General features: G+C 44.7%; 1 protein-coding gene across 1 annotated transcript; it reads right to left on the minus strand.

Annotated features, from left to right (window-relative positions):
• Positions 1–23118: 23118 nt before the first annotated feature.
• On the minus strand, positions 23119–36298 carry LOC123443220 (probable sodium/metabolite cotransporter BASS4, chloroplastic). Its single transcript, XM_045119530.1, has 14 exons — positions 36070–36298; positions 35914–36001; positions 35307–35414; positions 35172–35239; positions 34019–34097; positions 33816–33874; positions 33647–33715; positions 33052–33165; positions 32463–32484; positions 32310–32377; positions 25287–25372; positions 24168–24297; positions 23619–23720; positions 23119–23537 (listed from the first exon to the last, which is right to left on the minus strand). Exons 1-14 carry the CDS (start codon positions 36232–36234, stop codon positions 23469–23471), a joined length of 1227 nt encoding a protein of 408 aa, XP_044975465.1. The 5' UTR covers positions 36235–36298; the 3' UTR covers positions 23119–23468.
• Between the last annotated feature and the right edge of the window lie 35791 nt (positions 36299–72089).

Here is a 72089-nt window from a genome sequence, read left to right on the forward strand (position 1 = left end):
AAGACTCTTTTTAAACACCGCAAGGGCTGTTATTGATTGCAACAAAGGCAATGCCACTTTCCATGTCAACGGTAATGAGCATACGGTGCACTTTCCAAAGAAACAATATCAAGTACATTGCATCAATGCTATCGAAAAAACGTCATCGATTCTTATTGGGAGCTTTGAATGCCCTATACCTACTGTTAAGATGAAGTATGATTTGATTGTCGGGGATATGCACATCCCCATTGAGGTGACCTAGTGACTATTCAAAAATTCTCCGTTTTCTTTTGCGATTCGAAAAAAGTTTGTCAAGGAGACTTGACCGACCTCATTGATGGATTTCTTTCGATGACCATGGGATGGATGAATCGAGGAGTCACAAACCTCTGTTCCAAGCTTTCGCCTTCGGTTGCTTAGAAGAAAAATGATAGATTTAGTTTAGTTTTCCCTGTTTTCTATTTTTGCATCCCGTAGAAAAGTACCCCGAAAATAAAAGTTCTCCAAATGCCGTGAAAATAAAGTATGATTTTTTCTGGATTTTTTGAAAAATACTGAGACGGAGAGCTCGTCAGGGGGCTGCACCAGTGGGCCACAAGCCCTGGAGGCGCGGGCACCCCCCTGGCCGTGCCTACCAGGCTTGTGGGGGCCACGTGTACCCCTCCACTTATTCTAGCTCCCATCTACTTCTCCTACCTCCAGAAAAAATCGTTTCACAGCTCAAACCCGTGTTCTTGCTCTTCTTGCTGCGATTTTCGATCTCCTTGTGCAAAGCACCATTCACTAAACTATTTTGGGGAAATTGCTCCTTGGTAAGTGACTCCTCCATTGGTCCAATTAGTTTTTGCTCTAGTGCCTTATTCGTTGCGTATTTTTGCTGCCTTGGTGACCCTGTTCTTGAGCTTTGCATGCTAATTTTAGCTGGTCCCAAGTAGTTTTGATGCGTGATATGGCCTCTAGGCATTTGTAGGAGTAGTTGATATGAGTTTAGATGAGCCTTGTTCACTTTTCCTTTGAGTCACTGAAAATTTCAGAAAAGGAAGATGTTCAGGAGAAACTATCATGGTGGTTCCTCAAGCAAGAAGGGTCCCCGTCTCGCGATTCGGGAGCCCGATCCTTACCATACGAGGAATGCAAGGTACAACATGTGAATGGCCTTCTGATGAATTCATGATTGAGGCAGGTTTCAAAGACGAGTTTGATACACTTGTTCACAACATCGGACTCGAAGAATTCATCTCTGATAAATGTGAACAGTATGTTACTCTCACTGCCTCTTTTGTTCATAGATTCAAATTTTCAGCTGGCCGTGACACATCTGTACTGTTTGATCTCTATGACAAATCGTATACCATGGATTTAGAGGATTTCAATAGAATTTGCAACATACCTGTTTGGGGTAGTCTCAATGATCCTCCTAAATCTTCGGTTAGAGATTTTTTTCTCTAGTATAACTGTTGGAGAAACTAGAGATATTACGCATGCTACCATGGGGAGCATTCATTTTCCTACCTTGCACTACTTTTCCCTCTTCATAGGTAGATGCATTAACGACAAGATCGGGCATTGTCACCTCTGCGCACCCGACCTTAGTATTCTTAAGAGCGCAGTAATGGGTGACAGAAGTTTCAACATGGGAGCTATAATAGCAAGGAGGCTGAATAATAATGCTAATGAAGGGGATTTCTTTGGTGGGATCTATGCCACTCACATAGCAAAATTTCTTGGAGTACCTATCCGCGAAGGAGATCCCCCACTCCATACAACTTTCCTTGATCGTGCCGCTATGACACGGTATCGGTTCCTTCAGAGGGATAATGAATCCCTCCTATACCAGTTAATATTTAACCGACAACATGTTTTCCATATTATCCTTCCTGCTCCTGCCTTCTTTGACTTTCAGGTAAAACAGAGATATTACATAACCAGAGGAGAGGCAGAGGAGTATGAGAGGGAGGCAAAGGCTGCTCGCCTCCGTGAGGCAGCTATTCAGGCAGTGGCTGCCGCGCTCCCGTACAACCCCCATTATGATTTTGGGTATCGCCCGGACCATCCATGGGAGTAGACCAACTTAGGACAAAATCCTAAGCTTGGGGGAGTACGTGTTTCTCACCGACTTTATATTCTTGCTTACGCTTTCACTTTGTTATTTGGTGTTCACACCTTGCCACTGTATCATCCATGCTAGTTTATTTCTTTTTCTCGTTTTCTTCTCGTGTGTTTGTCTAGTTTGAGAAAACCCAAAAAGATTTCTCGTTCTTCTTTTGCTTGTTGGGAGCTTTCCCATGTAAATAGTTTTCTTTTTCTTTGGGTCAAGGTAGAAGACCATGGTTACAATGTTTAGTGGCTCTCGCATGCATATATGTTTATCTGTTAAAAGAGTCATATTACTTTGTCTTCTCCTTTGTGTTTGCATGCAGATTCCAGCTTAGTCCAATGCACGAGCACTCTTATTATTGTTCACATCATTCGGTCGTGCAAGTGAAAGGCAATAATGACGATATATGATGAAGTGACTGAGCCTCGAAAAGCTGGTATGAACTCGATCTATTTTGTTTTTGTAAATATGACTAGCTCATCGTTCCAGATTCAGCTTTGTTGTGAGAGAAACATGTTTGCAATGACAACTTAGATATCATAGTTTCTGATGCCATGCTTAATTAGCTAGGACCTTATAATGGTTTGTCTTGGATGCCAACATGAATTTTGAGGTGATTATGATGTAGTATGATAGGATGGTTGATACGTCTCCAACGTATCTATAATTTTTGATGGTTTCATGCTATTATCTTGTCAAACTTTGGATGTTTTGTATGCCTTCTATATATTTTTTTGGGACTAACTTATTAACTCAGTGCCAAGTGCGAGTTCCTGTTTTTCCATGTTTTTGACCCCTTTCAGAGGAGATTTTGAAATGGAGTCCAAACAGAAGAAAATCCCCGAAAAGATTTTTTTGGAATGGAAGAAGATCGGAGAACTTGGGAGCCAAGCCAGAGGATCCCTAGGGGCCCCACAAGCCCCCACCCCACGGCCAGGGGGGCCATGCCATCCAGGCTTGTGGGCCCCCTGGAGGTCCCCTGACCTAGGTCTTTCGCCTATATAATCCCATAAATTCCAGAAAAAATCAGGAGGTCATCGCAATCGCTTTTCCGCCGCCGCAAGCTTCTGTCTCCGCAAGATCCCATCTGGGGCACGTCCTGGTGCCCTGCCGGAGGGGGGGGATTCGGACACGGAGGGCTTCTTCATCAACACCATGACCTCTCCGATGATGCGTGAGTAGTTCACCATAGACCTACGGGTCATAGCTTGTAACTAGATGGCTTCTTCTCTCTCTTGGATCTTCAATACAAAGTTCTCCATGATCTTCATGGAGATCTATCCGATGTAATCTTCCTTTGCGGTGTGTTTGTCGAGATCTGATGAATTGTGGATTTATGATCAGATTATCTATGAATCTTATTTGAGTTTCTTCTGATCTCTCTTATGCATGATTTCATATCCTTGTAATTCTCTTCAAGTTGTGGGTTTTGTCTGGCCAACTAGATCTATGATTCTTGCAATGGGAGAAGTGCTTGGTTTTGGGTTCATACCGTGCGATGAACTCACCCAGTGACAGAAGGGGTAGCGAGGCACGCATCGTGTTGTTGCCATCAAGGTTAAAAAGATGGGGTTTTCATCATTGGTTTGAGACCATCCCTCTACATCACGTCATCTTGCTTAAAGCGTTACTCTGTTCGTCATGAACTCAATACACTAGATGCATGCTGGATAGCGGTCGATGTGTGGAGTAATAGTAGTAGATGCAGAAAGTATCTGTCTACTTGTCTCGGATGTGATGCCTATATGCATGATCATTGCCTTAGATATCATCATGACTTTGCGCAGTTCTATCAATTGCTCGACAGTAATTTGTTCACCCACCGTAATACTTGATATTTTGAGAGAATCCTCTAGTGAACACTATGGCCCCCAGGGTCTACTCCACACCATATTTACGCCTTACACTTTTTACTTTGTTGCACTTTCCGCCTTCAGATCTCACTTTGCAAACAATCTTGAAGGGATTGACAACCCCTTTGAAGCGTTGGGTGCAAGCTTGTTTGTGTTTGTGCAGGTACTCTGGACTTGACGAGACCCTCCTTTTGGATCGATACATTGGTTCTCAAACTGAGGGAAATACTTATTGCTCCTGTGTTGCATCACCCTTTCCTCTTCAAGGGAAGAACCAACGCAAGCCCAGCCTCTCTCAACGTGTCAACTTCTGGCGCTGTTGTCTGTGGGATAGCAATGGTATTCTCCTTTGAATGATTCAAGTGGCTTGACTTGGCACATGTTCACGCATGTAGTTGAAACAAAATCAACATAGCCTCTATGATATTCATGTTCGTGGTGATTTATGTCCTACTCATGCTTGCACTCAATGTTGGTTAATCTCAATGCATTTTGATGACTATTGTCGCTCTCTAGTTGGTCGCTTCCCAGTCTTTTGCTAGCCTTCACTTGTACTAAGCGGGAATACTGCTTGTGCATCCACTTCCATAAACCCCAAAGTTGTTCCATATAAGTCCACCATACCTACCTATATGCGGTATCTACCTACCGTTCCAAGTAAATTTGCATGTGCCACTCTCTAAATCTTCAAGAAATAATCTATTTTGCATGCCTGAATCACTCATGTGGTGACAAGGGGCGATCAGTATCTTCCATGTTAGGCGTGTTATCCTCGATATGTGTTTATTCACTATCACTCACGAGAAAGGGGCCGGTAATTGGAATGCCCAGTTCCATGCTCAAATCGAAAAGATAATTGCAAACAAAACTCCCCCTGGACTGTTGTTGGTATGGACGGCACCCGAGTATTCGGCTAGTCGTGGAGGGTGATTGATCGGTGGTGGGGGAGTCAAAACTTTACTTTTCTGTTTGGGAACCGCCTATAGCATGTCTAGCGTGGAAGATGGTGAAAACTCTTGGTCATTGCGTTGAAAATGAAAGCATGCCACCCAAAATTATTTTTCTCTGTCTTCAAAGCTCGAGCTCTGGCACATCTGTAAATCAATGCCTCCCTCTGCGAAGGGCCTGTCTATTTATGTTTCTGTTGAGTCATCCTCTTCTTATAAAAGCACCAATTAGAGAGCACCTCTGTCATTTTTATGCTTTGCTTTTAACTGTTGTTGAGTATGACTGTGACTGGATCTTCTTTGCCATGAATTACAATGTTTAGTCATCCCTTGGTCTTGGAAGGTGCTCTGCATTTATGTTTTGCGGTCTCAGAAAGAGCTAGCGAGATACCACCTGCTCGTACTACTTCATGATTGTTTTGATTGAAGTGTTGACGTTTGAAACTTACCATTATTGCTCGCTAGTTGATTATGCCATTGATATGAGTTTACCGTGAGACCTAGATGTCATTTTCTTATGTGGTTTTCTTGTGATCTTGCTGAAATCTGGATATGAGTTAGACATAGTTGCAACAACAAGATCAAACAAAGTTCGTAAAAGTTTTTCTTTTGTCTCTTTCAGTTTGTCAACTGAATTGCTTGAGGACAAGCAAGGTTTTAAGCTTGGGGGAGTTGATACGTCTCCGTCGTATCTACTTATCCAAACTCTTTTGCCCTTGTTTTGGACTCTAATATGCATGATTTGAATGGAACTAAACCGGACTGACGCTGTTTTCAGCAGAATTGCCATGGTGTTGCTTTTGTGCGGAAATAAAAGTTCTCGGAATGACCTGGAAATTTACGGGGATTTTTGGTGGAATATATAAAAAATATTGGCGCAAGAATCAACCGAGGAAGCGGAGCGTGGAGCCCACAAGCCCACCAGGCGCACCCCCCGGCCGCGCCTAGCTGGCTTGTGGGGCCCACGTTGCTCCATCGCCTCCAATCCCAGCTCTATTTAGTCCCTTTCGTCCGAAAAAAATCAAGGAGAAGAGTTCATCGCGTTTTACGATACGGAGGCATCGCCACCTCCTGTTCTTCCTCTGGAGGGCAGATCTGGAGTCCGTTCTGGGCTCCGGAGAGGGGAGATCGTCGCCATCGTCATCACCAACCTTCCTTCATCGCCAATTCCATGATGCTCTTCACCGTTCATGAGTAATCTCATCGTAGGCTTGCTAGACGGTGATGGGTTGGATGAGATCTATCATGTAATCGAGTTAGTTTTGATGGGGATTGATCCCTAGTATCCACTATGTTCTGAGATTGATGTTGCTACTACTTTGCCATGCTTAATGCTTGTCACTAGGGCCCGAGTGACATGATTTCAGATCTGAACCTATTATGTTGTCGTCAATATATGTGTGTTCTTGATCCTATCTTGCAAGTTGTAGTCACCTACTATGTGTTATGACCCCGCAACCCCAGAGTGACAATAGCCGGAACCACTCCCGGAGATGACCATAGTATGAGGAGTTCATGTATTCACTAAGTGTTAATGTGTTTGTCCAGTTCTTTATTAGAAGGAGAACCTTAATATCCCGAAGTTTCCATTAGGACCCCGCTGCCACGGGAGGGATGGACAATAGATGCCATACAAGTTCTTTTCCCTAAGCATGTATGACTACATACGGAATACATGCCTACATTACATTGACGAACTGGAGCTAGTTACATATCTCTCCGTGTTATAACTGTTGCATGACGAATACCATCCGGCATAATCATCCATCACCGATCCAATGCCTACGAGTTTTTCCTACTAGTCCTTGCTACTGCCCAAGTGATAGCTTGCCCTTCTCGCATGATCTGGAAGCCGTCCCACCAAGCTCTGGTCGTGCCCACGAGACATTGAGAAGCATAGAGGACTTTCTCGCGATCATCGATGCACTTGACCAGCGCGAGGAGGTCCTCGATAGTACGGATCCAGTCATTGGCATCCAAGGGTTCAGTTATCTCCGTGAATATAGGAGGCCTAGTCCGCATGAACTCAGATAGAGTAGAGCGACCGTTGCCATTTCCGTTTTGCAGCGGATTATTCACCAAGACTTGAGCTAGCTGTTGGATGGCGGCATTGTTGGCTTGACGTTCCTCTCGCAGAGCTTGGAGGAACTGAGCCACAGTCAGGCTCTCCGAAGGAGGCGGTGGCAGAGGAATATCGCCTTGTTGTTGCTCGTGGTGATCTCCAGCTTCAGCGTTTCCACCGGTTCCGTGCTGCTGGCCTGAGGAGGCAGAGCCGGGGTTGCCGAAGGTGCTGGTGCGGGTTGAAATCACCATCCTATTAGGGGAGTAGATAGGTCAATATGCCGAATTGGCCGGGAATCATAAGGGATGATGCTCTAAATAAGGGGGTTTGGTGTCGTGCTAGTGTGAGATTTTTAAACAAAGGTTTTTGGGAAAGCTAATGCATTGAATTAAAACAAGTGATGTAGTCGCTTACAGGCTTCCTAAGGCAGAAATGCGGCTTGCATCATACATGTTCACACAACACTCATGGTTCCCATGAACCGATACATGGACTCAACTACGCTTGGGAAAGACTCCTAATTTCCTAAGTCATACTTCTAAGAGGTGGACTGCTCGGTCTCGTAGGCAGGCTCTGTGGGGTCTTTGTCTTCATCCTCCTCGGTACTTTCCTCCTTCAGAGGTGTGGGAGACGGAAGTGGTCCATCACGGCGTCTCTTAGTCGATGAGGTGGTGAGGAGCTCAGTGTACTCTTCCGCGGTCAAACGGCGACTCTGGATAGGAGTGGCCTGGAGCGGTGGTATTCCTCCTCGGAAGGCAATGGCTGACTGCCCTCCGGGTTCTCCTTCCTTCTTGATCTTGCGGGTCTTCATCTTTTCCAGGCGAAGTAGATCCTTGACTTGGTGTAGCTCTTGGCGAAGCGTCATTGACTCCTTGATCAGAAGGTGAGTCAAGGTGTCGGCGGAGAGGCTGAAGTAGGTCTGAAACATGAGTGGCGTCCCGTCCTCCGAAGATGGGTTAAGCGTCCAACTCCCGTCAATCCCGTCCTTAATAAAAGGCAGGTGACGAGTAGCTGGCTCGTTAGCCATCTCGGGAAGGACGTCGTGGAGACGCACGAGCGCCTCTCGTGCGGCTGTCTCCATTGCCAACATCAGATTCTCCATTTGTGGTCCTTCAAAGAACCAACTAGTTGGGGAGTCGTTAGCCTTCACTATCACGTCCACGTGATATTCCTTGGTGTCGGCGTTGACCCAGTGCTCGTGGTAGAGGAAAATGGGCGTGCGGCGTACTTGACACTTCTCGAGGCTATCTCCCAAAAGTAGGGGAAAGCCCGTCTCTAGAAGCATCTCACGTACGACGGCCATCTACAAGGTTGTAGGAGAGGGTTAGAAATTTTTGGTGGGTGTAGGAAATCTCAAGTGTAAGGGCTGAGTGCACTACTCGTCTCGGCTATCGTCCATGCTACCTAAGGCTTCCTACAGTCAGGATGGCTCTGATACCAGCTCTATGGGGACCCCGACTTAGGAATCGAGATCGCCGAATGAACGTGCTCAGTGATCCCAGAGATCAATGCTCACCGAACAGATAGATGTTGAATAATAAGAGTCTTACATCCAAGTACCGAAATATTACAGCACATGACCAATAAGGTCAAGTTCACAAGGTAGGCCCTATAAGGCCAAATCACACTGATACAGCTAGTAGAGGAAAACTCGGGGCTAAGCGGGTGCCCATGCCATCAACCTATACCGACACGCATTCTGACTGGGAAGCGTCCTAGTTCGCAAGGCCATCTCCGATGACATACTCTTCTCCAAACTCCGGCCTTCCATGTCTGGTCAATAATATAACAAGTGCCAAGCCAATGAGTACTTTGAATGTACTCACAAACAGCCCATGATATGAACAATCCAATTGGTAGGATAACAAGTAATATGCAATATTGGTAGATAGCAGCCTAAATGTAAATAGACATGATCATGGATGGATGTGCAACATAAGCTAGATGGTATTTAGAAGAACATGTTACAAATATCAACATATCTGTTATGGGCTGAACACTCCGGTTCACCCGATATGCCAAGTCACCAAACTTGGTCATATCAACTCTTTCTCAGATAACACCATTAAACACACACACACTTGGTTTATGCGGAAATGACTGGACGTAGTTTAAGTAGCACCACCCAACTGTCCTTGGCCGTGGACACGGCTATTCGAATAGTTTTACACTCTGCATAGGTTGTACATTGTACCCATGAGATCCGGGAAAATTCTGTGTCATCCAAGACTCGCGGTATGTAACATTCCCGAGGTATGTACCCGATCAATGCATTTCCCCTGACGATACTAGACAAAAGGTCCACTCGATTGGTACCCAGCCCACATGATGTACATCTTACGAGCACCGACTTTGGATAGTATCATCCATGCGGGGACCAACGGTGTGCCCGGAACACGTAAAAACGGCATAGTCGTCCTACCTAGCACGACCCCGTCACGAGAGTGACCACACATCACTCCTGCCACTAGTAATGTCGCTCTTTGCTAGCACCGACGAGAGTAATCAACAAAGCCTTGTCCCATAAAGGGGTAATGTGGTCGCACATGTAAGGTTGGGACGGTCGACACATCATAAATCTAATCTCATTTCCGAAACCACTCACACCAAAACATACCTGGTGCACCACTTCTCCAAAAGTGGCCACCTAACTTATCATCACCCTCGGGCATTAGTGGCACCCGACGGGGTTTTTTGTAAACCTTTGATTTATACCATCATCATGCTCATGCTTCTACTATGCTTAGCTCTACTTGTCAACATGGTATTAGCGTGACCCTCATAGGTGGTAGGATCATGCTCAAAATGCAAGTGCTCCGGAGGAGCCATCGGTAACATCATATCGATGATTTACCGAATACTTATGATCACATGCAACGGAAACATTTGTTCTATTAGCATGCAATATAGTAATAGCTCAGACATGGTCAAAGGGTTGCTTGCCTTGATCAGCTAAGTATCCGGGGTCTTCGGGGTCTTCAAGTCCAACTCCTTTGTCAAACGTGGTTTCTATCGTCGTAATAAATAAAAAGAAATACGTAGCTCACTCAAAAACATATCACAAACTCACTTTAAAAATGTTGCTTAATTCTGATAAATCCATATTGTTATTTTAAAAATATTTGACCCTGGTTTTAGTGAAAGGATTATTTTTAAAATCATTTAAATAGAAGCAAAACTATTCCAAATAGCCTTTTTTAATTATTATAAAACAGAAAGGTTGTCTTAAAAATTGCACAAAGGCTCTATTAAATACTCCTCATTTTTAGAAGAATTATGGTGCACGAATAATAAAAATATGTTGAATAATTATTTTTATAAAAATCTTTCAAAACCAGATTAAACAAAAGAAGAAAAGGGCTTGGGCTCAGGCCTGGCTCGGCCTGTGGCTTCGGCCGGCCTAGCCAGCCAGCCAGCCCACGCGCGTGCGCGACCACGTTCAAACCTGATGCGCGGGCCCCTACGGTCACTGGCAGAGAGGAGAGAGGGGAAGAGACAAGAGCCAACGACACGTGAGCCCCACCTGTCGGGGTCGTCTTCCACCTCGGGACAGAGAGGAGGGGAGGCACGCCGACGATACGTCCAAAATACATCACTATTTTGTATCATAATTTGTCTCCATTCATTCATATATTTCACAATATGATATTGTTCTTATAGTATTTTGGCTTATTTTACACAGTTTACAACTTTCCGGTGCCGAAACAGCAGACGCAGGATTCAGCGGAGAAAAGAACATGAAGAGTTGTCATATAAGAACATCTCCAACTAAGCTGAAATTTACGGGGGAGGAGTTACCGAACAAATCACGAAGACGGGCCAAAGAAGGGCCAAAGGGGGGCCACCAGGCACCCAGGCGCCCTGGTGGCGCGGCCTGCCTCCTGGCCACGCAGGGATGCCGCCTAGGCGGTGGGTCCCACCTCTGGTGCCCCTCTTTGGCCTATATGACCCTCCTGACCTAAAAATCCCGAGGGCAGAAGTTTTTTGAGAGTTTCGCCAACGCTCCGCGGCGGAAACCTACAAAGAATAGAAGACCTTTCCGACGGGCAGATTCCGCTGGGGAGAACTCCTCCTGGAAGGGGAGATCGTCCTCATCGTCATCACCATCGTGACGGGCATCATCGAGATCATCATCACCATCATCTTCATCACCAGCACCATCTCCATCTTCACCCCATCTCACTTTACCATTGCAATCGGAGTTGTACCTTGCACTATTCATACCCTTTACTCTACCGGTGTTGATTACTCTTTTTTGGTTAATGCTATTGAGTTTTGTTAGAGATTTATTGTTATGACCAGATTGTTCATCATATTTTTATCCCCTCTGATCATGATCTCTTTTATGTCTTGTGAGTAGTTCCTTTAGTTCTTGAGGACATGGGAGAAGTCTAGTTGTTAGTAGTCATATGATGTCAAAGTAATATGTGTTGATTGATATTTAAGTTGTGGTGTTATTCTTCTAGTGGTGTTATGTGAACGTCGACTACATAACACTTCGCCTTTTTAAGGACCTAGGGGAATGCATCATGTATAAAGAATGCTTATGGTGGGTTGCCGGAGTGACAGAAACCTGAACCCCAGTTTGCATGCTTTTGCACGAGGGAGTGTTGGATCCTAAAGTTTATTGCTATGGTTAGGCTTTGCCTTAATTTCTCTCTTTTATTTGCAGATGCTTGCAAGGGGTTTAACCATAAGAGTGTACTTGTCTTAACCTACACAGTGCACTAGTAAAGATCCACCCACATAACACTTATCAACACAAAACATAGTACTAGATGGGATATTGCAAAAGCACTTGACTATCTCTCCCGTGTGTCCTCGGGAACGTCTTAGTCTTTATAAGTTTACTCCCTCGGCTTATCCTTTGTGTTCAAAAGGATTGGGCCACTTGCTACACCTCATCACTATTTACTTTCCCTTCATTTATTTCCTTGTTGTTTATACCAGAAAACCCATAAAAAGTTACATTTCAGTGCTTGCAGTTATTCCTTGCTCAAGCTCGCTTGTCAGTACCTTCTGCTCCTCGTTGGGCTCGACACTCTTACTTATCGAAAAGGCTACGATAAATATCCTACACTTGTGGGCCATCAAGAACATTTTCTGGCGCCGTTGTCGGGGAGTGTAGCACTATTTGTAAGTGAAGTTGGTAAGGAAACCTTTACGCTGTACGTGCTATTTTTATTTTGTTGTTTCCGCTTTTTGTCCCTATGGACAACTCTGCTCTTGGTTTGTTGCTCGTGGGGAACCGCCCCACTACTATTGTGGTGGAGAATCCTCCCCCAGCTACGGAAATTGTGCCCTTTAAAATACCAACTGGTATTATTTATTGTGTCTTGGCTAATCGATATGCACGAGATAGACATCGAGGCGAACACTTGCTATATCTTTCACAACTATGCTCCTTATTTAAGCTTGCAAGTATATCGATGGATTTTGTTATGAGAAAGCTATTCTGTCTATCATTACAAGATAAGGCTTTGGATTGGTATAGGCTTCTTGATAACTCTCATTTGCTAAATTGGCAAGATCTTATGCTTCTCTTTTATGCAAAGTTTCATCCTCTTCATGAAATACATCGAGACAGGAACTATATTTATAACTTTTGGTCTCGTGACGGAGAAAGCATCACTCAAGCTTGGGGGATATTGAAGTCCCTAATGCTCAAATGTCCCGATCATGAGCTCCCCAAGGAAATTATTCTTACAAATTTTTATGCAAGGCTTTCTTGTCATGATAAAGAGATGCTTGATGCCTCCTCTAGTGGGGCATTCTCCAACAAAAGCACTGAAGCTAGGTGGGATCTTATTGAAAGGATCCAGAAGAACACTGAAGATTGGGAGATTGATAAAGGTATTGAACCCGTTATAAATTATGAGCATGATTACATTGAGAGCTACGTGAAAACTGATTACTTCAATTCCTTTTGTGCTAAGATTGGTCTTGATTCCCAGCTTCTAATTGATTTTTGCAAAGACTTTGCCTCTCATATTGATTCCTCTAAGAAGAAGGATGATAAGCACCATAAACCTTTTAAGGAATTACCTGTTGATATCAATGTTGCTGACCCTATCTTGCCTGCAGTTTTATATGAAAAGCCCCCTTTTCCCACAAGGATGAGGGAGCATTCTTTTGTCACAGGCATACTGAATAAAAGTGAAAGAACGACTGATGAGCATGAGGACCTGATTAAGGTCAATCCTCAAGTTGCATTAGTCAAGAATCTTGTTACTAGTAATATTGAGGATTCCAATATAATTTTTTGTGTTGTTTCTACTAACCTTGTTATAGCCAAGAATAAAGGCCCAATTTCAAGTACTCCAGTTGTATCTGTTAAAATAGGAGATCATAATTATTACGGGCTATGTGATTTGGGATCCAGTGCTAGTGTTATTCCTTTTTCACTTTATCAAGAGATCATGAATGAGATTCTACCATGTGAAATTGAAGACGTTGATGTTACTATTCATCTTGCGAATAAAGAAACTATCTCTCTATTGGAATTGTGCGAGATGTTGAAGTCCTATGCGGAAAGTAAAATATCGTACCGACTTTCTAGTACTCGGTTTAGTGCAAGATAGTTTTTGCCCTATTATCTTTGGTAGGCCTTTTCTCAAAACTTGTGGAGCTACTATAGATTGCGGGAAAGGAAAAGTATCTGTTGAATTTAATGGTGAGCCATATGAATTTAACTTCTCTAAATTCTCGAAGCAAACTCGTGGTACTGATTTGCCTAGTAATGATAAAATTATTGAAGAGATTGCTTCTATTGTTATTCCTCAAAACGATCCTTTGCAGCAATTTATGGAGGAGCACGAGAATGATATGCATATGCAGGAAAGGAATGATCTAGACGACATATTCTTGAGACAACCTGCTATCCTGAAGCACAACCTTCCGGTTGAGCCTTTGGGAATTCTATCGAAACCAAAAGAAGACCTGGTGTTTGATCTTAAACCTCTTCCCAATACGCTCAACTATGCTTATTTAGATGAAAAGAAAGTATATCCTGTTATTATCAATGCTAACCTTTGAGGATATGAAGAAGAGCGATTATTGGAAGTCCTTCGTAAACACCGGGGCGCTATTGGCTATACCCTTGATGGTCTTAAGGGGATTAGTCCATCTATTTGTCAGGATACTATCAATCTTGAGCCTGATGCTAAACCGGTTGTTGATCATCAACGACGGTTGAACCCGAAGATGAAGGATGTTGTGAGGATCGAAATCCTCAAGCTTCTAGCCGCAGATATTACCTACCCTATAGCTGATAGTAAGTGGGTAAGTCTGGTACATTGTGTTCCCAAGAAAGGAGGTACGACTGTGGTTCCTAATGATAACAATGAACTAATACCTCAAAGAATTATTATTGAATATAGAATGTGTATTGATTACAGGAAGCTGAACAAAGCAACCAGGAAGGATCACTACCGCTGTCATTCATCGACCAAATGCTTGAAAGGTTATCCAAAAACAGTCACTTTTGCTATCTTGATGGGTATTCTGGCTTCTCTCAAATTTATGTTAACACTGCCGATCAAGAGAAGACCACTTTTACTTGTCCCTTTGGTACTTATGCTTATAGACGTATGCCTTTTGGTTTATGCAATGCTCGTGCTACTTTTCAAAGGTGTATGGCTACTATCTTTCATGGTTTTTATGAGGAAATTGTGGAGTTTTTCATGGATGATTTCTCCGTCTATGGAACCTCTTTTGACCATTGTATCCCCAACCTTAATAAAGTTTTGCAGAGATGTGAGGAGACGAACTTGGTACTCAACTGGGAGAAGTGCCACTTCATGGTCAATGAGGAAATTTTTCTTGGCCATAAGATTTATGAAAAGGGAATCGAGGTGGACAGGGCAAAGGTCGAAGCAATCGAGAGGATGCCTTATCCAAAGGACATCAGAGGTATTCGTAGTTTCCTCGGTCATGCTGGTTTCTATAGAAGATTTATTAAAGACTTTTCTGAGACTTTGAAATCCCTCACTAATCTTCTCCAGAAGGATATTCCTTTTGTGTTTGATGAAGATTGTAAAGAAGCCTTCGAAGTTCTTAAGAAAGCCTTGATAACCGCCGCTATAGTCCAACCACCTGATTGCAATTTGCCTTTTGAAATCATGTGTGATGCTAGTGATTTTGTTGTTGGAGTTGTGTTAGGACAAAGGGTTGATAAGAAATTGGATGTTATACATTATGCTAGCAAAACCCTTGATGGTGCTCAAAAGAATTATGCTACTACTGAGAAAGAGTTTTAGCGGTAGTGTTTGCTTGTGATAAGTTTATGCGTTACATTGTTGATTCCAAAGTCATCATTCATACTGATCATGTTTCTATTAAGTATATTATGGAAAAGAAGGATGCCAAACCAAGGCTTCTCAGATGGGTCCTTCTTCTTCAAGAATTTGATTTGCAGATTGTTGATAGGAAGGGAGCAGACAACCCTGTAGTGGACAACCTTTCCAGGATGGAGGACATACCACATGATCCTATTCTGGTCAACGATAGTTTTCCTGATGAACAATTAGCTATTTTGAGGGTACAATCTAATTCCGATCCATGGTTTGCAGATTATGCTAACTTTATTGTTGCAAAGTTTTTACCTCCAGGTTTAACATTCCAGCGGAAGAAGAAATTCTTCCACGACTTGAGGTATTACTTTTGGGATGACCCACATCTTTTTAGAGAAGGTGCGGATGGGATCGTGGGGAGATGTGTACCAGAGCATGAGCAGAAGGATATCTTGAGACAATGTCATAACAGTCCTTATGGAGGACATCATGCCGGTGAGAGGACTGCACACAAGGTTCTCCAGTCAGGTTTTTATTGGCCTACTCTCTTTAAAGACGCTAGAAATTATGTTTTATATTGTGATAAGTGTCAGAGAGTTGGTAATATTAGTAGGAGAAATGAGATGCCTATGAATTATTCTCTAGTTATTGAGCCTTTTGATTGCTAGGGTTTTGATTTTATGGGTCCTTTTCCTCCTTCAAACAAGTACACTCACATCTTAGTGGTTGTTGATTATGTGACCAAGTGGGTTGAAGCAATCCCCAATGAAAGTGCTGATCACAAGACATCTTTGAAAATGCTCAAGGACGTAATCTTCCCTAGGTTTGGTGTACCTAGGTACCTCATGACCGACGGAGGATCACATTTTACACATGGTGCTTTTAGAAAAGCTCTAGCCAAATATGATGTTAATCATAGAATTTCTTCACCTTACCACCCTCAAACAAGTGGGCAAGTTGAGCTTACAAATAGGGAGATCAAGTTGATCTTGCAAAAGACAGTGAACAGTTCTAGAAAGGACTTGTCCAAAAAGTTAGGAGATGCCTTGTGGGCGTATAGAACTGCTTACAAAAATCCCATGGGAATGTCTCCGTATAAGATGGTCTATGGCAAGGCATGCCATCTACCTTTAGAGTTAGAGCACAAAGCTTTTTGGGCTGTTAGAGAGCTTAATGTTGATCCAAAGCTTGCTGGTGAAAAGCGTCTCATGAACTTGACTTCTCTAGATGAGTGGAGAACTGAAGCTTACGAGAGTGCAAAAATGTTCAAAGAAAAGGTAAAGAAGTGGCATGACAAGAGAATTTTGAAACGTGAATTTAATGTTGGTGATAAAGTTTTGTTTTATAGATCTCGTTTCAGGTTTTCTCCAGGTAAATTACTTTCCAAGTGGGAAGGCTCGTATCATATCAAAGAAGTCTACCGATCCGGTGCAATCAAGATTAATAATTTTGAAGGCACCAAACCACATGTTGTGAATGGGCAAAGACTCAAGCATTACATGGCTGGAGACCCCATCAATGTAAAGATGGATGTGATACACATAGCTACTCATGAAGAACATATTGCAATATTGTATCAGACACCAGCAGAAGCAGAAGAAGAATAGGTATGTAATACGGTAAGGAAACTTCGCGAACATCAATAAAAGTTCGTATTATGTGTTTTGCAAAATTAGGAAAATTCCGAGCCGAAGTGGAGCGAGAAAGGAACTCCCGGGGCTCCAGGCGACCTGGTGGCGCGGCCTGCCTCCTGGCCGCGCACGGAGGCCGCGTGGGCCACCAGGAGTTCGTCTCCGACCCCACTTTGTCTTGTTACCTTCCTTTCGGTGCAGAAAGTTTTGATATATATTTTCTCGGATCATCCCGGTTTTGTATCTTGTGATTCCGTGTGTTTTCTCTTTCGATATTTTTTTGCCAGGCTAAGAACTTATTGTTTGAGATGTCTTCTTGCGACTCAAGCGGGGAAGACTACACGGGTCGTCGTCTCCGTCGTGTCCAGCAAGATATCAACCAAGGGAAGGTCACCGGATGGGCTACTAATGAAGAAATTGCTGCAAGACAAGCAGAGATGGAGTGCTCCGTGAGAGAGGAACTCAAGATGGTCACCATCCAGCCTTTCAGGAACCGTCCCTCCATTGGAAGCTTGGCATGTGTCATCTGCTATATCCGGAGCTCACAGAATCACTAACCAATTCTGTGAAGACTTCCGTGTGCTTAAAGTACAGGTGGCCATATTGGAAGCTGAAAACCAAACCCTTCGGCGCACAATAGCGGACTTGAAGAACAACAGCTAGGATGAAGAGTGAAATCTTCATGGGTAATGGCATCCCCTTAGCTTGTTCCAAGCTTGGGGGAGTGCCCGGTATCTTTATCTTTATCCTTTATCTTTTATGGTCAAGTTTAGTATCGTATCATGTCTAGGGAAGTTATCTTATGAAATAGGTGTTTGCATTGAGGTCTATCACTCCTTTGTGGAGAGTCTTGTATCCGTGAGTGTGCAGTTGTCTATGATGGAATATTAATGAGAAGTCCATTGGTTTCTTCACTGCACCTGGTATTCTCTTCATGCAATCAACCTTATATGCTGATTCTTATGGGAGTATTGATCTTATATATCAAGTATGGCTTTGAAAACTTTATTTAATCTTGGCAAACATAGCATTGGTCATAACAACAAGCATGAGTTTTTCTAGTAGCGACATAGCCAAAACCTTCATGTTCTTATGCTTGAAGTGTTATGCTGACAAGGAAGACAACTTGATGTTTCATGCCAATTCTTTATGTTAAACTTTATTTTGTTTTGCATCCAAGTCAACATCATTTGTCTGCTTTCAAAAGCCTTTGCTAGCCAACCCTTGTAGTAAGCGGGAATACTGCTTGTGCACCCATACCTTGAAACCTCAACCTTCCCAAGAGTCCACCATACCTTCCCTATATGTGGTATTTCACCGCCACTCCTAAAGTATATTACTCATGTGCTGTCTTTAAACCTTCAAAATAGTATTCCCTGTTTTGTGCCTCTGTTTTAGCTCATGAGGAAGTAGTAGATAATTCATGATCTTCTCATACTGGACAAGCTTTATCCTAGGTTTGCATGTCTAATCTGCAAACTCCTAATACAAGGAGGGACTGGCATGAGTGCGCCGAGCTCGTAAAAGATAATAGCAACAAACAAAACCTCCTTCACACTTTGTTTATGAGAAATCAGAAAACTTTGGTAGTGATAAACAAAGGAGACTAAGGGGATGTGATCGTCCCCACTTTGGGAGCCGTTCCTCAAAACTTGTCCAGCATGAGAAGTATTGGGCTATCTGCTAGCATTCTTGACAAATTATGCACCTCCCAGAAACTTGTTTTACAATCTTATTGATTTCAAAATCTCTAAAAGCTCTAGCACATGATTTTTCCCTACTTCCCTATGCGAAGGGCTAATCCTTTACTTTTATGTTGAGTTAGTAAACCTACTTCTTTCTATCCTATAAAAGAGCAGACACCTTATGTTGACAAAGATGCATGCATTTATATTGTTTCATTGAGAATTGCCATATCACAACTTTGTTGACATTATCATTAAGATAAGTAAGTTGTTTGTTAAGCCTAGCTAAAGCAAACATCTTCCTTTGTGTTAGCATTTTCACTTCTTGACTAATAACATGTTCTTTCAAAAAGCTTCAATTGATCTCAGCAAAATATAAGAGGAAGAGCAAAAGTTAAAAGTTATTAGTTGTTCTTTGACCAAGGACATGTTTGCCATGGTTTGATGAGTTTCCTTAGCCCTACTTTTGATTGTAATTGATATTACTCTTTCATATGGGCCTTATGAGTTGAGATTACTGTTGAGGATGGTTGATTTTAGTAGAGAAATTATGATGCTTCTTGTCCGTATTCTTATTTATCGACACTTCACTCTTTAAACTTGTGGACAGGTTTACCGAGCTCAGTATTCGCTTGGGGACAAGCGAGGTCTAAGCTTGGGGGAGTTGATACATCCAAAATGCATCACTATTTTGTATCATAATTTGTCTCTATTCATTGATATATTTCACAATATGATGATGTTCTTATAGTGTTTTGGCTTATTTTACACAGTTTACAACTTTCCGGTGCCGAAACAGCAGACGCATGATTCAGCGGAGAAAAGAGCATGAAGAGTTGCCATATCAGAACATCTCCAACTGAGCTGAAATTTACAGGGAAGGAGTTTCTGAACAAATCATGAAGACATGCCAAAGAAGGGCCGGAGGGGGCCACCACGCACCCAGGCGCACTGGTGGCGCGGCCTGCCTCCTGGCCGCGCAGGGAGGCCGCCTGGGCGATGGGTCCCACCTCCGATGCCTCTCTTTGGCCTATATGACCCTCGTGACCTAAAAATCCCGAGGGCAGAAGTTTTTCGGGAGTTACGCCGCTGCTCCACGACGGAAACCTACAGAGAAGAAAAGACCTTTTCGGTGGGCAGATTCCGCTGGGGAGAACTCCTCCCGGAAGGGGAGATCGTCCTCGTCGTCATCACCATCGTCACGGGCATCATCGAGATCATCATCACCATCATCTTCATCACCAGCACCATCTCCATCTTCGCCCCATCTCACTTTACCATTGCAATCGGAGTTGTACCTTGCACTATTCATACCCTTTACTCTACCGGATTACTATTTTGTGGTGAATGATATTGAGTTTTGTTGGAGAATTATTGTTATGACTAGATTGTTCATCATATTTTCATCCCATATGATCATGATCTCTTTTATGTCTTGTGAGTAGTTCCTTTAGTTCTTGGGGACATGGGAGATGTCTAGTTGTTAGTAGTCATATGATGTCGAAGTAATATGTGTTGATTGATATTTAAGTTGTGGTGTTATTCTTCTAGTGGTGTTATGTGAACGTTGACTACATAACACTTCGCCTTTTTAAGGACCTAGGCGAATGCATCGTGTATAAAGAATGCTTATGGTGGGTTGCCGGAGTGACAGAAACCTGAACCCCAGTTCGCATGCTTTTGCACGAGGGAGTGTTGGAACCTAAAGTTTATTGCTATGGTTAAGCTTTGCCTTAATTTCTCTCTTGTATTTGCGGATGCTTGCAAGGGATTTAACCATAAGAGTGTACTTGTCTTAGCCTACACAGTGCACTAGTAAAGATCCACCCACATAACACTTATCAACACAAAACATAGTACTAGACGGAATATGGCGAAAGCACTTGACTATCTCTCCCGTGTGTCCTTAGGAACGCCTTAGTCTTTATAAGTTTAGTCCCTTGGCTTATCCTTTGTGTTCAAAAGGATTGGGCCACTTGCTGCACCTCAACACCATTTACTTTCCCTGCATTTATTTCCTTGTTGCTTATACCAGAAAACCCATAAAAAGTTACCTTTTAGTGCTTACAGTTATTCCTTGCTCAAGATCGCTTGTCAGTACCTTCTGCTCCTCGTTGGGTTCGACACTCTTACTTATCGAAAAAGCTACGATAGATCCCCTACACTTGTAGGTCATCAGCACGCCGGCGATGCTACCGACGGCCTCGAGCCCAACCAAAGGCAGAAATGGAACCAGCTCACCGGCGCCTACCTGCTGGTGGTCGAGGGGTCGATAGGGAGGCCCTGGTTCACCGGCGACGAGGTGGCTACGGCGGAGCTGTTTCGAGAGGCTGATGAACTAGGTTCTACGGGCGTGGATTAGCTCGGGGAGGTGATGGGGAAGCTCCGTGAGGTTGCTAGGATAACGGAGGAGGTGAAAGGAGCACCGGAGCTGGCCCGTAGCCCGAGATCGACGGAGCTCTGAAGCGGCGGGGCCTCGGTCGATCTCGAGCACAGGAGCTCGATGTGCTCAAATGGAGAGGCTAGGGGTGGAATTTAGGCACTTGAGTGGTGGGATGGAGGTGCTGGAGCGAGGGGGAGGCCCTTTTTATAGGCTCCCGACGGTGCACCGAGCCGGTGGCGCCGTTGGTTTCACCGCTGCTCACAGTAGAGGCAGTGAGCCTTCGGGGTCGAAACCACGGTATGCGGACGTGGTTTAGGACCCGCGTGACCCACTGAGAGGGAGAGAAAGCGAGGAGGAGTGTGCATGCATGGCCACGGTCTTCTGGTGGATCTGGTGCACGTGGGCACGCGTCGCTCTGGTCGACAGAGCGAGGGAGGAGGGCCCCTGGAGCTACCCTGATACAGAGAGGTGGTCGGGGACTCAAAATGGCAACAGGGGGGGGCAACAGCAGCGTGCCCAAAGAGCAGTTTTGGCATGCCACGGCATGCTGACGCGCTCTGGGGCGCTTTGGCCTTGTCTGGGCTGTCCTGGGGCTTGGCCTGAAGATGCCTAGCCGTTTGGGAGCCGAGGGGCTCACTGTTCTCCATGGGAGGAGAGGAAAGAAGAGATGCCAGTGCTAGACCAGAACTTAGAATGAGGATTTTGGGGCCTTCTCCTTGGATTCAAAGAGGGGCCACTCTCGTGCAGTTGGGGAGTGATTTCGGCTGCTTGGCCAAAGAGTTTGAGGGAAGAGCTTAAGTGTGGAGTGGGGTAAGGGCTGATATGCTAATATGGTAGAAGGTGTTCGACACGTGTTTGGGATAGCAACATCTCACCACTCGTGGTGAGAGTTAACGGGATTAACTTTTAAGAAGAAATAAGATACCCCACCAAATTTGAGCCTCATTGGACAAGTTTGGCAATGCAAAACTTGAGATCACCCCCCAAATGGCAGATTTGTCCCTTCCAAAGGGAATGTGGGTAGATTACCTCCTGCAAATCCCATTTTTGGCAGAGACTCCTCAATTGGGGTATTGAACACTGTGCAAAGTTTCAACCCATTTGGATAAACTTTGCAATATAGAGATCTTTCAACTTGGTTCTGGACAGAAGGGTTTTGGATTATTTAGTAAACCAAATCACTTTGAAATGAGGTGAAACTTGATGTGGCCACTAAATATAGATTGGGAAGGTTGGTGGAATTTTCTAGGATTTTATTGGAAATATTTCAAAAGATCAAAACGGATAGAATAGGTTTTCAGGGATTTACTCAAACATTTTGAATATAAATAGGGATTGAAAATCTTATGTATGAAAAAAATATGTCCTCTAAGTATCTCCAAATTTTCTCATATTTTCTAAGGCATAAAAGTAATTTTTCACGTAGGATTATCATTTCTGACCTTGGAAATGGACATGCAAATAAAATAGGAAAATAATTCATAAAACAATTATTTTATGGTTTTGGAGTGTAAAAATAGTTTTATAACCAGATCACCATTTTTGGCTGAAAGCACTCCTTTTTTATCAAGGACTTGTAGTGCAACCCAAAGCAGGGTTTTGAAATAGTCAGAAATATGAAAAAAAGGATTTTGAGAATATTTATGTTATGAAAAATATGATTTTGTTATTACACAATCAAGCATACAATGACAACCATGATACTCACAGCATTGGTTTTTGAAAAGTTCTAATAAATTCACATTTTTAAACTACAGTAAAAGTGAAGTAAAAACAAGATGTGACAGGGTTGTAACAAAATAATCCGGTGAACTCATATTACAACTATGACGAACGTGTATGTAGTTTTTTTTAGTGAATGGTTGTAGCAAAAGTTGATATTGGTTGTAGTAAAAATCAACACCGGTTGTAGCAAAAATTAAACACGGGTTGTAGCAAAAAAATCCGACAAACTCGGGTTGCAACCAAACGTAGATGCAGCTTTTTTAATGAACAAATATAACAAATGGGAAACATTTGTAGCAAATTTGGACGAGAAAAAGCTACATTCCTGGCCAGCCACACACGCGGGTCGCACGACCCGCGCGACCGGCCGCACGATTCAGCAGTGCGCCAGCTACAAGCGTTTCCTGAAGTTTTAGGCAATTATCTGGTACTCCCTCGGTGAACTAAAACCACAATAAGAATTATGAAACCACAATAAGAATTATGAAACGGAGGGGGTAGATCTTAATAGTACTAAACAAGCAAGCTAACACATTACAGTAGCAGCAAAAAATAACTTCCAAGTAAGAGTTTGAGTTTAGAAATTGCTAACATAAGGGGCGCAACGATGCTCATGGTACACATAGTTGGTGTTATCCTACTCCACATTGATGGAGACTTCCAACTAAATGGTTCTAGGATAGGATCACAAGGATCCTGGTCGTGTCATGCACCAAGCGGTCTGCCAAGTCAAATTAACCTATTTCAACATGGATTTGTCAAGCCTCACTCGGGTAGATCTTTGCACTTAGATCAAATTCAAATTCTGAAGCTATTTTGCACCAGTAGATCGTTGATCTCTCTGGCGCCACAAATTTACTAGGATAGAATCGATGATGATCTGCAAAACAATTCATATTATACATCAGTAATGACTCCTGGCAAGTGCAAAGAGCAATATTGCTGCTTGCGCAATAAGTACCTGATTAATGTGCGCAGCAACACATGGGATGACCAGAAGTCCGGACTCCCCAAGAGCACCTCCAAGCTGTTCAACCACAGCAACCAGCACTGGCAATGTTTTCTGTACGACATCAAGAAAGTTAAGCAGAAGCTAGATATACATAATTTGGTGTCACACAGAGAGAATAATAACTGCATGTTTAGCAACATTTACTATTACGACCGCAATTAGCAAGCAGACTTTGATTCAGCCCGATGCATTCCCCAATAGGGTAGTATGATTAGGGTCACCACCACGCACTTCATCGACTCTGCTTATGCTACACTGTGTATCTAATGATAACCGGACGACTTCTAGTGATTCCATGGTTATGCGGTAAATTTCTTTTTGAAACTATGCAATCTTGGCCTAGTTGTTTCCCAGCAGGTGCAGCCTGCAATTCTGTATCAGTTTACATTTTCTTACATGTATAGATCTTCTAACCCTAGTGTTTTGTGCAACTTGAGTCAACTTTAGTGGTGTCAACTGCAATTTACTCAAATTTGTATTCTGCTGATGAAGACTGACCTGACTAGCCACCAAAATGACAGCTCGTGCATACTCTTTCCTTGCAAAGACCGATTCTTCCTTCTGTTTAAGACACGACAAGACCTGCAGTGTTGTAGCATTGAATGCCAGTAGAGCAAGATGTAGAAGCCTGTGACAGGAAATATGCCTCTGTTAGAGAATTAGATTTGGTACTAGATTCCCATCAATAATAAGCAACAAATCCTATCCAAAGCAAAATATATATATATAACTCGCCAGTGGCCAAAAAAAATATCTCTAGTTAACAGTCAGTACAAGCATGAAGCAGGGTACTCTTTTTTATCAAACAAATATATATCGAACAAAGTAGGGTAGTGTTCATTATTTCTTTTTACCTACTCCCTCCGTCCCAAAATAAGTATCTCAACTTTGTACTAGCTCTAGTATAAAGTTGCACTAAGCTTGAGACAGTTATTTTGGGACGGAGGGAGTACATTATTTCAAGTTGTAGCTGATTACTTAGTGAGGCAGCGTAAACTGAGTAACATGTGCCCTGTTAGAGTTATAATATAAGTCATGTACCCTTTTGTATTTATCCCAATATATAAGGGGTTTCCTGCATATAGTCCATCACCTGTACATGTATATATACCGGCCTATGGCCTCATGGGAATACAAGTTGCTTTCCTAACATGCCCTATCCTGCACAAAATGACACTACCAAATAGTCAAAAAAGAAATGACACTACCAGTAACCAGTATACAGAAGGTACCATTATCACTATATTATCCCGCACGTTTTGAGTGAAGGTGAACAAATTGTGAGCATAATTCCAGGAGACCAGAGGACTGGAATTCAACTAATTACTCGAAGTGAAAACATACAGTTATATTCAGTCCAGACTAGAGAAGTGGTAACAACTACTTCAACCACAAACTTCACCTAGTCAAAATGACATAATGGCATAACATGGTTTGGGCATACAGTATATTTTACAGATGTTGAGCACAACGTTTTCTAATACTCCCTCCGTCCCATAATACAAGAGCGTTTATGACACTAGTGTAGTGTCAAAAACGCTCTTATATTATGGGACGGAGGGAGTAGTTCAATAAATTTAAAAAATTCGAACTACAATGATCAGATAAAAAACATACACTCCGATGATCACAATAATAGCGAAAGCTTTTGCTTTGACGGACAATAGCAGCGATCTTGATCTACTTACTTGTATCCATGGGACCTGTGAAATGGAAACATATAAAGAGCGTCCTCCAATCAGTGTACATAGGCGAATTTGTAATAGACAAACTACAAGAACAAAATAAAGCAAGAGCAACTCCCAAAACATTCCTCCCCTGTAAAGCCAAAATGTGGTTCTCGGTTCTGCAGACCTGCTCTATCTGAAAAGTTGGACTGGCACATCTTTATTTTCAGTCGGATTTGTATGTTTGCTCTACAGCCTTCCGCTGGGCAATCTGGAAAACAAGCAATAAGGCTGTTTTGTGGGCAGGTTTGCGGAAGGACTTAGACAAGAGGAACTTTCTGGACGGGGCGACGGCGCAGCAGGCACATGAAGCTGCGCGGACTCATACGGCTGGTGCTACTCTGCAGGTAATGAAGCTGGTGAAAATGCTACGTCTGAGGAGTCTGACAACGAATAAAGATCCGGGAAATGGTTGCCGTCTTCTGATGATGAAATGCCTGAGGGGTGTCTTGAGAGGCCGCTTGCTGGGTGATCTAGTGCCTGCCCTTTGTTAAACTTGATTTGGGCCCCTAGGTTGGCTGGTCTGTATATTCGATGTGACTATGCTCAGGTAGTCAGGTTAGGGGGCTGTGGTGTTATGACCGGTACAACGTACCAACGGAGGAGGCCCAATGGGTAGGATTAATTACGGGCTTAGCCCAAGTTATCTTACCTATCTTAGAAGTCCAAGTTATATTAGAGTCCAAGTTAGAGTCCAAGTTATCTAGGGTTTAGTGGAGGCTGTCCTCCTTTATAAACACATGTACCCCTTCGATATTAATCAGACAATAAACAGTATATTCTGTTGTCGTCTCCCTCAGGAGATGAGAGCCCCAAACCCTAGCCGCCTCTCTCTCTCTCTCTCTCACGCCGCGACGGCGCCCAACCGCCGGCGCCGGCGTCCCCAACCTCGCAGCCCGCACTTCCACCCCTACAACCTACGTCCAAGACCTGGTAGAACCCTAGCCTCTACCAATTTGGTATCAGGTAGCTTGGGTTCGATGAGTTTGTCGGACCTTCCCACCACCACCGCCGCCACCACCACCGCCTTCCCCGCCACCTCACAGCAGCAGCCGCCGCCGCACCACTCACCCCCGCCGGCCACCTCAGGCCCGGCCGCCTCCGGTCCCGCAGCCCTGGCGGCCGAACCCGCTCCCGTCCTCTCCCCGGCGGAGATGTCCTCGGCGATCCGCGACCTCAACCTGGCGGTCTCGAACCTCCGGACTCTCCTCCAGGCTCCGTACGCAACCCCGCCAGCACCGCCTCCGCCGGCGGCGCCCTTCGCGCCACCGCCCCCGGCGACTGTCATGCCCCAGGGCCTGCCGATCACCCAGGTCCGGTGGCCGCCGTCGCCGTCCCCGCTACCGACGTGGATGGACACGCCGACCTACACGACGGCGCCACTACAGCCGACGGTGTTGCAGCCACCCGCCCCCACCTTTGGGGGGTTCGGCGGGTACACTGATCCGTACGCCGGGAGCTCCATGGTGCCGCAACACTCTCCTTCCGCCGCGCTGGGCCGTCACGAGGGCACCTACGCGGCCTCGCCACACGTGCAGCAGCCACCCCGCTTCACCAAGCTGGAGTTCGCCACCTACGACGGCACCGTCGACCCCCTGAACTGGCTCAATCAGTGCGACCAGTTTTTCAGGGGGCAGCGGACCATGGCGTCCGACCGCACGTGGATCGCCTCCTACCACCTCCGTGGCGCCGCCCAGACTTGGTACTACGCCCTCGAGCAGGACGAGGGCGGGATGCCTTCATGGGAGCGCTTTTGCGACCTGTGTCTCCTCCGGTTCGGCCCCCCATACGTGGGAGCCGCTTGGCCGAGCTCGGTCGCCTTCCCTTCACCACCTCGGTGCAGGACTTCGCCGACCGCTTCCAGACGTTGGCCTGCCATGCGCCTGACGTCACGGCTCGCCAACGCGCCGAGCTCTTTGTCGTCGGCCTTCCCGACCACATCCGCATCGACGTCGAGATGCGCGACCCCCAGGACCTGCAGACGGCCATGTATTACGCACGCGCGTACGAGCAGCGCGCCAACGCCCTGCAGCAGGCGTTCCCGGGCCGCGGCAGGCGTTCCCCGACCCGCCCCGCCCCGGCGGCCGCCACCCCGACACGCCCCGCCCTGCCGGCCGCTACGGCGGCTGCCCCCGCGCCGACACGCACCTTCCGGCGCTTGACGTCGGCCGAGCAGCTCGAGCGGCGCCGCAAGGGCCTGTGCTTCAACTGCGACGAGCCGTATGCGCCGGGTCATACGTGCGCCCGCCTGTTCTACTTGGAGACCGTCGACGACGCGGAGGTGGAGGCCCTCACCGCGGAGCTCGACGCCACCACACTCTCCGAGGCCGGCGTCACGACCTACGGGCCGGTCGACGCGACCGCCTTCGTCGTCTCCCTTCATGCCATGGCTGGCATCAAGACGGCAAAGACCATGCTGCTTCCGGTAACGATCAACAGGGAGCGTCTAACCGCGCTCGTGGACACGGGTTCGACGCACAACTTCCTGTCCGGGGACGCCGTGCGCCGCCTCGCACTCCAACCGGCGGGCTCGGAGAAGTTCAGCGTCACCATCGCCAACGGGGACCGCCTTGCTTGCCAGGGGGTGGCGCGGCAGGTTCCCGTCCTCATCGGCGACGAGCCGTTCTCCATCGACTGCGTCGGCATCGACCTGGGCTGCTACGACTTCATCCTCGGCATCGACTTCCTGTCCACTCTCGGCCCCATCCTTTGGGACCTCGATGTGCTGTCCCTCATCTTCTGGCGCGAGGGCGGCCGTCGCGTTCAGTGGACAGGCATCGGCGGCTCCGGCGCCGTGACTCCACAGCTCCAGTTGATGGCGTCCGCACTGGACGAGGCGCATCCCCTCCTGGCCGACCTCCTGCAGCAGCACAGCGACATCTTCGACGAGCCACAGGGCCTCCCTCCCGTGCGGCCCTGTGACCACCGCATCCACCTGCTGCCGGACACGGCACCTGTAGCCGTGCGTCCGTACCGGTACCCTCAGCTGTAGAAAGACGAGCTCGAGCGTCAGGTGGCGGTCATGCTCGCGCAGGGCATCATCCGGATTTCGACATCGCCGTTCTCCGCCCCGGTGCTCCTTGTGCGCAAGTCCGACGGCACATGGCGCTTCTGCATCGACTACCGCGCCCTCAACGCCCTGACGTCCAAGGACAAGTTCCCCATCCCCGTCGTGGATGAGCTCTTGGACGAGCTACACGGAGCGCGCTTCTTCACCAAGCTCGACCTTCGCTCGGGCTACCATCAGGTGCGCATGCACCCTGACGACATCGAGAAGACGGCGTTCCGCACTCACCATGGCCACTTCGAGTTCCTGGTGATGCCGTTCGGCCTCTCCAACGCGCCGGCGACCTTCCAGGCCCTGATGAATGACGTGCTCAGCCCATACTTGCGCTGCTTTGTGCTTGTTTTCTTTGATGACATTCTCATCTACAGTGCATCTTGGGCGAAGCATCTACAACATGTGGCCATCATCTTCAACGAGCTTCGAGCGCATCGTCTTCACCTCAAGCGCTCGAAGTGCTCGTTCGGCACGACCTCCGTCACGTACCTGGGGCACGTCATCTCGGCGGACGGGGTAGCGATGGACGCGGACAAGGTCGCCGCCGTCGCCGCGTGGCCGATCCCACGGTCACCGCGGGCGCTCCGCGGCTTCTTGGGCCTCGCCGGCTACTACCGGAAGTACATCCGGGACTTCGGCCTCATCGCCGCGCCACTGGCGCGTCTCCTTCGACGCGACGCCTTCTCCTGGGACGAGGAGGCGACTACGGCATTCGAGGCTCTCCAGCAGGCGCTCACGACGGGACCCGTCCTCCAGATGCCGGACTTTGATATGCCGTTCATCGTGGACTGCGACGCCTCTAGCATCGGCTTCGGCGCCGTCCTTCACCAGGGCGAGGGACCGCTCGCCTTCTTCAGCCGCCCCTTCGCCGCTCGCCATCACAAGCTCGCGGCCTACGAGCGCGAGCTTATTGGGCTGGTTCAGGCGGTGCGCCACTGGCGGCCTTATCTTTGGGGCCGGTCATTCCGTGTGCGCACGGACCACTACAGCCTCAAGTTCTTGCTGGACCAGCGCCTCTCCACAATTCCGCAACACCAGTGGATCAGCAAGCTCTTTGGCTTCGACTTCACTGTTGAGTACCGCCCCGGCCGTCTCAACACGGTCGCCGACGCCTTGTCCCCCCGCGACACTGAGGATGTCGCGGACGACGTCGCCATGGCTGGCACTATCATGTGCATTCGCTCCGAGCCATCTTTCGCCTTCATCAACGACATTCGCCGGGCAACTTCGACGGCCGTGGACGCCCAGGGCCTGCGCCGGCGAGCTGGACGCGCCCTGGCGCTTGGACGAGGGGCTACTCCTACATGGCCGCCGCATCTTCGTGCCCGATCATGGCGACCTGCGCCACCAGGTCCTGACCTTGGCGCACTCTGCAGGGCACGAGGGCGTGCAGAAGACTCTCCATCGTCTCCGTGCTGATTTTTACATCCCCGGTGATGGCGCGATGGTCCGCGACTGGGTGCGGTCGTGGTGACGTGCCAGCGGAACAAGGCGGAGACACTACGACCCGCGGGTCTACTGCAGCCGCTGGACGTACCCTCCCAGGTGTGGGCGGATATTTCCATGGACTTCATCGAGGGCCTTCCCAAGGTGGGCGACAAATCCGTCATCCTCACGGTGGTTGACCGCTTCTCCAAGTACGCGCACTTCATCGCCCTGGGTCATCCATATACAGCCGCCTCCGTGGCGCGGGCTTTCTTCGACGGCATCGTCCGCCTCCATGGTTTTCCGTCGTCCATCGTCAGCGATCGTGATCCCGTGTTCACGGGACATGTCTGGCGGGATCTCTTTCGACTGGCGAGCGTGAAGCTCCGCATGAGCACGGCGTTCCACCCTCAGACAAACGGCCAATCCGAGGTGGTCAACAAGGTGATCGCCATGTACCTGCGCTGTGTTACTGGTGATCGTCCACGAGCTTGGGTGGACTGGTTGGCGTGGGCGGAGTACTGCTACAACACCTCCTATCACTCCGCCCTGCGCACCACGCCTTTCGAGGTGGTCTACGGGCGCCCACCTCCGGCGATGCTCCCTTACGAGCCTGGGACGGCTCGGTCCGAGACGGCGGGCAACTTACTCCGCACCCGCGACGACATTCTGGCTGAGGCACGCCAGCGTCTTCTCCAAGCACAGCAGCTGGCTCGGAAGTACTACGATGCTCATCATCGCGAGGCGGAGTTCGCGGTGGGCGATTGGGTGTGGCTGCGCCTCCTCCACAGGACCACGCAGTCTCTGGACCCGCGCTCCAAGCGCAAATTGGGACCTCGCTACGCCGGCCCCTTTCGTGTGTTGGAGCGTGTCGGCACACTCGCATACCGCTTGGAGCTGCCAGCTGGTTCTCGCCTCCACGACGTCTTCCATGTCGGCTTACTGAAGGCCTACCGCGGGGACCCTCCTGCAGCGACACCGACCCTTCCTCCTACTTCGGATGGCCGCCTCCTTCCAGCTTTCGCACAGGTGGCGAAGGTGCTACAGGCGCAGCAGCGTCGCGGCGTCTAACATGTCTTGGTACAATGGACCGGCCTGCCAGAGGAGGAAGCGACTTGGGAGAAGCTCGACGATTTCCGCCAGCAGTTTCCAGATGTTCAGCTCGAGGACGAGCTGTTTGAGAAGGCGGGGAGAGATGTTATGACCGGTACAACGTACCAACGGAGGAGGCCCAATGGGCAGGATTAATTACGGGCTTAGCCCAAGTTATCTTACCTATCTTAGAAGTCCAAGTTATATTAGAGTCCAAGTTATATTAGAGTCCAAGTTAGAGTCCAAGTTATCTAGGGTTTAGTGGAGGCTGTCCTCCTTTATAAACACATGTACCCCTTCGATGTTAATCAGACAATAAACAGTATATTCTGTTGTCGTCTCCCTCAGGAGACGAGAGCCCCAAACCCTAGCCGCCTCTCTCTCTCTCTCACGCCGCGACGGCGCCCAACCGCCGGCGCCGGCGTCCCCAACCTTGCAGCCCGCACTTCCACCCCTACAACCTACGTCCGAGACCTGGTAGAACCCTAGCCTCTACCATGTGGTCTTTTGCTTTTCTTCGTTTAGATAAGTTTTATGCTTTGTTTTGTGTTTGAGCTGTTCCGTTATGCAAAAGTAATGGAATCCAGCTCCCCTTTGGGAGGCATATGGAAAAGAAAATATGCCTTCTCTACTATCAGATGTCTTAAAATACTTCGTTTCCAATCACCAATCATGAATTAGACACCGACTACGGTAAAAAAATGCTTCCAAAACAGCATAAAGTATTACCTATCTAGTTCGAAATAAGATAACCAAAGTCAACATAAAATCATTTCTGACTGCAGTACACTACAGCTAGAACGCTGTAGTTTCCTGCCCTAGTCCACAGCATTCCCCTAAAAATTATTTCCATAGTCCCGATTTGGTGTTTTACTCTGTTTTCTCTTTAGTGAAATTCCGGTATGCATGCACCCTGCATCATCTCTCACGCCTTCATCTGTATGATTATTCAGATTGCTACAAATACAAAGAAATTCGCATCCACATTCATCATATATTTCTAACAATTTATATGAATAATCTGACTAATGATTTGATCCTAGAGAATTTATGAAATAATTTCAGGTATCCATTACATTTCCCAGCTTGCAGAACTTCTGGAGATTAAAAGTGCCACACAAAATCATTAGTCGTGTAATGCTAAAACAGCTTCGATAGCCCACCAACCCCACCCCTTTTCAATTATCTTAAGTAAGCAAGCATCAGTGGAAGCGCTAGAAGTATAGCTGAATTGTGTACAACAGGACAAACTAATACAACAAATAGGTGAACTTAATAATCAGTTAATATATTCATGTAAGAAACAGAATGAGCGAACTCATGCTAGAGACATACTAGGCTGAGAAGAACAGCACTCATAACTGAAAAGCCCTGGCGATTTCCATCAACAAATTCAGCAATACCTACATAAGGAATACAAATAAGGACTCCGTATTAAGAACTTGCTAAGTGACAGTAACTTAAGAAAATACATTAAATCCTGCACACCTTTTGAGGTTTCTCGGGCAACCTGACAAAGAACAAACCATAAGTGTAGCTCCCACTATTTCAGGCTTGCACTAGAGCAGTAAAACTTTGCATTGCTCTGAACTAATAAAATAATCAGAATGAAGAAACGACTTCAAAACCAGACCCGCTACACTTCAGTTCAAAAACAGGAAACGGAACTTATTGAAATACAAAAATGAAAGAAAAATACTATTATGCACCAAAAGGAGATGAGTTCAAATATAGGCACCCCTGGCCTCCTGGTTATTTTTTGTCATGAAGCAAAAATTAGTTGCAATGTACATTCCAGTAAGGTTTGATACCATGTTTGCACTAACAGCAGATTCACGAGGATGCCCATTCGAACTGACTCTGAAACTATGCCAAAAATCGTGTTTATCATATAAGCCTCTCCACTAATACAGTTATAGTTTTACACACATGAGCATAAAAACAGACTCTCTTCTTATTCAACTACAAAATTTAAAGTGAAATAAAAAAAATATGCACATAATGACACGATACATTGTATTGAAATAACAGAACACAAGCGATGGAGTGAAGTACAGAGATATGAATAGCTACATACCTTGCCTAAAATAAGGGGGGTTAATAGGGTGTTGACCAGACTTCTGAACAGTTCCTTAGTAGGCAAAGCCACTCCAGCTCCAGCGCCAATGTACTTTGCAAGAGACAAAGGTACCTAATTCATGATCAGAGAAACATGATCAAGTTTTACTAAGCAGGGGAAGTTAGCATGTGGAAAGTAAAGGAAAAAGTAAAACATGATGTGTATCTTAAAAAAATCCCACAAAAGCTTCAGCATCTCGGGAATTCTTCGTGCCAAGACTTATAGAAGTTTATTACATATCATCATGCAAGATTTTGGTCGACAATCCAGCTTATCTTTACAGTTTAATCTACAGGACTGAGGGTTGCAATTCGTAACTCCTACACAAGACGACAATTACATTTAAAGTATAAAAGGAGATCAATACTCACATGAATTCTCAAACTCAAATTGAACAGAAGAAAAATGAATAATATATTGTTGCGTTATTCAAATTTTCAAACGCTCAAAGCAGTTAAGTATGTAACTCAATATTGGGTTTACTGCTTGAAACTTCCAATCAGTGGTGATGCTTGAAAAAAAAAAGTTAATATCATAACAAAATTGTGCTTACAAACATAATGCCCAGTAGATTGGATATGACTGTCATTGCAAGAGCAAGTGCTGAGTTGCCGCCAGCAAGCTACCCAGCAATGGTAAAATTGTGTTAGATTTGAATGGAACTAGCTATCCAAAAAAAAAGTAGTAGATGTTAATGGATTATGATTAGAGGTGAGTAGTACCTGTGTTAGTGTGACTCCACTTGATAATGTTGTTGGCATGCAACAAAACATAGCCAACCCTACAAGACGTGTTGTGAACATCAAACAAACAAGTTGTAGTTACAAAGGCATGGGCTGCCACATTGCAACAAGAAATGACAGGATAAAATTTTGAGAAGTCCTTATGAAAATAGGACAAATAAGCATGATGATGAGGCTTGTACCAGTGATAAATTCACGAGGGAAGAACTGAATTTGCACAATATATTGTGCAAGAAAAGGTGTGAGCAGCAGAATTGAGCCCTGAGATGAGACACGTAGCAACAAAAGATGTCAACAAAATAGGAGAACTAACAGTTGCATAAACTCGTAATGGCAACATTGGACCCAAGTAAACAACACAGATGCTAGCATGAAATGTGATCTGCAATAACATTAAGACCATACGCAGGGAGTAAGAACTATTCGCAACATAGATAGAGTTTTTTTTAACTGAAGTCGTAGATAAAGTTTTATGCACCAACCCGTAGAACCAAAAGTCCGAACTAATGGAGAAGGTTGGGCAATCCACATATACTTCAACACCCCATTACATCTGTGGTTCAGCTTCTTAGCTCTTCTACCATATTAAATTGATGCCCCAGTTCATCCAAAAATCCCAACTGACGGACAAGGGAAGGCAATATATTCTCTCACATCGCTCCTCCAAGACTGACTTAGACATGAGATCGATGTAGGCCGCAACTATTTTCATTAATAGCGCGTTGGCCAGGTCTTGAACTTGAGACCTCTTGGCTCTAATACCATATTAAGTTTCATGCACCAAGCAGTTGAACCGAAGTCCGAACTGATGGTCAAGGTTGGGCAATCCACATATACTTCAACAGTAGGCACAGCTAAAATCACAGAATATCTGAATTTCTAAAATTGAGTGAAATTTTGTATTCTAAGTTCCAAAAACTTCCCCCAAAAAATCAGGCATATAGGTATCAGGTAGAAACTACCCATGTAAAATTTATATAAAATTATAACAATTTGTGACCTGCGCAGAAATGTGAAAATGAGGAAGCTATAGTCACGGGTTTTTTTTTTTGCAAAATAGCTATAGTCACGGTTATTCCATCTTTCACATTTTCTTATTTTTACACAAGTTGCAAATGGTCATAGTTTTCTTATGAAAAATTACATAGGTAAGTTTCTGCCCATTACCCATTTGCATGATTTCTTTGTAGGTTTTTGAAACATGGAAATATGATTTTTTTTCCCACTAAGTTTTGAAAGTGGGTTCATATGTACCCATGTTCATACTATCAGTTTCGGCCAGAGCAGTAGTAGATCAACAAGTGCAACAAACGAGGACTAAACACTAGGTCATACTAGTCCAAAGAGTCCAGCAGGCCAAGCTTGTAACGCTGCGCCAAGCTCCTTAGTACGCAGAGTCAGCCCTATGCAAGAGAAAGCCATTACTGTAGGAAAACATAGCACCATGTGCACTAGGTTAAGAAACCAAACCTGAGATAACAAATATCCCAAAAGTGCTGTATTTTGACAGGGAATATTTGTGAGCAAGGCAGCCAAGAGTTGGATCCAGCAGTCCCAAAGTCATCCCACCAATTAGAGCTAAGATAGGAAAGATAATAACCAATCCACGTAAGTTCATGACCTGAGATGTGCACAAACTATAGTGATAACGTCTTCAAAGCAACATGGTGCAAATGAAGTATCCAATCTGTATGCCTTGACCTTAATGTTACAATACCAAGCAGTACTTGGTTCACATTCAGACAACCAAAATTGTCATGTCTTGGGGGAAAGAGAAAAAGAGAAACATCCAAACTTGCTGCATTTGAGAAGCAAATGCATCTAAGCCAATTTTCCGTTCTGCAGACAAGTTTCAGCATCGTATCAAGCAAAGCTACACAAAACCTGGACTTAATACCTGCATTTCAATTGCAGCTGATTGTTTTTTGAAAATGAACCGTACCTGAATTAACTCACAACTATCCGTAACACGCGCATTACATTGCACACAGGAATTCGCAGTATGAAATTACACATCAATATAGTATGCAATGCAACAAGGAACCAGACTCAGGTCGCCTGGAAATGGGAAGCTTACCTAGCGGGAGGAAGTTGCTCCGCGCGAAGTCCAGCGCCGCGGCTCCGAGCGGGGGAGGCGTCGCGCGGTTGCCTCCATCAGGACCTACCTGCGGCGGCGCGAGCCACTTGAGTTGGAACGAAGCATAGGACAGAGAGGGTTTCGTTAGGGGATTACCGGTGAGGCTCCTCCAGCGGCGACGCAAAGAGGTAGCAGGCGGAGGGGCGGCGGAGGAGGAGAGTAAGCGGGCGCTGTGAAAAGCAAGGCGTGTGAAGTCCGGTGGCGGAGGCCAGCGGGGAGGGGTGCGCGGAGGCGGAGCAGGGATGGGTGATGGGTTATCATCGCACTGGCTACTGGCTAGGGATCAGGCGTGGCGTGCCCGACGGCGAAGTTTCTTTCTTTTTTTTTGTTCCTTGAGAAAACCCCGACGGCGAATGGGGATGAGAGAAGCACCCGTCAAAGAGAACCGGATCCTGTAACTTAGACAAGAAAAGTCACGATGCTACAGTGAAGAAGGGAAGTTACCAGATGTTACCAGATTATTTAGTGTACGTATTTACTATAGATATAAATAATTTGAATTTAAATATGTATGTAACTATTATAAATGTACACATTAAATTAATAATTACAAATTAATTTAAATCAGTTTAGTCTTAATCATATGAATTGAAAGAAGGCAAGTTAGGGTATTGAAGCTTCTCTAACTTTCCTTTCCCATGTTAGAGGATCCGGTTACCAATCAAAGGTGGCCAAACAACCGAACCAACTAGGCCAGCCCATTAGTACATCTTAGACCGTGCCTGGCTCGAAGGCTTGACATACGGATCGACACGACACGCCCCGTTTATTTATTTACTTAATTTTTATATACATATATATACTAAAGTATAGCCTGATGGGTCTAAAAACAGCCCAGCAAACTGAAAATTGTAACCTAGCGGGCTAAACGGTGCCATGGATCGGCATGTTTATTAGCTGGGTTGTGCCTGGGCTGGAGGGCACATCAGGTGAGTTGCGACCCACGGCATAGCTCGGCTAATAATCTTGCCATGGCGAGTCATGCCATGTCAGACGCGTTTACGACGGGCCGAACGGTGTCGGGCCGGGCCGACCCGTTTGGCCAGGTATGGCACCAATGTCCAGCATTGTTAAATGGGTCGGGCACGCTAAGTACTCGAGTCGAGCTGGCCTCTCCGGCCCAGACATGGCCCCTCGCTAAACAGGCTCGTGCAGTTGTCCCGATTAAACTATCGGTTGCCTAGAAGACCATTCGTTACCTAGGATACAAAATAAGTTATACTGCATCCGAAGTAATCTTACGGTTGTTTTATAAATAAATTACATTTGGAATGCAGTTAGTTACATTCATAGTGGTTCACTACGATAAAATTTGATATGAGAAAACAAAAGTACAGGTCATAAATCAAATAAAATACATTTTATGTATATATTACATTGTGTTATTGCGTTTGTAATATTACGTAACGTAAAATGTTTTTTATGGTGACTGTATACTTTCTCACGGTGTTTTTTTACGTACTAAATGATACAAAAATGTACGGAGCATAAAGTTATGGTGCATTTATGCTAAAATCGAGGGAATAAATAATTATTATTCTTAACCCATGATGAAGAATAGTCTCTCTCTTTCTCTCTCTATTCATCACCCGGGTGCAGAATAAGTTAATCTTCACCCGAAGTAATCTTACGATCGTTTCGTAAATAAATTACATTAAAAATGCAAATAGTTACATTTATAATGATTCACTGTGTAAAGTTTGACATAAGAAAACAAAAAAATAGGTTATAAGACCAGAAAAATCGTATTTTATGTATAATTTACATCATCTTTTTGTTTTTGTAGTTTAAATAACAAAATAAATTTTTTATGATGATTATATATTTTCTTACTGTCTCTTTTTATGTATAAAATAAGACAAAATTTGTGAAACGTAAAATTATAGTGCATTGATATGAAAATAAAAGGGGTGAAGAATAACTATTCCTCATCCATGATGACTAATAATCAATTATATATATATATATATAGGATGGCCGTTTGGGATGGCCGTTTGGGATGGCCGTTTGGGGCACCTAGGTGTCTGGTCACCTTGCCTAGATGTCGTTCGATTGCATCGTGATTCTGTCGTGATGATGGATATGTGGGTTATTGGATTTGATCCGTTAACAAGTGAGCTAATATTTTAATTTAGATATTTGTGGGAAAAAACTTTCCATACTTGTTTGCATGGTTTTGATGCGTGTTAATTGTGTCAATGAATTACCTTCCATAGATATTTGCATGATGTGTCATCTATGGAAACACATAAATCAGATTATTTAATGTGCACCATCAATTGTCCATTAGTGAGATCAGGTAATAAATAGATTCCATTCGATTGTCGTGTAAAATATAGTAAGAATTTCTGGAATTGTGTACATAGAGGTTTTTAACTGTGTATATACTCATTAGATTTTTGTATCAATATTTTCTCTACAACTACTTACATACCTCAATATAATTCGTAGGTATTATAGCTAATTATTTTTCCATATTTCCCTACATCAATATACCCTAGCTTTAAATATGTGAATATATTTCCCAATAATACGAAGGTATTATACCTAATCGTTTTTTGAAGTACATAGCTAAAATTAAATGGGTGTGCGAGATTGAAATATATGCGTACATACTCCAATATTTCTCTACAACTACATACCTATACTCTACAACTACATACACAGGCGTAAAAAATATAACTTCATACCCCAATAATACATTGGTACTATACCTAATTTTTTTGCATATTTCACTATAGCTACACACCCCGACATAAAATATATATGAGTACATATCCCAATAGTATGTACGTATTATATGTACCTAATATTTTTTGAAGTACATACTCACAAATAAGTGGCTATGATGTCCAATTCTTCAATGAATATACATCCACGTAAATGTGTGGGCAGCATACATATTCTTTTCTTGATGTATACTCATAAATACGTGATCTACAACTTTTATGTGGAAAGGTATGAGAGGGAATGCAATAAAATGAAATGATTGATGTTGTTTCATAGATGGAATGTCTTGCGTGCAAATATATTAGAAAAGAAACCAAAACATGAACTAATGGGTGGGCCCCGATCTAGGTGCTCGAGATAATTTACCTATATATATATAGTAGCAAAAAAGTCCGTGGGTTGCACCGGGAACGTCTAAAAATAAAACACTGGACCCTAGTACTCATAGCGCGTCGGCATGTCTGGCAGGAGGAGTCTAGAAATCGCAAGCTCCTCCTCGTTCTAGAAAATAGTGAGCTCCTCCTCGTCCGTTGAAACATCCCAGTGTACTATCTACACACCACGGGTCATCCGGGCATGATTGGTGGCTCCTGTCTACAGTAAGAAAGCCCATCATGGTGAGCTTGCCATGGAATCTAAGCGGCTCCACTGTTCACATCCTGTCAAACAATGTCACTGTTAATATAATATCATTTCTTCTTTCTCCACAACCAACATAAACCAGAGATTCAGAATTGGAGTTTCGCAGATATTTTCAAACTCAATAGCCAGTATAGGGATGGTATAAAGGAAATACTGTAGGCAAAGCTTTTCCCACATCCATGACCACACAACAGTCGGGTGATAACTTTAGTAAGTGCGTGACTAATGACATTTTTCCACAACCAAAAGCACCAGGAATAGCACCATGTTCCTCCAAAAACTAAGGGGAGCAATGTATCACACACACTGGATCCATTCCAAATTAGATAAGACTCGGATTTAATGACGCTGGAAGGAAATGAAAAATCAACATCTGCAAAATTGTTGGTTATGTAAGAGCAGAAACCATGATAAATAAAAACACGTGTTTCATTGTTGAAATTGAAGTTCGGATAATTTTTAGACAAATTAACCTGTCCTATAAGAAGAGGTGTGTCTACACCGAGCTTTGATGCATCAGCTTTTCGTGTACGCACATGGCATATCTTGAACTCAATAACTTTCAAACATTAAGCTAGTAATTTATTCCTCAAAAAAGTTATACCAAATAACTTCCTTACTTGAAGCATAGTTAATTACTTCTTGATGCCCTGAAATTTCAGCTCTAGACATGTATCCTGCATACATAGCAACAACAGTTTATCAAACAAAGTTAAGCAATGGTATAAAGAATAGGAATAAATAAAAAATGTGATAAGGTGATAGCATCCACTTAGCCTTTAGGCTATATTGACCTATTCGCGCAATGTAATTTACTTTTCCATGGAACCAAATGGAAGGGCGACATGTTGGTTCATCAAATTATTCTCAGAGACAATCTGGCATAGAGTCAGAAACCTTAGAATGTGCACACATGTTAATAATGAGAATCTAACTTGTTATTTCAAAAAATTAAAGCTCACTTTGAATATCTTAATCGAGTGGGTCCATGCAGCAAGGTGCACAAAAGCAGCTCTTGTGGCCTTTGTTCTATCTATGCATGATGAAAAATAAGACTGAGTTGTACCTTAAAAAAACAGAAAATTATGCAATGTTGTACTATGTAGGTCAAGAATGATATCCATACCTGGTGATTATTTTCTGGGCATTATGTCGCATAATGTACACATGAGTGTGGTTTTTATATCACAAACAATACAACCACGGTTTCAGAATAAAGAGGTGTGTCATAGATCACATGCATAAGTTTTTCTTGCCGCTAAAAATATTAGAGCTTAGATAGAAATAGTATCACTATGTGAAAAATCTTTCTGACTAACTGTTGTAGGAATAAAAGAGATACATGTGCATATTCATTCAACAAACAACAACTTCTATGTTTGCCTACTTCTCAACAAAATTTCATAGCCAATGGCTAAAATTAAGACTAACAACCACACCAACCCAACAAATCTATTGGGATATTAGATAAGTTATGCAAGAAAAAAAGGATAGAACCGCGCACCATGTTACTACACTTAAATCAACAATTACTTTCGTTGTTATCATCAACCCTTGTTGTCTTAGAATTTTGTTTACTTGGATCGTTTGTATAATGTTACTGTAAAGCTCCTAGAAATTGGATGCGAGTCATGATCACCAAACAATTAAAAATGAACTATTTCTATATAAGTCCACAGATATATTTTAGTGGCTCTTGTAGAGTTAGTAGCTCCAATACATCTATTAGGAAGCTTACAAAGATAATAATCATATCATACTAAGTTCATTAAATTGCTTCACAAGATTATATGGTGAGAACAACAAATAGGATTTATTTTACCCGGTTGAAGGCTTGAAGCACGCAAGAAAGGACTCCATGCATTTTCTTCACGAAATTCATCAAACATTTCGTGCATGCTCCACTTATCATGTAACTGTAACTCGACATGTACTAAAAGTACCCTAGTAATCAAATTTATAATCTGCACATCAAGTAAATTTGGTGATTATGTAACAAACTACAAATTTCCTATTTTGTATAAGACAAATCGCAAGAGTCGATGTAGGATTTCAGGTTGGAGCTGCAGTTAGAATCAACAAGCTCGCTCTCTCCCTTGCTGGCACGGACCAAATCACGACGGACCAGTGGAGCGACGTATCCAAATTCATAGGGTAGAGCCTCGTAGTGTGGTGCGAGACGGGAGATGAATCACGGGGTAGCAGCAGCATCCGCGGGCTCAGCACACTCCGCCGGAGAGCTTTAGCAATCAAAGGTCTCGCGTCGTCGTGCACCCAGCTGTCCACGGCGTCGTCACCCTGAGCATGTTGTAAAAAGACGGACGGCTCGCCATGCTCCATCCCCGCGATCGGCAACTAACCCAGTGTAGCTCGATCCCCTTCTCCTTCCCTCGTGCGCCACAAAGAAGAGGAGCACCGCGCTTGCGCGTCCCGTTCGGTAGTGCCTTTGACGCCGGTGAAGTCCTCGCTCCCGGACGCCTCCATTTTTCCGTCCTTCGTCTCCGCACGCACCTCTCGCCTCGTTGTCGTGGCCTGATGCGGCCCCCGAGCGCCGCGTTGCCTCCCCACCATGGCAGCTGCCGTCGCCTCCCCCCTTTCTTGTAACGACCAAGATGCGACACTTTCCTTATTTGGGGGTGTTAGAGCATATATCTCCATATGTGGTTTTGGTAATTGATGACAATTCCTATGGACTAATGGTTGCCTTAAGTTACATTTATAGGATTTGTCCATAGGCACTTCTTGAAGTCCATCTTTTGGGTTCAAGGAGTTTATATGATGACCAAGATGGTATTCAAGGTATTATCCAAAGAATGGTCATAGAGACACATGGTTGATCAAGATCTCAGACAAAGAGTAAATCAAGATGATCAACACACAAAGTGTACAAGATGTACCGAGAGGGATCAAGTGATCCCATGGTATGGTAAGCATTGTCCATTACGTGTTTGTGTACTAACCCATGGTCTTCGTGAGAGTTCTATGTGGGGTTAGGTGTGTTTCCATGGGCTTGCGTCAAAGGGAAGATCTCATACAACCCATGAAGTATGACGTCAAGTTGTGATCGTCATCAAGATTGCGATGTGCAAGTTCAAGTGGATCAGCACGAAGATATCATGCTTGAAGCTTGTCGTCCATTGTGCTGGCAATGGACTTGTGAAGATATGCTGAAGAGTGGCTCACCCATAGTGAGTATGGGGGAGCAATCAACTAGTCTTCATCAAGCCAACGCAATCAAGAAAGGTGGTCCATCTTGAGGAAGCCAAGATCATCATCATCTAGCTCAAGAGGACGAGGTGCAAGGTATAGGTTTGCCCTTGATAGGTTTTTTGTTTAGGATAGATTGATGTACTATCAAGGGGGGCTCTCGAGTGAGTAGCTTGATCGTATCGTTCGTTGAGAGCTCAAACCATTTGCATCCTTGCATCATACTTCTTGGTTCTTGTTTGGTGTTTCTCTTTGTGAGTTTTAGAGCTTATGGTCATCTTCGTGACAAGCTCGAGTTCATCGAAAACGGAGTCCATATGCATCTACTATGATGTTTTTGATGTTGGAGTTTTTGCCGGTTCTTCATTTATAGAGGACTCACATCTCTATATCATTGGCATTTTCATATCTGTTTGGATAGCTCTTATCGTCCTGAATCCAACAAGCTTGGGTTTGCTCGATTCAGAGCTCGTATGCGAAAGTTATGGCTGTTTCAGTGGCGAGCGGTAGTACCGCTGGACCTAGCGGTAGTACCGCTAGAGCTGGCGGTAGTACCGCTGTCCCAGCGGTAGTACCGCCCCTGGCCAGCGGTAGTACCGCTCCAAGTTTTTAGTACCGTCATCTTTGCGGTTGTACTGCGTCGGACATTTTTGCGAAGACTTTCTTGGCGGTGGTTGGCCCGGTAGTATCTTTGCGCTACCATGGGCTCAGCGGTAGTACCGCTGCAGCCAGCGGTAGTACCGCCGGAGGGTCAGCGGTAGTACCGCTCGGCTCGGGCTGTAAGTGGGGGTAACGGTCTGATTCCTTCCCCCACTATATAAAGGGGGTCTTCTTCCCCCTTGGCCTTATCTATCCGTTGAGATCTTGTTCTACCTCCATTGTTGACATTCTTAGAGCTTGCTTACTCTCAATCCCTCCAATGATTCTTGCTTGTTCTTGAGGGAAAAGAGAGAGGAGATCTAGATCCACATCTCCACCAATCACTTTCTCCTCTATGTGAGGGGAACCCCTTGGATCTAGATCTTGGAGTTCTTTGTGAGCTCCTTGTTCTTCCTCTCATATTTCTCCATAGCTTTCGTTGTTGTGGAGGGATTTGAGTGTGAGGGACTTGACCACTTCGTGTGTTCTTGCCATTGCATTGGTTGCATCGGTTTGAGTTCTCCACGGTGATACGTGGAAGTGAAGTTTGAGAAGCTTATTACCTTTGGTACTTAGTACCCTAGATATTGTTCTTCGTGGATGCTTTGGCGTCCTAGAAGCTTGGTGGTGTCTCGGAGCTCAATCATTGTGGTGTGAAGCTCCGGGCAAGCGTCGGGGTCTCCAATTAGGTTGTGGAGATTGCCCCGAGCAATTTGTACGGGTACCGGTAACCGCCCCCAAGGGTTGCCACGTGTACGGGTTCGGTGACCGCCCCCAAGGTTTGCCATTTGTACGGGTTCGGTGACCGCCCTCAAGGGTCCCTTAGTGGAATCACGGCATCTTGCATTGTGCGTGGGTGTGAGGAGATTACGGTGGCCTTAGTGGCATCTTGGGGAGCACTGTGCCTCCACACCGCTCCAACGGAGATTAGCATCCGCAAGGGTGTGAACTTCGGGATACATCATCATCTCCGCGTACCTCGGTTATCTCTTACCCGAACCCTTTACTTATGCACTTTACTTTGTGATAGCCATATTGTCTCTTGTCATATATCTTGCTATCACTTAGTTGTTTATCTTGCTTAGCATAAGTCGTTGGTGCACATAGGTGAGCCTAGTTGTTTGAGGTTTTGTGCTTGACATATTAAATGTTAGTTTTATTCCGCATTTGTTCAAGCCTAAACCTTAATTATTTTAAAGCGCCTATTCACCCCCCTCTAGGCGACATCCACGTCCTTTCAAGGGGTGAGGCCTCAAAAGGGTAAAGGGTCGCATCTAAGCGTATCGCAAGTAGGATAACAATGCCATTACATAAATAGAGATATGAGTATAAGATTCGGCTTACACTCGCCACATGCTAAATTACAATCCACACACGCATTCATTATTCATACATAAAATAGGGTCCGTCTACGGACAAGATAAACGGCAAAATCATGCTATCCCATCTTGCCAGTCCCACGATCACGACCATGTGCCTCTAGTCCTCGGGATAAGTCACATACAGCCTGCCACTGTCTTTGTCGAACTCCCACCTCAACTGGTTGTCCTCGGGAACATCTGCACCAGGGGTACCTGTACCTGTGGGGGGTTGTAGTAAACTGTGAGCCACGAGGACTCATCAATCTCATGACCTTGGTATCGAGTCTAACTAAGTTAAATAGGTGAGGTAGGTTAAGTGTTTGAGTTTGTAGCATCCTAAGCATATATGGTGGCTAACTTACGATGATCAGAAATTAAATACGATGGTCTACACATGACGGTCGAAGACTAGATTGATCACTAAATGATCCTGAACACCTACTTACGTCATTCATAACCCCACCGTGTTCTCGATCAGAGAAGGAGCTCTGAAGGAAACAATCACGGTTATGCACTCAGTTGGCAAGTTTTATTTGAATTACTTGAAGTTGTCTATAACCGGATGTTAACAAAATATCCATGTTTTCCACATAACCGCGGGCACGGCTTTCCGAAAGATTTAACCCTACAGGGGTGCTCCAACAAGTCAATCACAAATTACCACAGGCCGCATAGTAATCCTCTACCACGAAACTCATGATCTCGTCGGATTCCTTAATGGAAAACATCAACTCTGAGAAGACCCAAAGTCTCACCGGAATCCCAATGCGCAAGATATCTCGTAAAAGGTAAAACTAATCCAGCAAGGCCGCCGACTGTGCCGACAGTCCCGATAGGAGCCGCGTATCTCGTTCTCGGGCACGACCGGATGAGCTAGACCTCAGGTTGCCTAAACCGTGGGTGACCAGGGGGCGTTGGACATAGCTCATGTTGGACCAACACTCATGAGGAGCACTGGCCCGGGTTGTTGATTAATTCCTCAGGGTAGCTATTCCCTATGCTTTTTATTAAGTTATTAGGAAATTTAACACCAAAGTTGGGCCTGGCTGGAGAAGCTTTAATCTAAAACGAATTATCAAGGGGGTATCGATAACAACCACGAACGTGTTAGGAGCGCTCAGTTATGGAATAAAACACCGGTAGCCGAAACTAAGGTGGCAACAACGGAACAAATCACCCGGCAAAAGGCTAGGCCTTCCGTTATTTTGCCAAGTATATAGGTGCATTAATTAAATAGCAATTAAATATGATGATAACAAATGCTCATGTTATTACATGGACCATGTAGCGCATCTAGTGCCCTTAGTGATTTTGGTTGTCTGTAGACTTATAGGTTAAGTGACTAATGTGTTTGTAAGTGTACATGGGCTCTATAAGTCGCTGAGGAGTTTGAGTTATACGATGAATATCGACCCCTAAAAATGCATGTCTTCGGCTTAAGAAATTGGTCTAAGCTTGAAGACTTTGATCGCGAAGAAATTGCGATGAAATTGATATTCCTCATGAAGATATTGAAGATGAGGAATTCGGTGTGTCCTGGAGAAAATGAGTCTGAAGACTTTGAAGCGTGAAGATTTACTCTTTCTGTTTCATTTTCTTTACTCTTGAGTCATCGGAACACCGTACTGCTAAAGGGGGTCGAAGTAATACTACTGAATGAATTTCCTCATGATGCTCAACCCAAGCCTAAACCTACAAAAGCCTCAAGTGAGGAATACGAGAGACATGAGGACTTTCACAGTTGAAAGTTACGACCGTTTCCACGACACGCGCCACCTCACTGATCTTATCCACCCAACGGTCACATTATTTAAGGGCATTTATGTCAAATCATGTCGGGATGCTCTCAGGCTATAAATAGTCGCTCCCACAACCACTAGCTGGTTGGTTGCTCCGAGAGAAACTGACACTTGTCATTTAGAGCAACCCAAATTCCTCAGAGTCTTCGAGAGAAAATCATCAAGTGAGGAAATACCCCAAACACCAAACCCCAAACCAAAAACCAAGTGATTGAGCATCACTGAAGAATTTGTTCATGTGTGGAACTGAAGCCTTTTACCTTTAAGGATTGTGCATCCTCGAGACAGTTAGGCGTCATGGTCTAGAGCATCCGGCAGTCAATTGTGGATTGCCGGGTGACCCAGTTTGTGAGGGTTTGGAAGTCTGCCCTGAAGACTTACCACGAGTGGTGGGCGAGGACTGTGTCCTTAGCTCAAGGAGAATACGGTAGGGACTATGTGTCCCGGGACTGTGTGTCCTTTGGTTTCAATACCAAGCCGCTCCAAACCAGACGTACAACTGTCACAACAGTTGGAACTGGGTCATCAACAACTGTCTTCATCATGCTACGGGTTCCATTTTGTCAACTCTTTCATTTCAATTGTATGTTGAAGACTTTCATATGTGGTGTTGATACGTCCCAAACGTATCTATAATTTATGTTTTTTCCATGATATTTTGGGTGACATTGTTATATGTTTTGCTACTTACACATATTTGGACTAACCTACTAACTTAGTGCACCCAGTGCCAGTTTCTGTCTGCTGATGTATTTTTTGCAGGGCTTTTACCCAATTTTCCGAAGCCCAAAAAAATCTAAAATATATATAAAAAAATAAGCAAAACGGAAGCTTCGGGATCACCGAAGGATGGGCAGAGGGTGGCGAGGGGCCTCCGAGACGGCCTGCTGGCGCGGCCAGGCCCTAGGCCGCGCCAGGAGGTCGCCTGGGTGGGTCCCACCTCCTCCGGTGCCCTCCTTTGGCCTATATTTATAGATACGTGAGGAAACCCTCGTAGACTTTCTGGAACCGCGAATTTCTCCATCGTTCCGCCGCCGCAGCGCTTCCAAGATCGGGAGCATCAGGAGACCTCTTCGCGACACTGTGCCGGAGGGAGGATTGACCTCCGGGATCTTCTCCACCGCCGTGGACGCTTCTCGGACGTGCCGTGAGTATCCTCCTTGGACCATGAGTCCATGACGAGTAGCTATGTGATTTCTTCTCTCCAATCTTGTGCTTCAATGGTTAGTCCTTGTGAGTTGCCCTACATGATCAAGGCATCTATGCAATTCTCTTGCTATTGCTATGCTCGGTTTGTTGGGATCCGATGGATTATGAGATTATGTTCAGATTCTTATGAGTTATATATTTGATTATCCTTTTATATTATGTTCCTTAGTGATTCTTGCATGTTCTCCATTGCTTTTTATTGCTTTGGCCAAGTAGTAGATCGTAACTCCAATAGGGAGTGTTATGCATGATTGTGGGTTCGGGCCCCTCGATGTCTAGCTTGAGTGACAAAAACATGAGACTAGGGGATGCGCTTGTTGCCACCAGGGAGAAAACAACGGTGCTTGTGACCACGGTTGCAAGGATTGTTTACCTTACACATAGTTCGCTAATGCAGTTGTCTATTGCTTTAAGTTTACACTTTTGGTGGGGCTCGCAACTTAATACCAGAGAGATGTTCTGGATAGATATCTCAAGGTGGATGATTAGTAAGTAGATGCTGATGAATAAACGGTCTACTTGTCTTGGCATATTGCTCATTACTATTGAACCTCTAACTATCAAGGAGCATAATTAGCATTGCGGTGCGATCATAATTCTGTCAATTGCCAACTGTGATTTGTTTACCCTAGCATAGTTGTTTATCGTCTTCTGGGAGAGAGACATCACTAGTGAACATCATGTGACTCATGTCCATATCACCATCATTGTTTACACCTCCATCATTTACCGCTTTCATTTCTTTTCCGTTGCAAGCACTATTATCTTCCCGCTTGTGTTTTGATCATTTGCAAACTACAAGGCCGGAGAGATTGACAACCTCTTTGTACTCGTTGGGAGCAAAGTTATTTGTTGTGTGTGCAGGTCCACGTCTTCTGCTAGCGCCCGGGTGGAAGACACCTACTTGTTGATCCTAGGAGTCCTCCTGGTTCGATAAACCTTACAGTCTCTGTGTGAGCGAAATTTGCTGCTGACTACATCTCCAACTTCCACTTGGGGTAAATAACGAGGGGCGAGAAGTATATACATCATCTCGTCATCAAGCGAATTTCTGGCGCCGTTGCCGGGGACTCTGGTCTTCAAGATAGGGGAGTTGCACACTATCTTTTACCTTTCTTTTTAGTCTTGTTAGTTTCCTTTTTAGTTTGTGCTTTAGAGTCTTATACCAAAAACCACAACAAAAAATTTAGTTGCTTTGTTCTTGCTTGTTGCTGCTGCTATGGGTTCCACTCAGAACACTAAGTTGTGTGACTTCACTAGTTAAGCTTATGGAAAACTGCACTCTTAGTTCGTTGCTTGGGGAAGGCCACTCTACCACACCCATGGTAGAGAAGTCTCCTCCACCTACTGAATGTATCCCATTCAAAATAACACTTGGGATAATTGAAATAATTAGGAATGATTGTTATGCAGGAGATGGAATAGTCAATCCTAGTATTCATTTGTTGAGACTTACATATCTCCGTGAGTTGTTTAAGATTTCAGGTTTGACAAGAGATGGAGTCATGAGGAAATTATTTGCCTTGTCACTGAAAGGAAAAGCATTGGAATGGTATAGGCTAATAGATGATTCTCACCTACGGGATTGGGAAGAGATTCAGTCTCTCTTTTACTTCAAAATTATTATGAGAAGGGAACATATGCTTATAGATATTTTAATAATATCAAGTTCCCTCTCTTTATGTTGAAGGTTTTGAAGTTGTACTTGTTTTGCTTTCCTATGCTTATTGCTTTGTGCTTCAATGAATTATTGTATTGCAATATTCCTATGCATAGGAAGCATGTTAGACTTAAATGTGTTTGGTATTTTCTTCTTGGTGCTCTCTTTTGTTCTACAACTCTTATTCCCACGAGAGCACCATTAAAATCTTAAGCCTATATTTATGGCTATAAAGAAAGAGCTCTAGGGAGACAACCCTTGCTATCTTTATTTAGGTTGACTTTGGAACTCTCTTGAGTTATCATGCTTATCTTGTTTAGAGAGTTGGCCTGTTGCACTGAGTTGTGTGTCTTGCATAAGTAGGTAATTGAGATAGCTATTTAAGTATAGTAGTAACCTATAATAGTTTTGATTGTTGTCACTTCCACCATCCATATTTTCCTAGCCTCTTTGGTACCGTGCATTGCCCTTTCTCACATTGAGAGTTGGTGCAAACTCCGCCGATGCATCCAAACCCATGACATGATACACTCTGTCATACATAAGCCTCATTATATCTTTCCTCAAAACAGCCACCATACCTACCTATTAAGGCATTTCCATAGCCTTTCCGAGATACATTGACATGCAACATCCACCATCTCATGACTTGATCTCCATGTCATACATGCTTTTGCTTGATCATAGAGCTGCATGATAGTTGGGCCTTGCCCTCATTACTGCTACATGATGCGCTAGTATCATTGCATATCCCGCTACACTCGCAAAGGCATACATTTTTATACATCATGATAGTTTTCACTTGTCTTTATGTTGAGTACTTCTTATAAAGTGTGATGGTTTTTCTTTCTATTCACGTAAAACATAGAGTGTTGCCCTTAAGTGAGGACAAGATCCCAAGGTGGACAAAACAAAAGATCCCAAAGAGGACAAATGAGAGATAAAAAGAAAGAGCCAAAGAGGCCACACAAAAAAGAGAAATAAAAGGAGAGAAGGGTGCAACACTACTATTCCTTTTCAAAGATACACTCATACTCCATTGCTATATTTGTACTACATAGAGTTTATCATTCATGCATAACTATGTGGGGACCGTTACACTATAGAACTTGGTTTGCATATTGCAATGATGAGCCTCCTCAAATGAGCTCTAGGGCTTCATGAGCAAACAAGTTGGATGCACCCCCACTAGTTCCATTGGAGAGCTTACCTTAGCTCATATGTGCATCCGTTACATGGCAATCCCTACTCCTCACATCATATCTATCATTTGGCTTTCTCTCGCCTATGGTTGTCCTCATTGATGTGAGCATTTCACACCTTTTTGTCTTCCTTCCCCATCATTATTCTATTTGCCATCCTAAGTGCCAACATATCTTGCTTATGCTCATTCATTGAACAAGTGCTCAAAATCGAAAGGGAGAGGATCATTTTGACTTGTGGCTGACAAGTGGTCTGGGGATGAGTCAAAATAAGATTCTGAAGGAGACTAAGTGTGAGGTTTAGTAGATTGAGTTCTAAATTAAAAAATATTTTATCTCTGAACCCATCTCCCACTTCTTGCATGCAAACACCATTTGGAGACATTCGAGTCACAGACAGCGAGAGCTCTTGCACCTTTATGTTCTTACTTTGCTAAATTCAATATTAAATATAGACTCTTGCTTGTTATTGTATTGACTTGAATTGCATATCTCACTTGATTTACTTTGAAGTTCTTATATGTGTGTTAGCATGTCACCATATAAATTATTGTGTTATCATTTATCTACTCAAGGACGAGCAGAAATTAAGCTTGACGATGTTAATACGTCCCAAATGTATCTATAATTTCTGCTTGTTCCATGATCTTTTGGGTGACATTGTTATATGTTTTGCTACACTTTTATATCATTTTACACATATTTGGACTAACCTACTAACTCAGTGCACCCTATGCCAGTTTTTGTTTGCTGATGTATTTTTTGCAGGGGCTTTTACCCAATTTTCCGAAGCCCGAAAAAATCTAGAAAAATATATAAAAAATCAGCAAAACAAAAGCTTCGGGATCACCGAAAGAGGGCCAGAGGGGGCCAGGGGCCTCCCAGGAGGCCTGCTGGCGCGGCCAGGCCCTAGGCCACGCTAGGAGGTCGCCTGGGTGGGTCCCACCTCCTCCGGTGCGCTCCTTTGGCCTATATTTAGAGATCCGTGAGGAATCCCTTGCAGACTTTCTGGAATCGCGAATTTCCCCATTGTTCCACCGCCACAGCGCTTCCAAGATCGGGAGCATCAGGAGACCTCTTCCTGGCACCCTGCCGGAGGGAGGGTTGACCTCCGGGAGCTTCTCCACCGCCATGGACGCTTCCCGGACATGCCGTGAGTAGTCCTCCTTAGACCATGAGTCCATGATGAGTAGCTATGTGATGTCTTCTCTCGAATCTTGTGCTTCAATGGTTAGTCCTTGTGAGTTGCCCTACATGATCAAGGCATCTCTGTAATTCTCTTGCTATTGCTATGCTCGGATTGTTGGGATCCGATGGATTATGAGATTATGTTCAGATTGTTATGAGTTATATATATGATTATCCTTTTATATTATGTTCAGATTGTTATGAGCATAATTAGCATTGAGGTGCAATCATAATTCTATCAATTGCCCAACTGTGATTTCTTTACCCTAGCATAGTTGTTTATCGTCTTTTGGGAGACAAACATCACTAGTGAACATCACATGACTCCGGTCCATATCACCATCATTGTTTACACCTCCATCATTTACCGCTTTCATTTACTTTTCCGTTGCAATCACTATTACCTTCCCGCTTGTGTTCTGATCCTTTGGAAACTACAAGGCTGGAGAGATTGACAACCTCTCTGTACTCGTTGGGAGAAAAGTTATTTGTTGTGTGTGTAGGACTACGTCTTCTGCTAGCGCCAGGATGGAAGACACCTACTTGTTGATCCTAGGAGTCCTCCTGGTTCGATAAACCTTACAGACTCTGTGTGACGGAAATTTGCTGCTGACTACATCTCCACCTTCAACTTGGGGTATCCAACGAGGGGCGAGAAGTATATGCATCATCTCGTCATCAGCTGTTTGAAGAATTTGTCTGAAGACTTTCTCTGGATTTCCTCAACCTCAAATTCTTCATTCGAGTTAATCTTCACTTGTGGTCTGTGTACGTGCGTATTGTGCAAACCGATTCTCATAATCTTTGCCAAGTAATCTGCGGTTGTAGTCTTTGCACTTCTGATCGTGCGCTATTTCCGCTGCACGTAATTCATGTGTGAGGAATTTCTCAAAAGGAATTTTTTCAGCGATGAAATTCTAAAAATTGCCTATTCACCCCCCTCTAGTCGATATAACACACTTTCAATTGGTATCGGAGCAAGGTACTCCCTTGTTCTGTGTGATTTTGGTTTAACCACCTGGAGTTTTAATTATGTCGACTGCAGGTATGATCAAGGTTACTGTAGGATGTCCTACCTTCGAAGGAAAGGACTTTCCTTATTGGAAGACCAAGATGCAGATGCATCTTGAGGCTATTGAAAATGATCTCTGGTACATTGTGGAACATGGTATTCCCTCCATCACTGCTACTATCTTTGTCGCTGATGTGAAGAAATTCAATCAACTTGATTCTCAAGCGAAGAATATCATCTGTGGCCATCTGAGCAAAGGTCAGTATGCAAAGTGAGTGCTTTGGGCACAGCTAAGCCTATCTGGGATAGGTTGTCCAAAGTTAATGAAGTAATTTCTACTCAACGTGACTCTCGTGTTGATGTTCTTCGCAATCTCTTCAATCGCTTCAAGAGGTTGACAATGAAAGCTGCCAAGATACCTTCAATCGCCTCACTGACATCTCAAATGAACTGCAAGCACTGGGAGCTCGAGACATCACTGACCATGAAGTTGTGAAGAAACTGCTAAGATCTCTAGTTCCATCATTTGACACACTGGTATTGATGATTCAAGAAAGAGGAGACTATAGGATGCTTGATCCTGCTGATATAGTCGAAAGACTCAATACTCACGAATTCCAACAGGAAGAAAAGAGAGATTTGTATGGACCAAGCTACTCAAGACCTCGTGCGCTGAAGGCCAAAGCAATTTCCTCATCTGAAGAAGAAGACTTAGATTGCAGCATTGGTGATACTGAAGAACTTGGACAGGAGCTTGCAATGCTCGTGAGGAAATTCCAGAAACTTACAAGGCGTGGCCAATTTGGTAAATCTTCAAGAAGAGATATGAGGAAATCAGAATCTTCATCTAAGGACTGCAAGAAAAGAACCCGCCACAAATGCAAGAAATCTGGTCACTATATTGCTGATTGTCCTCGTTGGGTGAAGGAATCAAAGAAGAAGAAATACAAGGATGAAAGTTCTGATGACTCGAAGAAAAATAAGAAATCTTCAAAATCCTCATCCTCAAAGTCCTTATCGCACAATAAGACTAGTTTGAGAAAGGCTCGGGCACTCATTGGCAAGGAAATGAATTCCGAGGAAGAATATGAGGAATGTGATGAAGAGGAAGGTTCTGAAGAAGACTCAGAGTCTGGTGTGGCAAGTCTTGCACTGGTTACCACATTCGTCAGCAAGTCAACCTTCAACCTTGAAGAAAATGACAACGCTATCTACACTGATGACTATGTTGATGACTTTGCTCCAACCTATTGCTTCATGGCAAAAGGTTCAAAGGTAACGAATCACTCTTCCTCCTTTGACTCTAGTGACTGTGAACCTGATGATTATAAAAAACCCAGTTACAGTAAACTTGCCAACATTGCAACTAAACAACAAAGCGCCATTGAAAAACTTCAAAAACTGCTAGACAAAAGCGATGACCTGTTGAATGATGAAATGAATCGTACTCAAATTCTCACTGAAGATGTGAAAAGTCTTCAGTCTAGATTTGATAGTCTTCAAGATTGTTATGGCACACTCTTGGCTGATCATGAGAAACTTTCCTATGAATTTATTCAAAGGAAACTTGATCTTGAGAAGTTGAAGATGTCTCATGACGATCTTCGAATGGAAAACGATTCATTGCTTGCTCAACAGATCAGTGCCACTCAGGTTGAATTCACTCCACCATGTCTCAAATGCATCGAGCGTGAAACTGCCAATTTTTCACCAGAATCATCAAATGCTTCTATTGCTGCAAATTCTTCAAGTGCTCCTGTGGTATCAAATTTCTCACTTGAGGAAACCACAAATGTTACCGACAAAAATGCAGGGCTGAAGGAATTGTATGTGACAGGCATATACAAAATTCTCAAAGGGCATCAAACCCTTTGTGATGTGCTCAAAAAGCAGATTTTGAACAGGAACCCAAGGAAAGATGGAATTGCCTTTGAGATGAAACTGAATGTTGACGGATCATACTGGAAACCTAAGCAGTACCCCAAAACCTCATGGGTTGCTGCTAAAGGACCCTCTGTTGATCCATCTACTCTAACATGCTTTGCATGTGAATTATCCTATTCCTCAGATGATTCATTTGACTCCAACTATAAACTGTTGAAAAATCAATCTGGTGAAGTATTTGCTCGATATGTTGGAACTAACTGCAGGAATGGACCACCCCTGTCGTGGTTTTGTCACGGCAGATGTCCTCGTGAGAGAACTTTAGGTGTGCGGCCATCGCAACCATGTGGCGGCTTGAAGGGGTTGGTCGGAATCGAGAGACGCGAGTTTACCCAGGTTCGGCCCCTCCGATGGAGGTAAAAGCCTACATCCTGCTTGTGTTTCATTGATCAAGATGATGATCTCGATTACAACGGTGCAGACTCGCCACCTCTAATCTCGTGGTTGTCTAATCTGTCTATCTCATGATTTGTCTTGTCTAGACCTAAGTTGTGTCCTCCTCTCCCTCTTGGGGCGCCTTACCCCTCCTTATATAGGTGGAAGGGGTAGGTTTACATGTAGAGTCCTACTAGGAGTAGGAATAGGACTAGTCTCTCTTGAATCCTAATCCGGGTCTTGTTTCCTTCTTGTGGGAGTCTTTCCTCTTCTTGGGCCTTCTCTTGTGAGTCGGCCCTCCTGGCCTCTCTATGAGTCGCCTTATGCCAGGTTGCACGCTGGGCCTTGGGCCCTCGTCATTTATCTAAGTCGCCTGTGGGGACAAGTATGAGTCGCCCGCCAGGTCACTGCTGAGTCGCCGGTGAGTCGCCAAGTCCTTTGGCGGGTCATACTCCAAGCCGGGTTACACTGTGGGGTATATCCCCGACATTAGCCCCCAAGGTTAGCTTGAATTTATTCATGGTAAGCTCTTGAAATAAGAATAATAAATAAGTTAAGGGACCGACTTTCTCCTCTGGCCGGCTTGATTTACTAAGGTGGCTCCTTGAAAAATCCGGGTTTCTTCGAGCCACCTTCTATCATCTCGTAGGTACGTGTATTTTGCAATAATATATATATATATATATATATATATATATGTCATTGAGTCGGCGTCCAATGCTTTGGCTTGATGAATACTTGGGAAATAAGAAATCCACACAATGTTGAACCAACTTCTCTTGCTTCGGCGGGTTATGATTGACAATGGCGGGTCAAGATTGCTAATGGCGGGTCATGATTATTAGTAGTGCCCCGTCAAACAACTAAACTCCAATTGATAAATCCGTGTGATGTTGAGCCGGTCTTCCAATGCTTCAACTAGATAAAAATATGGTGAACCAGTCTCCCAGTACTTCACCTCCATGACATAATGAAATGTGCTCTTCAATTTTTTGATATATCCATATTACCTGTAGCCCCCAAGGGCCGGGTCATCAATGTGTGATGGGCCGGGTCTTCAATTTGAACCTCATGATCTATGAAACAACTTAGTGATGTATCCCCCAAGGGCCGGGTTGTCTTGCCTGCAGCAACCTGGGATTTTAGAAATTATGACCTGAATGGTGTAGCCCCCAAGTGACGGGTCGATTGCTTGCGGCGACTCGAGACTTCCACGTTCTTCTCCTTGAGCAGCAATGTGTAGCCCACAAGGGCTGGATCATTATAAAAATGATGAGCCGGTGCTTCCTTGAATCCATACTTGAATAAAGAGCGGTATGTAGCCCTCCAAGGCCGGCTTATCTCCTTGAGGTAGCCGGGTCTGTTGATGATGTGATGATTTGAAAAGCGGATTGCATTGGCCCCCAAGTGTCATGGTGTATGCTTGCAGCGACATGGGACTTTCATACTTTGATGTAATCTTGATTTGAATAATGTAGCCCCCAAGTGTCAGGTTGTGTGCCTGCATCGACTCGGGGCTATTCCTTCCATTGTAGAATAAAATCATATCCACTCTGTGAGCTGATGATGCCTTTGTGATAAAAGAAATCCTTGGCCGTGGTTGCAATGTAACCCGGCAAATATATCTTTGAGAAATCCATATGTCGGAGAAATCCATAAGTGTTGTAGTTTACTACATAACACAAGTTGAAGAAATCCAAGGGCCGGTCAATTAGATGACTTGGCTTTATATGTGATAGGGCGGCTCTTTGACAATAGTCAATTCTTCCGAGCTGGCTTTAAAAACCCCCAATCATTTAACACTGGTTATGATAAACCATGATAAAAATCCAGCCAAATTGGCTATTCAAAGATTTATTTGCACCTGCAAGAATTTATGCTTTGACCCGGTTTGAAGACCGGCATGATATGTATGTATGATGTATGATGCAATGCAATATGATGCATGTATATGATATGATAAGTATGTCATCAAGCTATTTTAAATAAGCCGACTCAGTGAGTCACAGCGGCCGGCTCAGTGAGTCACGGCGAGTCTCATAAAACTGTGAAACCTTGTGGCAGTGCCAGGAAGGTAAAAAATAGCAACTTCGTCGGCTCATAAGGTCGCGACTGGATAGGGCGAGTCAAAAAGCTCAAGCGCCACCCAAGATAATGATTTCGTCGGCTCATAAGGTCACGACAGGATAGGGCGAGTCAGAAAGCTCAAGCGCCACCCAAGATAGCAGTTTCGTCGGCTCATAAGGTCGCGACTGGATAGGGCGAGTCAAAAAGCTCAAGCGCCACCCAAGATAATGATTTCGTCGGCTCATAAGGTCGCGATAGGATAGGGCGAGTCAGAAAGCTCAAGCGCCACCCAAGATAGTAGTTTCGTCGGCTCATAAGGTCGCGACTGGATAGGGCGAGTCAAAAAGCTCAAGCGCCACCCAAGATAATGATTTCGTCGGCTCATAAGGTCGCGACTGGATAGGGAGAGTCAGAAAGCTCAAGCGCCACCCAAGATAGCAGTTTCGTCGGCTCATAAGGTCGCGACTAGATAGGGCGAGTCAAAAAGCTCAAGCGCCACTCAAGATAATGATTTCGTCGGCTCATAAGGTCGCGACTGGATAGGGCGAGTCAAAAAGCTCAAGCGTCACCCAAGATAATGGTTTCGTCGGCTCATAAGGTCGCGACAGGATAGGGCGAGTTAGAAAGCTCAAGCGCCACCCAAGGGAGACTTTTGTATCAAAAGCTCAAGTATTTAGACCGGCTTGATTTTTCTGTAATGACCCGGGGTTCTTGAATTATTCATCCCAGTTGAGCCTGCCGAGCCATGTCCATGTAGCCCCCGAGTCTTAAGTCGACTCAAGGAGGCGGCTTGAGAGTCTCCATACTTGATTGTGGCATAAAGCGGCAGAGAAAAGATACTGGTACTTGCTCCATCTCTGAGATATAAAGCCATTGCACCGGCAAGTTGATGTTGTCCGGACCGTGAGGGTCGCGACTTGCGTCCTTCTTTTAGGCAGCTCGTACAGGCGAGCATTGCACCGGCAGGTTGATGTAATCCAGGCCGTGAGGTTGGCGTCTTGCATCCTTTGTTGGGCGGCTCGTATAAACGAGCACTGCACCGGCGGGTTGATATAATACGGATCGTGAGGACGGTGACTTGCGTCTGTCTCTTGGGCGGCTCGTACAGGCGAGCACTGCACCGATATGTTGATGTCGTCTGGACCACGGGGATGGTGGCTTGCGCACATCTATTGGGCGCCTTGCATAGGCCAGCACTACACCGATGAGTTGAGTTGAATGTGATAGCTATCAAGTGATTTGGCACGGACTCGAGAATCGGTCGCGGCATTGTAAGCCGCCTTGGTCGTGCGAACATGAGAGTTGGCCGCGTCATTTATAAGTCGTCTTGGTTCAAGCGGACGTGAGAGTTGGCCGTGTCATTGTAAGCCACCTTAATCGTGCGGTCATGAGAGTTGGCCGCGTCATTGTAAGGCGGCACCGACGGTGAGTCGCCCGTGTCGTTGTATACCGGCGCGGGCGTTTGAGTCGCCCATGATGTTTGTAGGTCGACGCCGATAGTGAGTCGCCCGTGGCGAGATTCGTCCTCACAATATGACGCCGCCTTCGTAATGAGTAATTGTCGTGCGTAGTAAAATATCACAGGCCAGAGTAATTCTTTCTCAAAGAAATTAAATATATAAAAAATTGATAGGATAAATATCACCTGATATTTTCTCAGTTGAACGTGGATGTCGGTGATGAATAATGTTGGATATAGCTGGTTGAAAAAGACAACGTAGAGTTGATATTGCATTAGCACACCCACGTGGCCTTTCCCTTTTTCTTTCACCATCACTTTTTAGCAGGATGAGGCCTCTCCTTTATTTTCTCCAGTCACACACACTCCCTGCAAGCTGATATTTTTGAATGACTGACGACTTGGTCCGTTCAAATGTCCGATGGTAGATGAGCCGGCTCGGGACGAGGCCGCGACGTCAAGGTGAACACGACAGTGGCAAGCGCGACGAGACCCGTTGTGCCTTGGCGACGTAAAAACAGGTGGCCAGACACTCATGTAGTCTGACTAAATCGTGCATGACCTTGTGCACATACAACTGGTAATTTTTTTAGATGCACTGCTTTGTTACAGACTGTGATAGCTGTAGTTTTGGGTGATGTTTGATCTTTCCATCATGAGCCACTTCATCGAGCCGAGCCGAGCCGTGCACGAAACCGCTCTCCGATTTTGTCTGTGCTACAACGATTCTCAGATCTCGTCAGGGTTTGGAATTTTTAATGCTGCAGCAAAACCTCATCGGCTTCCATCTCGGATTTGATTTCAAGTGGATCACCAGGTCGATGTACGTGGCTGCAACCTTCTCCTTGCTCCTGCAGACGACGGGCGTGGTGTGACGCTGGCGTGTGGATTAGCAGCCGATATTATGGAGCCGACGCACGGAGCAGAGGTGTTGCAAGGCGAGGAGAGCAACGCGGCGGTGCAGACGGGATGGCTGCGCGAGTCCGAGTCTGCTTCCGGATCGAGGCAATTTGTCGAATCCACCTCCGCTTTTTCTTGTTGCTTAAAATATCTTCTGATCTCCGAGCCAACCGGGAGAGGCGTGGACAGGGCCAGCCAGGGGCGGCGCTGGTCATGGAGTGCCAGAACTGGCGTGTCACGGCGTGATGCGACGAGGTGGAGCCATGGCGCCGAGTAGACGGGCGAGAGCGAAGCTCGAGTTGGCGTGCACGTCCAGATCATGGTCTTCTCTTGTATTTTGGTAGTAGCAGATGACCGGTTGCACATAGTCCAGTGTCCACCACGGGAAATCTTGATTGATGTGACGTGATAGCCCAACAAGAAATAAGTAGTAGTTTGATCACTTAAAAAGTAAAAATCAAAACGTTGGTCCTGTTGCCTTATCTCTAATCACCTGTAGCAGAACTCATTCAACCGCTGATCGGAATAGTAGTAAAAAGAATCGCCAGCTTTTGATTTCGGTCAGATTGCTCCTGCACGCATATGCACCGAACGAGCAAAGGTCTCGATCATGTCTCCGTCTATGTGTGCGTTTGCGGTAGCATCATCAATTCACAGCCAGCACATCGATGTGTAGGGCATAAGCGGAAATCTGTTGATCTCGTCGGTAACACACGTCGACCCGCCCTCGGATTGACATATCGTAGATACGCGTTCGACGACATATACCATAAAACCCCAATCCCTCTAAACTTCATCTCGTGAGCTTCTGCTATCCATGACGGGTTAGCGTGCGACATCGTTCCATGCTGGCTTCTTTCTTCTTCCTTCACATCGCAAGCTTTTCGATCCCTAGTAGAGATCCCTCCAAGAACACAATACCACCGTGCGATCTGCCCCACGGTGGGCGCCAACTGTCGTGGTTTTGTCACGACAGATGTCCTCGTGAGAGAACTTTAGGTGTGAGGCCATCGCAACCATGTGGCGGCTTGAAGGGGTTGGTCGGAATCGAGAGACGCGAGTTTACCCATGTTCGGCCCCTCCGATGGAGGTAAAAGCCTACGTCCTGCTTGTGTTTCATTGATCAAGATGATGATCTCGATTACAACGGTGCAGACTCGCCACCTCTAATCTCGTGGGTGTCTAATCTGTCTATCTCATGATTTGTCTTGTCTAGACCTAAGTTGTGTCTCCTCTCCCTCTTGGGGCGCCTTACCCCTCCTTATATAGGTGGAAGGGGTAGGTTTACATGTAGAGTCCTACTAGGAGTAGGAATAGGACTAGTCTCTCTTGAATCCTAATCCGGGTCTTGTTTCCTTCTTGTGGGAGTCTTTCCTCTTCTTGGGCCTTCCCTTGTGAGTCGGCCCTCCTGGCCTCTCTATGAGTCGCCTTATGCGAGGTTGCACGCTGGGCCTTGGGCCCTCGTCATTTATCTAAGTCGCCTGTGGGGACAAGTATGAGTCGCCCGCCAGGTCACTGCTGAGTCGTCGGTGAGTCACCAAGTCCTTTGGCGGGTCATACTCCAAGCCGGGTTACACTACGGGGTATATCCCCGACAACCCCTGAGGAAAATCTGGGTCCCCAAAAGTTGCTTGGAAAATCTTCACGTGAATGTCCTCATGACACCACCTGTGAAGAACTTGAACCCCAGATCAAATTCCTCAGGTGGACCAAAGTCTTCAAGAGGATGAAAATCCTCAACTCGTCAAAACTATGCTCGTACTCATGCTAATGCTTCTGATATGCAGGGAAATTACAAGGGATATGAATATGAGCATTATACCTCAAATCATGATGTTCATAAATCCTCAAATTACTTCTCGGCATATTCATTTGAGTACTCTAACCCCCTACTGTGAAGAGAAGTGCATTAGCTTCAATGCCCCCTTTCTCATATGGTGCTCGCAGGATGATGAACTCTTTGCCACCCCTTTAGATGTGGGTGGTGAAGAAATTCAACTAATCACTTCTGCAGGTCAGGTCTCCAGATGAAAATCATCATCTGAAGAATTTGCCGGAGACCTGAGGAAAATGCTTGATTGGACGCAAGCTAAAATTGATGAAATGATAACATTTCACACGTCCTCAAATTTACTGTTTATGATGAAATTCCTATCTGATGAAAATGAAATCATATTCTTCAAGTCTGAAGCATATGAGATGGTAAGATGTACTAATTCATCTGCAGGATGACAAACCCAAGAGTACTGAGTGGGTTCTTGACAGTGCTTGCACAAACCACATGACTGGTGATAAAAACTTGCTGATGAATATGCCACTGACTCCATCACCTCTGAAGCAAATCACTTATGATAACAAAGGTAAAAGCAAGGTATTGGGACTTGGCAAAGTGGCTATTTCCAAGGACAGCCACATGGACAAAGTGATGCTAGTCGAATCCTACCTCATGTCGGTCTTAATGCTTTGTCATCTTGATATGGTTGTTACCTTTCAAAAATATAGATGTGTAGTCATCATGGAATCTGACAGATCCAAAGTCTTCGAAGGCTTTAGGAGAGGAGATTTGTACATTGTTGATTTTTCCACGGGTCCTCAACCAGCCACATGCTTACTAACAAAAACATCAGAAGGCCGGCTATGGCATCGAAGACTTGGTCATGCAGGCATGAGGAATTTGCACACGCTAGCGAAGAAGAAGCATGTCTTTGGCATCGAATCAGTCAAATTCCTCAAGGGCCACCTCTGCGGTGCTCGTGAGTCTGAAAAAATGACCAGATCCAAACACCCCTTGAAGACTATCATGACTACCACTCGTCCGTTTGAATTGCTTCACATGGATCTGTTTGGACCTACTCATTATGCTACTCTAACCAATGCAACATCCTTATATGGCTTTGTCATCGTTGATGACTACTCTCGGTACACTTGGGTACATATCATTCTGTATAAAACTGAAGTGCGGGAAGTCTTCAAACAATTTCCCTCAAGGCCATCGACGAACTTCGGCGTCAAGATCAAACACATCAGGAGTGATAATGGGACAGAATTCAAAAACACTGGTCTTGCTGATTATCTTGATGAACTTGGTATTACCCACAAATTATCTGCTCCTTACTCCTCAACAGAATGGCGTCGTTGAACGCAATAACAGGACTCTGGTTGAAATGGCACGGACCATGCTTGAAGAATATCAGACTCCTCGCTGTTTCTACCCTGAAGCAATCAACACTGCTTGCCACATCATCAACGGGGTATATCTTCACAAATTCCTCAAGAAAACCTCATATGAACTCCTCACTGTCAAGAAACTCAATGTAAGTTATTTCAAAGCCTTCGGTGGAAAATGCTGGATTAGAGATCCTCACCCAACTTTGAAATTCTTCAAGCTGTTTTTCTTCGAAGTTGAAATTCATCAATCTGACACTTTGTCACAAAATCCTCAAGTTTTTCAAAATCTTCAAATTCTTCAAAATGGTTGATGATTTTCATTTGCACACACACACACACACACACACACACACACACTCAGATTTCAAAGTCCTCAACAACATTCACTTATAGCTCAGTCTTCAATTTGATATTTCATCTAAGTGAATGTGATCGGACCCGACTCCCATCTATGCTAAGGTCAACCCAGTCTATTCATTTCTTCATATGCGTTCTACTTGACACTTGTTCAAAATCCTCACTGTGTCCTTGTCAGCTGAGGACTTTGCAACAAAAACCTCAAAGATTCAAAAATCATTTTTATAATGTTGCATAGTAAATGGACCCACTTCTCATGATCGGATAACCACGAACTCCATCGCTTCAGTCGTGGGCTCGACGTGTCAGGCGGAGACGAATGAGTAAGGGTAGTTCGGTACGAAAGTTTCGGCTGAACAGTTTTCACCTGAGCTATAAATAGGCCCTTACCCCCCCTCAGTCAAAACTCTTTGTACTCTCGTCTTCTCCGCTCGAGCTCAACCCTAGAGCCACCGCTATCAATCTTGTCGCCGGTGAGGAAAAGCGTCGCTGCCTCGCCCTCGCCATCGCCGAACTCACGCCGGAAGCGGAATCTCTTCCTCCGCCACCGCCGTAGCTGATCGCTGTCGCCGAGTTAGGGCGCAGAAGATCTGAACCAAAGAGCTTCTCTCTTTTACTACTTCAATTCTTTGTGTTCTTTGCTCAGGGTAATTCTAATCCTATTTTACTGCCTCTGTTGATCTATTATTTCACTTTATACTTGTGAAATCTGTTTTTTCCTCAGAGTTTGTGTCTGCCACGCACACTCATTCCTCAAACACTTGATGAATTTCACTAAGCCACTCAATTCTTCATGAGATTCCTCAATTGTGTAAATTCTCGAATCTGCACAACTCTGGAACCCAAGATCAGAATGCTTAGTCAAATTCCTCAACCAACTGGTCAAATTCCTCAACTACTAAAAAATTCAATTTCTTCAAATCTGAGAACGGATATGACCTCTCCAAATTCTTCGCACCTATACTCTGTTCACAAGTACAAAAATGCCAGGTGATGAATCACTAGGTTCTCATCAACTTAACTCATTTGCAGCGTTCCTCGAAGAAACTTTACCTGTGTCATCAGAATCTTCAAGAGTTCATATTCCTGAGCAAAAGCCTTAGTTGAAGAAAATGGAGGATGACCGGAAGTAGAAGGGAGGAAAGAAGCTTGAACAAAACACATCTTTTGAAATATCTGAAGACATATACGCTGACTACTGCACTCCTGATGAGAAATTCATGGCAAAGAAACCATGGCGAAGCGCAAGATAAGGCTTCAGAAAATTGAACGCACATGGGCTAAGGAGTGGAAGGAGTACATATATGTTAGTCCTAAGTATGCGAAGAAATTCGCCCTCAAGCCACCTTGCAAGAGGCCTCCTCAGGGTGACCAACAAGCTGCTCATCCCTCAAGCATCGAAACCATTGAGGATTATCCTGATGAGAAGAGCAAATATCTGTCTAAGCTACATAAGAAGGCATAAGAAGCAGTGAAGAAATTCAATGATGACTCTACTGCTGCAGGCACTGCTGCCACTTCTTCAGCTGCTGAGGCCTCTGCTAGAGCTATTCCTCAGAAGAAGACTGTGCTGAAGAAATCCAAAGCCTCAGTGCCAAAAGAGCAAATGCCTCAGAAGGCTACAACAGTGGCAAAGTCTTCAACAACACAAAAATCATCACAACCTCAACAGAAGCAACTCATTAAGCATAAGCCTGCTCAATCAAGTTCCTCAGTGCCGTCTACCACGAGCTCTGCTTCAAAGTATTCACCACCTTTATTGAAGACTAAAATGACTGCTGGAAGAGGCATCAGGCCTAGTCCTAGCAAAGTCATCAACGTTCCTTCTTCATTAGAAGGAAGTGAAGAATTTGATGAGGAGACACTTCAAGCTATCATAAAAAACAAGCAGGAACGAGTTGCTCAAGCCTCAGGCAGCTCCATTCCTCTATCCATGGACCCGAAGGTTTTGCTAGACTTCGTTGACCTTTGGTATGAAGACCCAAACACTCTTGTTGATGACTTGAAGCTCCCCCCTGGTGTAAGCCACATGGTACCACTTTCATCAATGAGGCAAAGTGGAAAGAGCAGCAAGCCAAGCAACCACTTGTATTAACTCAGGCTGAGAAACTCCCCAGACAGAATCTCCTCAAACTAACGCATGAAGCACTTGTATTAACTCAGACTGAACTCAAAACTCTAACAGACAAGTATACAAGTCTTCACACTGATCGCGAAGGCGTCAAGGTGAATTTCATCAAGGCTGCATCAGCTATTGTTAATGAATACAACAAGAGAATGACCCCTCCAAAGTAGCAAGCAGCACCTCAGGCAAGCTACACTGTTCAGATGACCGAGGAAGATGAAACTGATGAACCAGCTGCTGAGGAAATTCCTCAGAATATTCCAGCTGAAGAAAATGCACCAACTCATGAAACTATCAGGCCTGACACTGCACTAGTTCCTGATGAAACTATTCCTTCACCTCAACACTCAAAGGTGAAGAAAGTGATTCCGTCTGCATCAGACGTGAAGAAGACCAAAGCTGTTGAGAAAGAAGAAAAGAAGAGAAAAGCTTCAATGACCTCAGAAACCTTAGAGGCTAAATGTCAGAAGGTCACTCAGTCAGAGTCTTCAACTGCCCCGATGGATGCTACTCCTCTGAATGTAGCTCCATCTTACTTGATCGTTCCCTTCGGAGTTGACTATGTCATTCCTGAAGATGATGAAGAAATGGAGGATGCTGAAGATGAAGAAATCATGGATGAGGAAATACTGATTGACGATATTCCTTAGTCCACCATTCCTCCAAAGACCTGTGAAGAACGTGTGGGTGATGATGAAACTAGGTGCAGCACTCCAGTGATTCATGATGATTTTTGGGAAGAGACTCATCCTCGTTCACCCAGGTCAACTCAAATTCCTCCGACTCCTGCTGCCACAGAAATCCTCATAGGTTTTGATGGGAAAAACCTTTCATGAGGAATCTGCTCAAGAGTCTGCTTCATTAGCTGAAGACAATGCAGCGACAAATACCGCAACTGCCTCCTTCAACAAGCAAATCCCTCAAGCTAAGGAAAATCCTCAAACTGAAGAAAATGCTCAGAATGAAGAAAATGCTACTGCGCCAAATACTGAAACTGCTATTGTTGTGGTAAACACAAAAACATCAATGATAGTGGCTCCTCCTCAAGAACAACAGCATAATCTTCAACCACAGTAGAACCAGCCTTTCTCCAAAAGGCCAAAGTTTCAAAAGGAGGCATTCTATGAAGAGCGCATGTAATTTACTGGCGAGAATCCATATGATATGCTTCGCATCAGGCACATGAAGTTTTTGACAAGGAATCAACTCAACTACTATGCTTCAGTGCTCTGTGGGAGGAACAAGATATTTCAGCATACCCATATTCCTCACTATGATATGGACGAAATACCTTGCTTTGCTCCAGTCCTCAACGTTCTTCATGAAGCTGGATTATTACCTTTCTGCACTGACATCGGCGATTGGAACACTGACATCATTCTTCAGTTCTACGCCACTCTGCACATCTCTAGCGATCCAAAGGATGTCAACACTTGGGTTTTGGATTGGATGACTCAGCACACACACTACAAAGCACATGCAACTGAATTGCTTCAAGCTCTTCCAATCTCAGTTCCCTCAGAGGATGCAGTGCTCATGTATGATGAACGTGAACTGCCCAATAGACTGATGGAAGTCCTTATGAAGCCTTTGGCCAAGGACCAACCTCCAAGGACTCGCTTTCTGGTACAAGACTTGAAGTATGAGCCAAGAACAGTCTACAGAATCCTGTATTATGCCATTGCTCCTATCAAAGGGCATGATGATGAAGAAGATGTCGTAGGCATCATGAAGAATATCATGTTCAGTGTCATCCATGGCATACCGATGAACCTTCATGATTTCTTCCTGAGGACTTTGGCTGATAATTCATTGTCGCCATTTTAATTGAAGATTTACGCACCATGGATTATGAGATTCATCAGAAACAGGTCAGGCATCAACTACCAAGCTGATTTTCAGAATCACCTCAGATATTTGCCTCCGATCAAAGTCATCAAGAAATCATTTGAGCGTGATGAAGGAAAAGGTAAGTTCATCATTGATGAAGGAAATCGGCCCCTTGATGGCCAATTCCGCAAAGCAGATTCTTATTCTTCATATGATGACACTGCTACCCAAGATCCACCAAGCCTAACTGCCCCCAGAGTGATGAATAACACAGAGCTACTCCTCAGTCTTCATCAGAAGGTCGATCGCAATCACAAATGGGTTAAACGTCAATTCAGTGCCATTGTGAAAACCCTCAATGAAACTCAGAATGCTGTGAAGAAAAATCACTATTATCTTCATGAGGTGTTTGATCGAACCTCGGCCACCTTGGCTCATATGAAGACTCAAGAGGAACTTGAGGAATTGGAGTTTACTCAAGACTTCGACTGGTCGTGGCCTCCGAAGAAGAAATTCAAGCCAATTCCAGTTCCTGACCTTGAAGACAGTTCTTTTTCTTCATTCCGCACTGCTGAGTCAGATGAAGAACCAGAAGACACTACAACTGGTCCAAGGAAGAAGCCTGTCTCCAAGAATCCTCACGCCTCTTCATTGGCCAAGAAGTGAATTTCTTCAAAGGGCATTAGTCCTCAGTTTTGATCGTTTTCATCACTTGATGACAAAGGGGGATAAATCGGAGAGTTAGTCTTCAAGCGGGATCTATTTTGGGGCTTATAAACTTTATTAAATTACAAACTCTTGGCTCTTCTGAAGTGTTTGATGTAATGAGTTGTAACGTAAGCCCGATGGTGCTCTGACTCTTTTAAACGTTTTTCTTTGCATGCTTATTCCTCAATGTCTATTAATGTAGGCATGCTGAAATTCGTGAGACACCATTTTTCATCATGCATTTTCAAATTCCTCATATTATATGTCAAATGTATGCATGATTTACAAAATACAGGGGGAGACCTCCATGATATAAATCATCAATGTGCGTCTGCTGTGCAAAATAGATTCCTCAAAATATGCACATCTTTAGGGGGAGTCTCTCGGTATCTTGATTTCAAATTCCTCAAACTGAGTACTTACATTTCGTATTATTATCCCCGTTGAAAACTTAACCTAATTGTCATCAACCACCAAAAAGGGGAAGATTGTAAGTGCATCTAGTGCCCTTAGTGATTTTGGTGGTTTGAAGACTTATAGGTTAAGTGACTAATGTGTTTGTAAGTGTACTGTTGGGGAACGTCGCATGGGAAACAAATTTTTTCCTACGCGCACGAAGACCTATCATGGTGATGTCCATCTACGAGAGGGGATGAGTGATCTACGTACCCTTGTAGACCGTACAGCAGAAGCGTTAGAGAACGCGGTTGATGTAGTGGAACATCCTCACGTCCCTCGATCCGCCCCGCGAACAATCCCGCGATCAGTCCCACGATCTAGTACCGAACGGACGGCACCTCCGCGTTCAGCACACGTACAGCTCGACGATGATCTCGGCCTTCTTGATCCAGCAAGAGAGACGGAGAGGTAGAAGAGTTCTCCGGCAGCGTGATGGCGCTCCGGAGGTTGGTGATGACCTTGTCTCAGCAGGGCTCCGCCCGAGCTCCGCAGAAACGCGATCTAGAGGAAAAACCGTGGAGGTATGTGGTCGGGCTGCCGTGGAAAAGTCGTCTCAAATCAGCCCTAAAACCTCCGTATATATAGGTGGGAGGGAGGGGACCTTGCCTTGGGGCTCAAGGATCCCCAAGGGGGTCGGCCGAGCCAAGGGGGAAGGCTCCCCCCCAAACCGAGTTGGACTTGGTTTGGTGGGTGGGAGTCCTTCCTTCCCTTCCCACCTCCTCCTTTTTTTTCTTTCTCTTTGATTTTTCTTTCTATTGCACATAGGGCCCTTTTGGGCTGTCCCACCAGCCCACTAAGGGCTGGTGCGCCACCCTCATGGCCTATGGGCTTCCCCGGGGTGGGTTGCCCCCCCGGTGAACTCCCGGAACCCATTCGTCATTCCCGGTACATTCCCGGTAACTCTGAAAACCTTTCGGTAATCAAATGAGGTCATCCTATATATCAATCTTCGTTTCCGGACCATTCCGGAAACCCTCGTGACGTCCGTGATCTCATCTGGGACTCCGAACAACATTCGGTAACCAACCATATAACTCAAATACGCATAAAACAACGTCGAACCTTAAGTGTGCAGACCCTGCGGGTTCGAGAACTATGTAGACATGACCCGAGAGACTCCTCGGTCAATATCCAATAGCGGTACCTGGATGCCCATATTGGATCCTACATATTCTACGAAGAACTTATCGTTTGAACCTCAGTGCCAAGGATTCATACAATCCCGTATGTTAATCCCTTTGTCCTTCGGTATGTTACTTGCCCGAGATTCGATCGTCAGTATCCGCATACCTATTTCAATCTCGTTTACCGGCAAGTCTCTTTACTCATTCCGTAATACAAGATCCCGCAACTTACACTAAGTTACTTTGCTTGCAAGGCTTGTGTGTGATGTTGTATTACCGAGTGGGCCCCGAGATACCTCTCCGTCACATGGAGTGACAAATCCCAGTCTTGATCCATACTAACTCAACTAACACCTTCGGAGACACCTGTAGAGCATCTTTATAGTCACCCAGTTACGTTGCGACGTTTGATACACAGAAAGTATTCCTCCGGTGTTAGTGAGTTACATGATCTCATGGTCATAGGAACAAATACTTGACACGCATAAAACAGTAGCAACAAAATGACACGATCAACATGCTACGTCTATTAGTTTGGGTCTAGTCCATCACGTGATTCTCCTAATGACGTGATCCAGTTATCAAGCAACAACACCTTGTTTATAATCAGAAGACACTGACTATCTTTTATCAACTGGCTAGCCAGCTAGAGGCTTGCTAGGGACAGTGTTTTGTCTATGTATCCACACATGTAAATGAGTCTTCATTCAATACAATTATAGCATGGATAATAAACGATTATCTTGATACAAGAATTATAATAATAACTATATTTATTATTGCCTCTAGGGCATAATTCCAACAGTCTCCCACTTGCACTAGAGTCAATAATCTAGCCCTCACATCATCATGCGAATTACATTGTAATAAATCTAACACCCATAAAGTTCTGGTGTTGATCATGCTTTGGCCGTGGAAGAGGTTTAGTCAGCGGGTCTGCTACATTCAGATCCATGTGCACTTTGCATATATTCACGTCCTCTCCTTCGACGTAGTCGCGGATGAGGTTGAAGCGTCGTTTGATGTGTCTGGACTTCTTGTGAAACCGTGGTTCCTTTGCTAAGGCAATGGCACCCGTGTTGTCACATAACAAGGTTATTGGATTCAGTGCGCTTGTCACCACTCCAAGATCCGTCATGAACTGCTTCATCCAGACACCCTCCTTAGCCGCCTCCGAGGCAGCCATGTACTCCGCTTCACATGTAGAATCTGCTACGACGCTTTGCTTGGAACTGCACCAGCTTACGGCACCCCCATTAAGAATAAATACGTATCCGGTTTGCGACTTAGAGTCGTCCGGATCTGTGTCAAAGCTTGCATCGACGTAACCTTTTACGGCGAGCTCTTCGTCACCTCCATACACGAGAAACATCTCCTTAGTCCTTTTCAGGTACTTCAGGATATTCTTGACCGCCGTCCAGTGATCCACTCCTGGATTACTCTGGAACCTACCTGCCATACTTATGGCCAAGCTAACATCCGGTCTAGTGCACAACATTGCATACATGATAGAACCTATGGCTGAAGCATAGGGGACGGAGCGCATATTCTCTCTATCTTCATCAGTTGCTGGGCACTGAGTCTTACTCAATCTCGTACCTTGTAAAACTGGCAAGAACCCTTTCTTGGACTGTTCCATTTTCAACCTCTTCAAAACTTTATCAAGGTATGTGCTTTGTGAAAGTCCTATCAGGCGTTTTGATCTATCCCTATAGATCTTAATGCCTAGAATGTAAGCAGCTTCTCCTAGGTCCTTCATAGAGTAACTTTTATTCAAGTAATCCTTTATGCTCTCTAAAAACTCCACGTTGTTTCCAATCATGCAATATGTCATCCACATATAATATTAGAAACGCCACAGAGCTCCCACTCACTTTCTTGTAAATACAAGATTCTCCAACTACTTGTATAAACCCAAATGCTTTGATCACCTCATCAAAGCGTTTGTTCCAACTCCGAGATGCTTGCACCAGTCCATAAATGGATCGCTGGAGCTTGCACACCTTGTTAGCATTCTTAGGATCGACAAAACCTTCGGGTTGCATCATATACAATTCTTCCTTAAGGAAACCGTTAAGGAATGCCGTTTTGACATCCATCTGCCAGATTTCATAATTGAAAAATGCAGCTATTGCTAACATGATTCTGACGGATTTAAGCATCGCTACGGGTGAGAAAGTCTCATCGTAGTCAACTCCTTGAACTTGTGAAAAACCCTTTGCCACAAGTCGAGCTTTATAAACGGTCACATTGCCGTCAGCGTTCGTCTTCCTCTTAAAAATCCATTTGTTCTGAATAGCCTTGCGGCCCTCAGGTAGCACCACCAAAGTCCACACTTTGTTCTCATACATGGATCCTATCTCGGATTTCATGGCTTCTAGCCATTTGTTGGAATCTGGGCCCACCATTGCTTCTTCATAATTTGCAGGTTCATTGTTGTCCAACAACATGATCGATAAGACGGGATTACCGTACCACTCTGGAGCAGCACGTGGTCTCGTCGACCTGCGTGGTTCGACAGAAACTTGAACCGGAGTTTCATGATCATCATCATTAACTTCCTCCTCAACCGGTGTTGCAACGACAAAGGTTTCCCCTTGCCCTGCGCCACCATCTAGAGGGATGAGAGGTTCGACAACCTCGTCAAGTTCTATCTTCCTCCCAGTCAATTCTCTCGAGAGAAACTCCTTCTCGAGAAAAGCTCCGTTTTTAGCAACAAACACTTTGTCCTCGGATTTGAGATAGAAGGTGTACCCAACTGCCTCTTTTGGGTAACCTATGAAGACACACTTTTCCGCTTTGGGTTCCAGCTTTTCAGGCTGAAGCTTTTTGACATAAGCATCACATCCCCAAACTTTAAGAAACGACAATTTTTGCCTTTTGCCATACCACAGTTCGTATGGTGTCGTCTCAACGGATTTTGATGGTGCCCTATTTAAAGTAAATGCAGC

Source organism: Hordeum vulgare, chromosome 3H, assembly GCF_904849725.1.
Source record: "Hordeum vulgare subsp. vulgare chromosome 3H, MorexV3_pseudomolecules_assembly, whole genome shotgun sequence".
In the NCBI taxonomy this organism is placed as follows: domain Eukaryota; kingdom Viridiplantae; phylum Streptophyta; class Magnoliopsida; order Poales; family Poaceae; genus Hordeum; species Hordeum vulgare.

Excerpts from the sequence above, each read along its gene's own strand:
- LOC123443220 (XM_045119530.1), bottom strand. The coding sequence starts at position 36,234 with ATGATAACCCATCACCCATCCCTGCTCCGCCTCCGCGCACCCCTCCCC. Across the intron at positions 32,485-33,051 it reads CCCCCCTTATTTTAGGCAAG|GTTGCCCGAGAAACCTCAAA; the intron begins GTATGTAGCTAT and ends GTTCTTTGTCAG. Across the intron at positions 25,373-32,309 it reads GTGCTGTTCTTCTCAGCCTA|GTCCCATGGATACAAGTAAG; the intron begins GTATGTCTCTAG and ends TCCATTTCACAG.